At 36.4% G+C, this 72,089-nt stretch overlaps 1 protein-coding gene and 1 non-coding gene across 2 annotated transcripts; one reads left to right on the top strand and one right to left on the bottom strand.

Moving 5' to 3' along the window:
- The first annotated feature begins 54,152 nt into the window (after window positions 1–54,152).
- Window positions 54,153–58,516, top strand: LOC133829206 (leucoanthocyanidin reductase-like). Its single transcript, XM_062259067.1, has 5 exons — window positions 54,153–54,605; window positions 54,913–55,053; window positions 57,215–57,452; window positions 57,784–57,987; window positions 58,103–58,516. The coding sequence occupies exons 1-5, from the start codon at window positions 54,393–54,395 to the stop codon at window positions 58,366–58,368; spliced, it is 1,062 nt and encodes a 353-aa protein (XP_062115051.1). The 5' UTR covers window positions 54,153–54,392; the 3' UTR covers window positions 58,369–58,516.
- A 5,349-nt stretch (window positions 58,517–63,865) lies between these two features.
- LOC133833520 (small nucleolar RNA R71) lies at window positions 63,866–63,972 on the bottom strand. The gene has a single exon (XR_009892896.1). It is a non-coding gene; the product is annotated as a small nucleolar RNA R71 (small nucleolar RNA).
- Window positions 63,973–72,089: the final 8,117 nt, after the last annotated feature.

Raw genomic sequence — 72,089 nt, 5'->3', positions numbered from 1 at the left:
ATCTAAGTATGATTAGTGGTTTAGGGTTTAAACACTTTGGTTATGATGTAACGTTTCATTAGAACGTTTAATATATACATTGGGATCCCAAAAAATACAACTCAGAGTTTATTACAGAAAATATTTACAACAGGCCGTTCTAAGCGGCAAAACAGGGTTCAACCCTAGTTCCACTTTAAACCTCGGTCGTGGCGGACGAGCAGCTACATATGTACACGTCATCACCTAAGCTCTCCAACTCAAGGATGGTCCAGCTTCCTCTTGCCTTTACCTGCACCACATAGCACCCGTGAGCCAAAGCCCAGCAAGAAAACATAACACTTTTCATAAACATTATCAAATGATTATCATTATAATCACACTGAACAAAAAGCTTTCAAACCAATGGGTGAACATCACATGATTCTAGCGGGAGAGTGGCTGTTAGGTAAGCCACTAGCCTCCAAGCTCTCTTTTCTAGTGGGAGAGTAGCTGTTAGATAAGCCACTAGCCTCCAAGCTCTTTTTTCATTCATCGACCCTCAGGGTCGGTCAGGCATTAATGCTCCTTAAGTCATTCAATGCTAGTAGTCGTTTATATCTAATCCCTGTTGGCTTGCGTGATTCACGCTAAGGCCGTTCTGACAAATAAGTCAGCGCTACCTGATCTGTGTCCAGTATCACTGCCGAACCTGACTAATGAGTCACAGCTTCACAGTTAACACTAACACTTTTGTCGATTCTGACTGAAGAGTCAGTGCATCATGACTAGTGCCTAGTACCACTTCCGAACCTGACTAATGAGTCACAGCTTCACAGTTGATACTAGCACCTTTTGTCAAATCTGACTAATTAGTCAGTACCATACACAAGTAAGCAATGCTATCAATACGTATCATATGCCAGTTATCCAAGAATAGGGCATTCAGCATGCTTACTAAACAGTTGCTAGCATAATCATGATCATGCACAAATTCAGAGACTCAAGCTCTGGCCAATCTCAAATTCATCATTCATGGCATGCCCTAATCACATGTTTCTCGTGCATTACATGCATCACACTTAATCATCCAGCATGCCTCAACAATAGTCATATGCAAATGGGCAAGATTGCCAAGCATTCATTATGCTATCAACATTTACATTTAAACATCCAACATGCATCAATAATAACCATGCATGTCATACTCAATAATCAACCAGCATGCTTCAATGATAACCATGCATGTCACATATACACAGGGTGCAGTTTTCCTACCTCAGATTCGAGCTAGTACCAATATAAGAACGATCCTTGAGAACGATCAACCTTTAAGCCCTTAGCGGTCACCTAATCATAACCATATATGGAATACCATTAATAACATGATAATCAAAGGTTCCACTCCAATATCTAGCCCTCAAGAGATCAATCCAAACTAATCCAAGTAGTATGGACACTCCCGAGGCCCATAACTAAGTTGCCGGGGTCAAAACGAGCAAACGGGGTGAAAACAGGGCAAGGGCTGCGGCCCTAGCACCTTGGGCCGCGGCCCCCAGGGTTCTCTGAGGCTAGGGCTGCGGCCCAGGCCGCGGCGTCCAGCAAGGCCAATTTCCTGACACCTGGGCCATTCCCAAACGCGTTTTAAACACTCCAAATCTTCCAAAAACATACCCAAACATTCCCCAATCATCAAATCAAAGTTCCCAAGCTTCCCAATACTCCAATACCCTCAAAACCCAAAGCTCAAACCAACCAAAAACTCAACAATTAACAAAGTCCAATTCTAAGCTTAAAAACTTCAAAACGTAAAACTTCAAACTTAGATTACCTTCGATTGGGTTGTTTCTCGTCAAATCCTTCGGTTAAGAAGCTTCTAATCTTTCCTAGGATTGCTATGCCTTGACCCTCGCTTGATTCCGACTCCTAGAACTCAAGATTTCCTCAAAAATGCTCGAACGGTAAAACAGACTGTTTTGAGAGAGAACGAGAAGTTTCTAACGTACGTTCTTATCTGTCAAGCTACTTCAAGCTTAAGTAACCTCAAATAAAACCTAGTGCTCGGGGTCCCGAAAACACCCCCGGGGACACTATAGTCAAAACTTCCAGAATTTCACCCTGATCTCAAATATTCCCAATCTATCACCAAATAAACATTCCTATTACCCCAAATTTGACCCCGTTATGACAAAACCGCTAACTCATAATCTAAGATCGTCTCATGCCGCATAGCTCGAATATATCTCCATAATAATGAAATCTCATTCACAAATTACAATACGCACCCAATTTACAAATATGCCCTCAACAGGCCAAATTACCAAAATGCCCTTATCACTATAAATACACCCATATGCATGCATTTATCATCATATAATAATATAATTCACATTAACATGCATATATTCATTAAATATCACAATAAATCAATTATGGCCCTCCCGGCCTCCTAATCAAGGTCCTAAACCTTATTAGGAAATTTGGGGCATTACAGACAGAAACAATTTATAATCCAATTATGAAATAATAAATTTCAACCTAATTGGGAATTTTCTATATTTCTATGATATATTCAACAATTAGGAAGCATGGACATCAACAACTCTTAAAAGCTACATAAACAATCGTGATGCTCTAGTTCAAAATTAAATTTGTCTCAATTCAATGAGAGCATGTCTAAACCTCACTTCTCATATTTTGATTCAAAGTCATAGATATTATGAAAAACAATGGCCAATCAATTCTCATACAATAAGCAGAATTGAAAAGATCTTAAGAAAGGAGAAAGAGAATAAACTTGCATTAGATCATAATAGAAGTTCAAGTGATTTAAATTGAAAACCATAGAACTAAAATTAGTTCATCAACATGACTTCCAAATTCACAAAGAAAAAAAGAAAACATAAAACAAAGATTAAGAAGAAGAAGAAGAAGAAGAAGAAAGGAACAATGAAATCCAATCCTAGCTTTTTCCCCCAAGCCTCTTGCCTCCTTCCTTGTTTTCTATTTGTCCCTTCTCTTCACCAAAACGTTCTTTTAAAACTCTTTCACCCTAATTTTTCTGTTAAAAGACACAATCTCCCTTATTCTCAAAACGTGTAACGAAACAAGCGTCGCGACTCAGCATTCATGCGCCGCGACCCTAGCACGATAGCCCCAGTCGAGGAGCCTCTGAGTTCAATGGCATCATGGCCCAAAATTCGTGCGTCGCAACTCAAAATGATACAGTCGTGACTCAAAATCCAAAGGTATAACATACTTTCTGACTAAGCCAGCACCGCGACCCAGCTTCAAGAGTCGCGGCTCAAAATAGCTCCATCTTAAAAAGTAACATTTTAAGCTTCCTTTCGACCCTTGATCTCTTCTAAAGTGCCCTGACACGACCAAACACCATTTAATGCAAGAAATCCACCATTTATCTTCGAATTAGCCCTTAGTTACACCACATCCACACCAACCCTTGAGTAATCACACACAAAATACAAGCATAATTCGGCACTAGAACAACTTAAAAGATTAAAACACACCCTTAAAACCTACTCTAAAATAATACTAAAATAGACTTATTTGTGCCCAACATTGCGATGGTCGTTATAATATTGATAATCATGGGGTTTGTAGTATCGACTATCCCCCTCGTCATTATCATAACCATCTCTGTATGTTGTTTGATAACTGCTACTAGCTTCTTGATCATTCCTCCTATTTCTTCTATGAGGATGACCATAATTCTATCCAGCATGTCGAGGTGGCTGGCCTCAGTTCTGGCTAGCTAGTCTTTCATTCCTTGGTAGTCGGAATTGCTGACAAGCTTCAGGATTAGGGGGCTGGCCTTCCTGTGAGGTTGCATGCCTCAGTGGTTCATTAGCATGCCTTCCAATTCCAAGAAAATTTATGGCACAGCCTTGCTCTCTATTGGGCAACACTTTCTTTTTTTGATGAAGCAGTCACTGGACCCTGGGCTAAACTCCCTATTGGAGCGTTGTCTTTGAGTTTTCCCATGGGGGACTACTTGGTCCCGAGATCAAGATGGTTGAGCAGGTCTTGAAGCTCGACCAGCTAGTCATTGGGCTTTGAGATTTGCCTGGCTGATGTTTTTAGGCTAAGGATTCATTAGTCAGGATCTAGCTGCTTGATTTTGTGACAAGACGACCTCTAGCAACCTTGTCGCCTCAGCATTGTGACTGTTGACCCACGATTTGGCCAACTGACACGGAGTCAAAATGTGATTGATGTGAATGAATGTATAAAGAAGAACATATGGCAAAAACAGTAAATCACACAAGAATTTTTATAGTGGTTCGGCCCCAGGATCTGGTAACGACCTACGTCCACTTAGACTGATATTGATATGAGAATCAAAAGAGTGATCAAAGAACTAGGGTTCAATGAGTTTCACTAACCTCTGAAGAACAATACAAGTTTACTAGGAGAATTATTATAGTTTCGAATGATTCAAAAGCCAAAAGTCCCTCCCTTGAGCTATCTCTTGCTATTTATAGGCTCAAGGGGGGTTACAAAAGATTGTTACAGATATTCTCCCCTGAATAATCAGGTACTCAGGAGATTGAGTGAGATAAATTTGGGGTTCATAAAGATCTTCCCATAAATGTTGCCTTGTATACGGAACCATCGACCAGACTGATCGCGGGTAAGATGGGCTTACCCTGCTTCTACTGTGTCTTCTGGTTGATACTCTAGGAGACGCTTCCAGGTGTCAGCCACGTGTTCAGGGATTACTTGCCACGTCATAAATGCAAATTTATTGGATAACATTTGCCCCCCAAAGTTTATAACGATTACCCTTGGCTCGTTTGTTGTCGGAGGTGGAAGGCTCGTTATACGGCTGTTTTCCACCATTCTTGCCATTACCGTTGCCGTTTCCGTTGCCTTTGCCGTTGCCATTAGGTTTGGAACCATTGGCGGCTTTGGCGGGTTCGACGGCCTTCTTACCCATGTTCGAGGGTTTTCCATCATCAACAATGGCCTCTTCAAGCTTGATGTAACGATCAGCTCGGTCCAAGAACTCCTGGGTTGTTCTGACTCCTTCCTTTCGGAGACTTTTCCAGAGGGGAGAGCAACGTTTAACCCCTGCGGTAATGGCCATCATCTTGCCTTCGTCTCCTACTGTTTTTGCTCCAGCTGCCACTCGCATAAAGTGCTGGATGTAATCCTTCACTGACTCCCCGTCCTGCTGGCGAATTTTGACTAGCTGGTTTGCTTCGGTTGGGTGTACACGACCCGCATAGAACTGTCCGTAGAACTCCCTTACGAACATTTCCCAGGAAACTATGCTAGCAGGCGGGACGTAAAGAACCACTCCTGCGCTGCTTCAGAAAGTGTTGCAGGGAAGATCCTGCACCGAGCGTCTTCGGACACTTTCTGAATGTCCATCTGAATCTCAAACTTGTTCACATGCGAGACTGGGGCCCCATATCCATCAAAGTTTGGGAGCGTAGGCATCTTGAATTTGCTGGGAGTTTCAGCGTTAGCTATCCTTTAGACGAAAGGAGTGCCTTTCCTCCTGTCGTGGTCAATGTAAGAAGTCCTTCCTCCGACCAGCTGCTGAACAGCCTGGTTGAGTGCGTCTATCTGGGCCTGCACTGCGGTAGGAATCGCGGTGGCCTCTGTTGCTGGGGGGACGTTCTCACCGTGCCTCTCACGGCGATCATTGAGTATATCTCTCAGGTCCTCTTCTCTCCTTCGCTGCTCGCTGCCACCGAGCCGGTTGAAGACATTATTTTGTCTGGGCTGCCCCCCAGTATCCTGTCTATTTGGTTGGTCATCTTGAGGTACTTGGCTCCTGCTTTTACCTCTTTCTCCATTCCTCCCACCGGCATTTCCCTTCCCTGAGTCAGCCTCATTGTATCCGTGGCCATCTCTGAACCTTGACTGGCTATGGTGAGATCGACTATTCCCTCGATGCTCGTTCCTGGCTGAACCATTCCGGGCGTTAGAGGGTGGTCTGCGCTGGTTGTGGTGTCCCCGTGCACCATCGTGCCGTGGGGGGCCCCGGACCGCAGAGCCTAACTCTGAGTCTCTCCTGTTGTCAGGAGGGTACTGACCTCTGTTCGGTAGGTTCGGCCCATCATCCCTATGGCGTCTAGGGCTGCGAGGCTGATGCTCGGCCCTATTCTGCCTTTGTTGCGGGGGATTACCCCGAGCAGCTTGGGATGGTGGCAGCGCCTCAGGATCCTGTGGGACATCGTCACGGGGCATCTGAGGCTGCTCGGGCCTTTGCGGACTCAAAGGCTGAATCGGTGGGCTCGGATTAGGACCCCTCTGGGGTGGCCCATTCACCGGTTGGTCAGGCTGCGAGGCAGGTGCAGCCTGATTTCTAGCCAACAATAAGGCTGCCTCAAGGGCTGCCATGGCTTCGTTCTGGTGGCGGTCAACCTCCGCCTGCCTTTCGCTCAATTTCGCGCGTTGCCTTTCAATCTCCTGCTGCTGCCGCGCCATAACTTCAGCGACAGTCTCCTGACTGGCCCTCAGATTAGCCAGCTCTTCCTACAACGTGCCCAGAGTACTCTTCAGCGTTGCATCATCCATTTCCTCCTCTTCAAAATCCAGTTGCAGCTCATCTTCCGCTATGCTTGCAGGAGGAGGAGGAGGTGACGGGTTTGACGGTGTAGCGGTGGTCGCATGTCCAGTTTTCCTTCCAGCTTTTGCCATTAGTTTTCTTAACAATAATAAATCAATCTCTCAACGAGAGCACCAGAATGTTGACCCACGATTTGGCCAACTGACACGGAGTCAAAATGTGATTGATGTGAATGAATGTATAAAGAAGAACGTATGGCAAAAACAATAAATCACACAAGAATTGTTATAGTGGTTCGGCCCCAAGATCTGGTAACGACCTACGTCCACTTAGACTGATATTGATATGAGAATCAGAAGAGTGATCAAAGAACTAGGGTTCAATGAGTTTCACTAACCTCTGAAGAACAATACAAGTTTACTAGGAGAATTATTATAGTTTCGAATGATTCAAAAGCCAAAAGTCCCTCCCTTGAGCTATCTCTTGCTATTTATAGGCTCAAGGGGGGTTACAAAAGATTGTTACAGATATTCTCCCCTGAATAATCAGGTACTCAGGAGATTGAGTGAGATAAATTTGGGGTTCATAAAGATCTTCCCATAAATGTTGCCTTGTATACGGAACCATCGACCAGACTGATCGCGGGTAAGATGGGCTTACCCTGCTTCTACTGTGTCTTCTGGTCGATACTCTAGCAAACGCTTCCAGGTGTCAACCACGTGTCCAGGGATTACTTGCCACGTCATAAATGCTAATTTATTGGATAACAGTGACGATCAGCTTCCTCCTGTCGAAATTCAAGGGCTCGTTGCCTTTGATCTAACCAGACTTGAAAATATTGTCTTTGTTTATTGAGGGCTTCTGATATAGCCTCTTGATTTGCTGACTGACTCTCATGCATGGCAACAAATTATTCCTGCATCTGTCCCACGACCCCTTTCAGTTGTTCAAGGTTGGGGTGCAGATCTTCTCCTAAGTCCACATGGGGCTCATCATGCCCAAATGTGGCTGGTGGAGGCAGGTTTCCAAGAGGAGTAATTTGATGAGCGAGGCGCAAAGGAGGGATCTGACTGCTCGAGGGGTGATCAGGATGTCCCGTGTTAGAGTTCCCCCTTGTGGTTCTTGACTCTGGCTTCTAGTAGTGATAGCCATCATTTTAGATGGATCTCACGAAGTAGGATCTTGGATTTCAACTCTCAATGATAGCACCAAAATGTTGACCAACATTTCGATCAATGACACTGAGTCAATATGAACGACATAAATGAATTTAAAGAATTGAAATCAAGTAAACGACACAAATAATTTATAGTGGTTCAGCCCCAAGAGTTGGTAATGACCTACGTCCACTTGCACTTATATTAATCAAGAAATTCTCGGACCGAAGATCAAGAAGAAACAGGGTTCAACTGAGTTTCTTAAGCCTGAGGGAGAATACAATTCAGTAGGGTTTTTTTTATGTAAAGTGCACACAAATTCTGCTTCTAGATAATGACTGAAGAGAGATCTCTATTTATAGAGTCTCTTATTAGGCTATAGGCCCTTACAAATTGATCTATGCCCTACACGTGTAGTGTGTGATTGTTATAACTGAATACAAATTCAAATAATACTGGAGAAATACATTCAAAGATCAGTTACATAAATATCTTGGGATATTTCACAATATCTCGTGAAATCCGGATTCTCAGGTGAAATTGTCTTATATATCAAGCAGGGTCTGTCTCCGAGCAACTTCATTGGATAGCAGATTATGACTCCTTGTTCTGTTATGGCTTCCTTGAGCAACTATCTCATTTTGACCAGCTCTCCATGTTTGATGTCGTTTTATTGCCACGTGTTTTCTTCAAATGCCACATCACCAAGTCCAAAATTTGCTTAAACATATCCAATTGGTACCATGATAGAAAAAAGAATCTTCTCAATGGTCTTGACAACTTTTTTTTTTTTTTTGAAATAGCTTAAGTGGGCACATTATAAAGTGGTCGTGTCACTCATTTAACATTCACTATTTAAGAATGAAATAAGATATACTATAACATGGGTATATATATAGTTGTTGTTTTTTCTTTCGTAATTGTATAAGATCACTTGTAGGACTCCAAAATTGAGTTAGTTGTTTCATCACTAGAAGTGGCTAAAGAGTACCAAATACCATTTTTGTCTCCTTATTTCAAGAAGAGAGAGAAGTGTGTATAAATAGATACTACTTACAATTCAAAATCCAAACCGAACATCCAAGAAATTAATATATATATATAATTGTGGTCATAAAGAAAGTTATAAAAATGAATAAAAAGTGTGTAATTTATATAGTTAGAGATATGCACATATGACTAGGAGGCTTTATCCAAAGTAATTTTTAGAAATGGTAAATTGTAGATTTTAGATATTGAAAAAATAAATAAATTACTATATCTGATATTCTGCAAACATAATAATATACACCAACTGAAGCCTATATTTCTTCTTTTTATAGCCTCTCGAAAACATCCAATCAAATTATTGTAAGATATATATCAAAAAATTTAATAAAGAATTGAATTTTTATGTCTAGTCGTTGAAAAATATATGGTAAATTTTTCTAAATATTTGATTGTACCAATTATTTATTATTTATTGGCTTGTTTGTGTGTTTATGGGATTGTTGAGAAGTGTTGTTTTTAATTGTTCTTTTGACCAAGATAATGAGCATGTACACCAAGATGATGAGTCACAACATCAGCTCCAAGTAGTGATTGATGTCAACCTTGAAGAACAACCATTCACTCAAACTAATGTTACTGAAGATGAGCCAAGAACCTCTACAAGAACCACTGCAAATGTTGATTTTGATATGGAAGAAGAAGAATATATCCAAGAAGATAAATCCGAGAAGGTCATGGATGTGCCAAGTGATCCATCTAGGTGGTGGGGATCAACCAATTTTTGCAACCAAGCTAATGAAGAATTGGATGAAGAAGGCATAGAATCTGAACATGATTTGTGTAGTCTTTTCAATGAAGATGAATTTGCATTAAAGAAAAAAAATAGAGAATATCATCCTACTATTGGCATGGAAGACTTCAAGTTTGTTCTTGGAATGGACTTTGCATCTCATCAGATGTTAAGAGATGCATTGAAAGAGTATTTCATTGCCAACAGCAGAGAATACATTATGGTACACAATGACAATATTAGAACGAGGGCTAAGTGCAAAGTGGTTGGATGTCAATGGCTGATGCATGCTCATGTATGCAATGATGGGCAAACCTTCAGGGTTAACACTTTTGTAGTCGATCATAGTTGTGATATAGTTTTTTATAGCAAGCTTGTTGATGCACCATGGTTGGCTAAACATTTTTTAGATCAATTTAGAATGAATTCAAATTTAAATTATTACCAATTTAAAGAGATGACTCAAAACACCAAGTTCTCAATGATCACAAAATCAAAGCTTTCACTACTACAAAAATGGGCAATTGTGTCAGTCAAACGCTGTTGACCAAGAATTAGCATTTGTGGCAGTTGGACACTGCCACAAATGAGGGCCCAATTGCGTCATAATGTACACTGACGCTGTTTAATGGGATCGTTTGCGTCAGTGGGGCACTGACGCAAACGAGCCGTTAACGGCGTCAGTGGCCCACTGACGATAACGGAGAGTTTGCGTCAGTGGGGCACTGACGCAAACGGCAAAGTAAAACGCGCATTTTACTTTGCCGTTTGCGTCAGTGCCCCACTGACGCAAACGCTCCGTTACCGTCAGTGGGCCACTAACGCAACTGGGCCTCCATTATAAAACCCCTCTTCGTCCCCAGCCGAGCCCCATTTCACTCAAATCGTTTCAGGGAGCGTTTTCTTCCCAAACCAGCGGCGCCCAACCGAAGTTCTCCACATTTAGGTACGTTTTTAGCCATTTTTTTTTTCAATTTTAATGTTAAAATAATGATTTATATATGTTTATGAAACTTATATATAGTTTTTTTGGATTTTTTTTGTATAGATTTTGTTTTTTTGAAGATTATAGTTTGAAAACCCATAATCTTTATTGGTTTTTTGGGGTTTTCTACATCAAGAACCCACATTGCTCAATTACCACAAGTAAGTGTAATTTTATTACTTTTTATGATTTAAATATAATTTTTGTGAATTTTTTTTTTTATAAATTGACTATATTTCGGATTTTTAATTTTTAGATAGTTTTATTAACTTTTTTTTTAAATTTAATTAAATTTCGAATTTACTATGTAAATGAGTATATATATAGATTAATGTATATATTTTGTATAAGTTTCATTTTATTAATTGTTTAGTTTGATTATTATTAGTAAATTTTTGTTTATATTTTGTTAACTTTTTAAAATTATTTTTAAATTTTGGGTTTAATTGGTTAAATAGGTATATATTGAAATTGTTTGTTTTTTAAGTTATATTTTATTATTGATTTAGTTAGGATATTTATAGTCGATTTTTATTTATGTGAGTTGTTAACTTTTAAATTTTTTTTTTTAAATTATTTCGAGTTTAAGTAAACAAATGAGTACATATAACAAATTATTTGTTTTCTTTAAGCATTTTATTGTTTATTTAGTTACAATATAGCTTTATGATATTTTTCTTTATATTTTGTTAACTTTTTTATTATTTTTTTGTATATTGTTATATTTGAGTAGGTATTTTGTTGACAACTTTGTTGGTGATCAAGCTTTGGATGATTTTATATTAGAGGTAATATTTTAAACCTTAATGTATAATTAATATATTGAACTTAGTAGCATGTACGAATTATAAAATAGTAGAGATAGGATCTGAGACTGTGTGCTGCGGTGATATAAGGTTGTAATTGTGCATGTTTGATTGATTACTTGATTTGTTGTATATATGTGATGAATATAGGTTTATTTAAATTTTGGGAAATATGATAGAAATATGGGAAATGCTGCCCAATTTTTTGTAAGATTTAGTAATTTAAGAATTATGCATGTTTGATTGATTAATTGGTTTGTTGTGTTCATGTGATGAATATATGTTTATTTAAATTTTGGAAAATATGATAGAAATAGGGGAAATGCTGGTCAATTTTTTTTAGGATTTAGTAATTTGAGAATTATGCATGTTTGATTGATTAGTTTGATATTTTTGTGTATACCATGTGCTATATAAATGCACATTTTAAATTTGGGAAATGTGATAAAAATAGGGGAAATGCTGCCCAATTTTTTTTGGACATGTTGTTTCCTTTATTTACTTGTCAATTAAGTAATCCACTAATGCAGGAACCAATGAAATACGTGCTAAAAATCTTTTCGATCGATTTCTACAGATGGAGCTAGAGACACAGTTACTAATTTGTCCTTGGAACAACAAGTAAGTCAATTTAATTTTATATTTATACATTTTGTTTATTGATAAATATCTTACGCAAGTTTTTTTATTATAGCTATCATTGGATGTTGATATTAATTCAGCCACATAGTCATTCGGTAGCTTTTTTGGATCATGTAAACTCACATTTTCGCACAGAAATCAAGGAGATAATTATCATGTAAGTTATACATATTACTTAATTAATTTATAATTTCATTTCAAACTCATAATTGGGTAAATATTAATATTTTGTGCAGGGCATTGGATCTATATGATACTCACCGAAGACAAAAAGAGTCAATCAATCTTAAAGTTTGTGTTCCTAAGGTAAGTAAACTATATTACTTATCGTATTAAATTTTTTGGCATATTTTTATTATAATCACTTGCTAAATATAATACTTAAATTTGTATAACTATATTGTAATAGTGTCGAAACCAAACTGGGCCAACTGAGTGTGGCTTTTACATTATGAAGTTTGCTAGAGAGTTGATTTCACAGCCTAGACCAAAGGCCTACTTGAAAAATGAGGTATTGTTTGACCTTTTAATTTTAATTTAATCTATCGTTCATGATTTTATTTGGATGATTTCTAACTTATTATTTTTAATATTTTCTAATTAGTTTACGAGTACGGCACCATATTCGGCTAACGAAATCAACGAGGTACGGGATGAGTGGGCTGAATTAGTTTTGGTGTGTCTTGCTTAGCAAATGAGCAAGTTGGTGAGGAAATTTTAGTTAAATGAGGTTTAATACTTAGAGATTTAGAACACAAGTCTCCCTATATACATAGATTAACATTGAAATCTGAATTACTTTTGTAGATTTGAACAGAAAAGTTAACTTTAGATAAATGTTTAAAAAATTTATACAGTTGTTTTTCTGTTTCTGCTGTTGTTTTTTTAATCAGAATAGGCCAGGGAAATTGGCATAAACATTTGCAATTTCCCTAGTTAATACTTTATGTGACAGTTCCCAACTAACGCAAAAAATACCCGTTTTTAACATTTGTGGCAGTGGGCCACTGACGCAAAACGCCAGGCATTTGCGTCAGTTGAGGGAGAAGAAAAAAATAAAGAAAAAAAGAAGTCGAAATTTTTTTTTTGATGAAAGTGTGGTTTATAGAGCAATCCTGCGACCGCAGAATCACCTTCTGCGGCCGCAGGACTAGAGAGTTGGGCAAAATGGGTGAAATCCTGCGACCGCAGGAAGAGCATGTTGCGGCCGCAGGATCAGAGATCTGGGCGAAATATAGCAATCCTGCGACCGCAGGAAGAGTGTTCTGTGGCCGCAGGTCCAGAGGTATATTGAGGACAAACGCTTGGCATTTGCGTCAGTGGGGCACTGCCACAAATGCCAGATTTGTGACAGTGCCCCACTGACGCAAATGCATGGCGTTTGCGTCAGTGGGGCACTACCACAAATACCAGATTTGTGACAGTGCCCAACTGACGTAAATGCTACTCTAGTTTGCGTCATGGGCAATTGCGTCACATATTAAACTGACGCAAAAACTCAATTGTGGCAGTTATAAACTGACGCAAATTGCCTTTTTTATTGTAGTGTTTACAGAGCTCAGACAAAGGCTAAGGAAATGTTGGAGGGAACGATTGAGGAGCAATATGCTATACTTGAAGATTACTGCAAACAATTGTTGGCTACCAACCCTGAAAGCACATCAAAGATAAAAACAAAAATGGTCAATGGGGAAAGGATATTTTGGCATGTTTACATCTATTTGAAAGGTTGTAAAGATGGATTTTTAAAGGGTTGTAGGCCTTTGATAGGGGTGAATGGTTGTTTTCTGAAGAGATACATCAAAGGTATACTCTTAATTGTTGTTGGAATTGATGCTAACAATGGAATATATCTCATTGCTTACTCAGTTGTTGAGAAAGAAAACATTGAATCTTGGAAATGATTTTTTAAATTGTTGTTTGATGACCTTAAGATTGAGGACCCTACTCTTTATACTATGATCAGTGACAGGCAGAAAGGTTTGGGTATTGTTTTGGCATCTGTCTTTGTAGGATCTGAAGTTCTTTTCCGTGTGAGGCATATGCACTCCAACTTTAAGAAGGAACATTTAGGTTTACTTCTTAAGTAGTTGTTCTGGGCAGTAGCTCGAGTCACTACAAAGCCCGAGTTTTTGAGAAAGATGGCAGACATTAAAGATGTCAGTGAAGGTGTTCAATTGGTTAAGTGCTAAGGACCCACCTGTGTGGAGCAAGTCTCATTTCACTAAACATGTCAAATGTGATATGCTCCTGAATAATTTAAGTGAGAGTTTCAACGCTGCTATTTTAGGTGCTCGAGATAAGCCAACAATAACCTTATTGGAGAAGATTCAACATTGGCTCATGTGTAGATTCTTCAAAAAAACAAGAGATTGTCAAAAAGTGGGTCCAGTCAGTGGGAAATATGATCTTGAAGATTGTTGACCCTCAAATTAGCCAACGACACGGAGTCAAATATACGACAGGAAAATAGTACGATGCTTGAGAATACAATCTAATGGAAAATAAATGACACCAAGAATTATAGTGGTTCGGCCCCAAAGATTGGTAATGACCTACGTCCACTTGATACTATTATTAATGTTGAGCGTCAAAGGCGTGATCAAAGAACTAGGGTTCTTGAGTTTCACAAACCTTAGAAGGAGAAACAATACAAACGATGGTTAATAGCAATACAATTCTCTTCTTCTCAAATCAGAAAAGAGGATTCGAAAAAAAGCCAAAAGATCCCCCCTTGAGCTATTTCTTGTATATTTATAGGCTCAAGGAGGGTTACATGAGTCAATTAATCATATCTTTCCTTAATAAATGGATATTCAGGTTATAATGAAGAGATATTCTCGGTTATCATTACAACTGTACAAATTTATTGATAAATAAACGAAGTATACGACCAGGCTGGTCGTATATAAAACTAGAACCCCGCATATGGAAGTATCTCTAGTCGATAGGCGAGCAGCATCTCTGCCACGTGTCGAAAATTTTTGCCACGTCATCCACAACTGTTTTTTGGATAAACAAAGATCATTGAAAAGAACAAGGACATTGCGAGGAATTGCTTCCCTACTAGAGTTGCTACCATGAAATTTGAAGTGAAGTTCAAGGGGAAAAAAGCATATACCGTTGACTTAGAGAAGCATACTTGCACTTGTAGAAAGTTTGAACTCACTGTCATTCCTTGTTGACATGCCCTTTCTGCTATGTGGAGTGCTAAGGGGAATGTAATGGGCTATATACACCATTAATACAAAAAAGGAAGCATTCAAGGCAACATATTGAGGGATGGTTGAGCCAATGTCGAGCCCTAATTCTTTGCCACCAACTGAGCGAAATCCTATATATCCCCCAGGTGATAACAACTTGCCTGGTCGACCAAGAAAGTCCTGAAAGATGGAAGCCGACGAACCCCCTCCTAGAGCGACCAAGATAAGAAAAACTGGCCAAAAAGCTTCGTGTAGTAATTGCAAGCAAGAGGGACACAATAGGAGCACATGTCATAATGGAAGAGTTGAGTAGGTAATCCTTTTACATTGAGTACTATATTTTGTTTTTATTTTTGCCAAATTCTTTTACTTTCAGATGTAATAACTTTAATAACAATTACAAGTACTTTCACAAAAGCGAATGGGCAGACCACTGATAGAAAAGCGTTCTGCTAGCACCATAAAAAGAAGGGCAAGGAAAGCCAAGCAAGCTGCTAGGGAAGCATCTCAAGGAGCTGGAACAAGTTCACATCAAAATTGACGACCTTGTGTAGCAAATAGTTGTTCTTCAATGCTACTCTTCTAAATGAAATGCAACCTTTGACAAGGTAGATCAGTTTCTTTTTTAAGTCTGGTTTGTAAGAATGAATGATATTGGACTTGTTGATGATAGTATAAGTAGGATTGCATTTGATGTAACTTTGGTTTTCTTGGGAAATTATAAGAATTTTAAGATTGAGTATCTGTATTTTGTAACTACTCAGTATAAATATACAAAATAGGGTTTATATTTTTTTGGACCCAATGTTTTTTCTGATTACTTGTTTGGACTCTGTGTTTTACAAAATTCATTTTTGGACCCTATATTTTGTAAAATTGTTCAAATAGACCCCTAAACTCAATTTTGATGCAGAAAAAATTGAATATAACAACACTGTTTTTAAGCAGAATGATTTTATTTTTATTATGAATTTTTAGTTTGGTAAATTATTTGTGATTTCAGTTGAGAAAACTTTGATCAAAATCGGGTTTAGGGTTCTATTTGAACTATTTTACAAAACATAGGATCCAAAAAGTAATTTGTCAAAACACAGAATCCAAACAGGTAATGGGACAAAACATAAGGTCCAAAAATGTATAAACCCTACAAAATATGATGAACCCAATTACTTTAGTGATGAATTTGATGACTAACGTGATGATTATCAAAAGTGAGATAAATAAATAAAACACTTTACTCATCTTAGCACTTCATTCATACCAACCTACCAATAACAAGATTGAATATTTGTTTGTTTGTCTATTTTAAACTCTAGATTTGTTCAACAACTATTTGGCTAGCTTTTTGATGATGGAAGTCCAGGATCAAAATCAAGAACATACTACTAGTCAAGAGAAGAAAATGCTTCCACATGTGGTACTCTTTCAACATGTGCTTTTTGATGATGGAAGTCGTGAAAAACTTCTTAAACACTTGCTTTTGACTTGTCATATTTTGGTTAATGTACAGAAGCACATACTATTTAGGGCAATCTTTTGGGTCTACTTGTACTTATGGATTGACCAACTTTTTATTAGGCTATGGACATGATCTGGAATATTTATAAGCAGCCAAATATAGCGGGTCATGACAATATTTGATAGATTGTATTGAAACATCTCTTTTAACATGACTTGGTATCAGTTTCTTTTTTAAGTTTGATTGATTCATGTTTATTATTATTATTACTGGCTGGTTTTGATTAGAATAATAATAAGAAAACAAATATATATTGCATATATGTGGTATTGGTGTAACCAATTGCCCCATAATAGCAGTACATAGTCAAAATTTTCATTCATCAAAAGCATGAGTTACAACTATAATGCCAACTACATATCCTCTAAAAAATTACAAGAGCTTAGACTCACTGAACTGAACTGAAAATTACAGACATCAGAAGATAAGCTAATCATTTTTCAAAGCCAAATAACCACAGAAAACTACTAGAATTAAAGTGATAATTTTCATTTTTTGGAACTCTGTTCATAGACATATTCATTGGCCATAGCAGTCCTACTTTCTTTGTAATCCTACTTCTCATATTCTGGTGCTGGTGCAATATGACACTCACTTCTAAACTCAATAGAATGAATACCAATAAACACATCATCTTGACTCCTCATGTATGCAATTTTAGGCTGCATTTGACAATTTTTTTAAGCCATATGACACTCACTGCTAAACTCAATAGAATGTATGCAATCTTGGCTCGATCACACATTTTTGGATCAAGCCATCGAAAATAATGACACCCACTTGCCCCCTGAAGATGAAATGATCCCAAAAAAATTCCAATTAAAGCCCCAACCATATAACAATAAACCAAAACCTTACCAATAAAACGCCCAAATTAGCTCAAAAAATCATACTCGATGCTTGTAGCGTGTTTTGAATCTTCTTCCTGGGTTGTCATTTGTCCAAGATGTCCTCATCACACACTCTCTACCTGGATCGCAGTAACACAACTCAGATTTCATGGCCTCTTATCTTGGTAGCCAACACGAGGAAGACGAAGGGAAAGACTAAGGAGTCAGGGTTTCTGATTTTTTTTGTTTCTCTTTATCATCTTTGATTTTTCTTGTAATCAATTGGTTTTTTTTTTTCAAGAAAAATTCACTTAAATATAGTTAGGGATATTTGCGGCATAAGTACCCATTGTTTGGAAAAAATACCCGACATGGACTCAATCTTTTTTTTAGTGGGTAAAGTACCCAAAGTCAGTAAAACTGTAATTCCCATCAAGCTCCTCCGTTAGGTCTCCGTTACGTAATGATTGGAACAACACGTGTCACTTTGTGATTAGTCCAACTCAATAATATTTTAAAAAACTAATTTTAATTTATTGAAAATTAAAAAAATAATTAAAATAATATAAAATTAAAAATTATTTTTTGAAAGACCCTCAACCTCATCGGTTTTTTCAAAGATCTTGGAGCCAACGTCGAAGTTTTCTCTGGCCTCATCGCTGAGGTCACCCCCACCTGGTTTGTCCTCCTCATTGGCGCAGCCATGAACTTCGTCGGCTACTTCATGATCTTTCTTGTCGTCACTGGAAAAATCCTTTGTTTTTTAACCGTATTCGACCCCCCACCCAGAGGAGAAGACTACACCATTTTACAAGCTCTCTTAAGTGCAGACATGCTCATCCTCTTCCTCGTGATGCTTTGTGGACTCGGTTCGAGTTTGACTGCCGTGGACAACCTGGGTCAGATCGGCGAATCACTAGGCTACCCAGCTAATCAATATTTAGGTTTAACTAATATAATGAACCTATATAATTAAGTCCAACTTAGGTAAATGGGCCTTAACAATTGGACTTGTATGGAGGAGGATTGGGTCCAGTATGTCGTTCCAACTACAAAGGCCCCCAATCTTCCATACAAGGTCCAAAAGACAGGAATTTAAACCTTTGTTTTATTAATTGTTATTAATTGATTAGGCCATTTATAGTCATGCAAAGCAAATGGGCCTTCACAAGTGGAATCACCCACAAGAGAGGAATTTAAACTTTACATTTTCTAATGGGCCCAAATAAAACCTATCATTTTATGAATATTTTATTTGGCAAAAACCATATATCTAACGACCATATGGGTCACTATATGCATCTAAGCCCAATTGCAAAAATATCACATATAGTGCAAACAGACATGCTATAATTGGATGGGCCTAATCATGTTATTATATGAGCAATTCTATTAATTTATGCAAACATACCACAATTTATTTCATTTGCAAAAATACCACAATTAATTATCTAGAATTTCTCAAAAAATTCAAATTAATAAATATTTTACAAAAAAATAAGTCAATTTAAATAAAATTTGTCAACAATTAACAATAGTTCATTTAAATTTCATTTATCAACAATCAACTTGGTTTAAGTTAATTTGAAAAAAAATATATATTAATTTAATTTAAATAGGATTTATCATCAATTAACCAAAGTTAATTTAAATCTCATTTATTAAAAAAAATATTTTATTGATTGGCTGAAAAAAATGATATTTTTCAAAATTTAACCAATTTTAAATTTTAAAATCAATATCTAAACTGTTTATCAAAAAAAATATCTTATGTTGTTACAACTATTAGTAATATTTTAACTATTAAAAAAATAAAATATAAATAGTTATAACAACCTTAAAATATCTTAAAACAGTTAAACAAATTCAAATATCCATGAAAATATCTAACTAACAAATTTCAAATAATTTAAATATTAAAAACTATAGAATAAACATATATTTATATTTTCAAATAAAGATTTAATAAAAATATCAATAATTTAAAAGAAAATATCTTACATATCTGATATCTTAATTTTAATATTTTAATATATTAAAAGATTTAAAATTAAGTTGTTAGTCTATTTTTAAATTTGAATTTGAATCTTTGTAGAAAATATCTAATTATTTAAATCTCAACTAACAAAAATATCTTATTTAATTTAAATACAAAAACAAATCTGATATTTTTGGCTTTGATTATAAATAATTAATTTTCACAAATTTTATTTTTCTTTAATTTTAAAAAAAAACTCAATGAATAGTACCCGGTATTATTCATCGCGTGCATGCGCGCGGGCGAGTGCGTGTAGATGCGCGCACGTATGGGCAGCCAGGCCAAAAAAATTTGAGCAATTTTTCAAAACAAAACTATTTTCTAATTAATTTTTAACATGTTTTACACAAAATAAAGCAGATATAAAAATTAATACCACAGAAAGCACAACAAAATAACCTAAAAATTGCTAATAATCACATAAAATCAATATGCTTCATAAAAACATGAAAATCCATCCAATTATTCAAACATATCAAATAATCCAATTTTAAACATGTTCATGCATGAAAATAAAGATTACCAAAGGCTCTGAGGCGAGTTGTTAGGAAAAACTTATGGAGGATCTTTATTTATTATCATGTAGATCTAATATTAAACAAATTAATATAAGATAACCTAGAACATGTTTCTAAAATTGAATTCAAAGAGAAACAAAGATAAGAATACTTACAGTATACGCATCGGAATAAAAGAGTCATTCCTTCAGTTTCTCTAACTCTTGTATCCTTTCTGTCGCAGAGTATTATCAAGAAACTGAACCGTTCTTCGAATTTCTTCATAATCTTCGAATGTATCCTTAGAATCACCTAGACTAGTGTGGGCAATTCTCAACACATGAGATAGATACGGAGATAAGAAGAGAAAAGAATAATAAGAGGCTTAGAAAATGATTTGTGTTTAGAGAGAATCTAAAACTATCAGAAAACCAGTGATTAAACTTATCTCTCGTCTGTCTTGACTTCTCTATAAGCACTCTTTTTATAGACTCAATTAGGCCATTTAATTTAATTAAAAATCAATAAAATAATAGCCAATTTGAAGCCCTAGGTCGGAATTATCATGGGTTTTAGCCCCGTGAAATTTCTCATTTGATTATAAGCCCATTGGACTTAAAATCAATGTCTGTATTATTTTCTATTGATTTAATTAATTAAATAATAATTTAAATCATTTATCAAATTAATTATTTATAATTTGAACCTTGATTTAAACTTATTTATTAATTTAGATACCAATTTATCTTAATTAATAAATCAGCCATAATTTCTCTTTTCTTCTCAAAAATACATAACTCTGTGAAACTATCCAAAATTGACCTGGTCAACTTTGATAATTCTAATTGATCATTAAATCAATTAATTGAGAATATCTAGATGATTTTATCCAAGGTACAATGGGGACCATGGGCCTATGAAATCAAGCTCCAATTAGTTATCATAAATCTAACAAATAAATTTACTAACTTATTAATTACTCGTGACTCCACTATAGACTCGGAATTGCACTCTTGAATTCATAGAACGCTCTATAAAAAATATAGATACGCTATTAATTATCCATTGTTACAACCATAATTGTCACTCAATCCTCTATAGACGGTCTACAATGAGATAGGACTAAAATATTGTTTTACCCCTCATTGTATTTTATCCTTAAAACACTTAGTTCCTTGTAAATGATATTTTAGTAAACTCATTTAATTACTGAAATGAGATCTCTATCATTTAACACCTTGAACCAAACTAAAAGGAAACCATCGTTTCACTTCTTCATCAGAAGCTATAGATGTTCATATCTATAATTAACACTCTCACTCAATTATAATACCGAGTTCCCAAGATGTAAGTATGGGATAGTCCGTAGGGTAAGCTGGTAACGAACAAGTCAAAGAACTCAAATAATACAATCAGTTAGAATACTAACCACTCAGAATTGAGATTGAATTGACCTATGGTCAACTATATGATATGACTAGAATAGATAATAATGGTATGTTTGCTTATCTTGTCAACTGTCAATATCAGTCCTGTCCGATGTTACAAAAACATCCGATCTTATCTACTTTGCTAATGTTCTGGAAAGAACATAACACTGTAATGGGTAAGTAGATCATATCGTAGATTGGCAAGTCAGTGTAATTCATGTGCACTGGCTAATCTTAGGACTAACTTATTTTGAACATATAATCATATTTATATTCCACTATGATTACGTCACTATAAATACGATCAGCTATATGCTCGGTGCTTACCCAAAAATGGCTCCTGATGACGTGGCAAGGATTTCTTACACGTGGTTGGCACGTGGCAGTTCTGAAGTGAAGGAACACTGTTTGCCTATCGACCAGATGATTATTGCTTCATCAGATCTTGCGTTTAGATGCGACCAGTCTGGTCGCACGCTTCTATTTACTTCCTTTAAGATGCACAATCTTGTAATAACTACATTCAATATATTTTCTTTTTATTGCCTTGATACGCTGATGTTAAGGATAATTAAGGCCTATCGGCCCATGTAACCTCCTTGAGCCTATAAATGAGAATGAGAAGGCTCAAGGAGGGGACTTTTTTTCGAAAATTTTTAATCTTTGTATTTTGAGAAAAAGGCAGACGGTGATTATCCATCGAAAGTTGTATTACTCCAAAGAATTGTGAAACTCAAGAACCCTAGTTCTTTGATCACAATTTGGGATTCAATATTAATAAGAACACTAAGTGGACGTAGGTTATTACCACACAGTTGGGGCCGAACCACTATAAATCACTTGTGTCACTTTCTACCCATTTGATTCTCTTCTTGATTTATTTTGTGTTCTTTGTCGTTATTTTGACTCCGTGTCGTTGGCCAAATCAAGGGTCAACACTCAGGATTTAATATAAGTTTATATTAAACAAATAATCATGAAAATAAAACATGTGAGCAAAGTGAATGACCAAGTCAAAAAATGATTTCTATTCTTTTATTGATAATAAAATGAGATTACAAAGAATTTGGGTTTTAATTAGGGCATAAAACCCCAACAATATATTTTTTGTATAGTTGATTGGTCTCTTTACGGTATGAGACAATGAGGAAGAAGACAATGAGGGAGAGGGAGAGGGAGAGATAGAGATCGGGAGAGAGAGAGGTGGGATAGTTTTAGGGTTTTTAATATTTTAAAATGTATTTTTAATTTTTTTATTTAATTATTTTTAATTTTATATTATTTTAATTATTTTTTAAATTTTAAAATCAATTAAAATTAGTCTTTTAAAATATTATTGAGCTGGACCAATTACGAAGTGACATGTGTTGGTCTAGTCTTTACGTAATGTGGGAGCTTGACAGAATTACAGTTTTACTGACTTTGGGTACTTTACCCACTAAAAAAAATTGGGTCCATGCCTGGTATTTTTCTCAAACATTGGTTACTTATGCCACAAATATCCCAATATAGTTACTTTAATTAGTTAGTTTTAGGGATTTAAGGGTTTTTTAATTAAATTAGTTATTTAGATATTTATTTCCTTATTTATTATGATTTTTAATTAGTTATAAATGAGTATAAATGATTTTTAAATTAATACTACATGTCAGCTCACAATTTAATTACATGGACCAATCCAATGGTGCCATATGGCTCGTGTGTCAGACTTAACAGATTTGAGGAACGAATCCACCAAAACTATAACGGGAGGGACTTTTTCCAAAAAAAAAAAAAAAAACTTAATTCCTACACTTTTAAAAGAACAAAAACTTTAGCCGTCTGTTGACCAAGTTTTTGGCCAACGACGTGAGAACGTCAAAAACGACAACCCTTCAAGAGAATTTAAACGACACAGACGGTTTAATAAAGAAAATAAAGAACACACAAGATTTTTATAGTGGTTCAGCCCCAATATGTTGGTAATAGCCTAATCCACTTAGAGTTGTAATTATAGATCTGTACTCAAGATCAGATGGACTGAGCCAACTGAGTTTCTTCAGTACAGATTGCAAAAATACAAGAATTCTTTATGATACCAGCACTTTCTCTCTCTAGAAAACTCAGACCCAAAATTTCCCAAAAGTCTAAAAAGAAGAAGAAGAGAGCCCTTTTCTGATCTCATAAGCCATGTATTTATAGGCTTAGGATCATACATCTGATATCCCCTAGAATCAGGATATTTTATTATATTTATTACATTTAAATTACAAAAAACATTCAAAATGTAACAAAACCCCCAATTTGTGGGAAGAATGAGAGATTCCCGCGCGTGCCAAGACCTGTTCTTGTTGAAGCCGTTTTTGGGAATCTTGACTTAGTCCTCCTCTATCTGGTCGACCCATATCTCCTACTGACCATTCATGCAAGTGCTGGTCGGACACATGCATGCTGGACATATGCAAGTCCTGGTAGGACATGCACTTGCTGGTAGGACATGCATTTGCTGGTCGGATATGTGCATGGTGGTAGGGCATGCACTCCTCTCGTCTAACATGGCACTCTCCTCTAGCATGCCATGTCTCTCCTCTAACATGGCACTCTCCTCTAGCATGCCATGTCTCTCGTCTAACATGGCACTCTCCTCTAGCATGTCATTTCTCTCCTCTAACATGGCACTCTCCTCTAGCATGCCATGTCTCTCGTCTAACATGGCACTCTCCTCTAGCATGCCATTTCTCTCTTTGGACAACCATGCACTTGCTGGACATATGCATAAGGACCAGACCTTTTGGACTCTCCTCGGACCACACCCTTGGGGTCTCCTTGGACCAAATTCTTGGGGTCTCCTCGGACCACACCCTTGGGGTCTCCTCGGACCAAATTCTTGGGGTCTCCTCGGACCACACCCTTGGGGTCTCCTCGGTCCAAAATCCGACCGGGCACACCCTAGCCCAAGTACTCTCCTCGGGTGCACTTGTGCACTTGCTTGGACATGACACCTCTCAAGCAGTCAAAACTCTTCATCAGTCTACTGGGTCACTTTATCACAACTCTAAGGAGTCAATGTATTTATTGACTATTAATGTGTCTTTTACTGCCACTTGTCACCTCTATTGCCACGTCATCGATCTCCAATTTTTGGGGATAACACCGTCAATTACCCTAATATGATTATTACATCTAACTTTCTCAAACTTAACAAGTTTTTTTTACATTTGCTAACTTGCTGCATAAATTGAAAGGGTGAGAAGTTATCTATTTTTTTTATATTAAGAAGATTATGATAAATTAATCTTAATAATAATCATATTTAAAATTTTAATTTTATGATTCTAACATTCTATCACTTCTTTTGTAAAACCCACTAAGATTTTTTTTAAAAAGATCAGTGGACCCACACTCTTATTGGTCAAATTTTCCCATCATTTCCCTCTCACTTGCCTGACACTCTTCTTCTTTCTCTCTTTTCCTTTTCTTCTTTCTTCTTCCTCTATTGTTTTCTCAAAGAAGCTCACGGTAAGCTTAAGACCAGCCACCACCAAACCTGCCATTGGCACCAGGCGCCAGAGCTACACCACTAGTGCTCTGCGACCAACTCACCACCAAAGTCTCATGATTATCGAAGTTAAGACGTGCTCGTATTATAGACGGTGCAAAAGTTTCGACGAAGAAACTTTGAACTTATTTTCCGGCCAACTCTGGCAACCAATCGGCGAGTCGTGGTTGCCATTGGAATCAGCGTCGCAACAGTAACAAAACCTAGTGAGTCATTTGGCTAACTCGTTGTTTTTCTTCGACAATATTTTGGGTATCTTTGCCTCTATAAGAATGTTTTCCACCAACATTAGTGCTTGTTTGGGCTAATGAGTTGCACAACTGCAATCTACTCATTGAGGAGATCATTTTGATATATGGCAAGTCAATTTCCATCACCGTTGTTGGAGCACCACCATAGGCTACTGCGAACCGCCACTGTGTGTGGCTAAGGTGAGGATTTTTTATCATTTTCAAATGGAATCATACTATATGTCATTGGACTCAATTTGAAGAGTGCATTATGATGATGATGATAATTGTTTGATTAATTGAGGGTTGTAGGACAAAGTGACTTTTGGAGTGTACTAAGCTACTTGGACCTAGGAATTGGTGGCTTAGGAGCGTCTCTTTGGACAAAAGGATAACGATCCTAAGGAGGTCGGGACTCAACTTGATTATTGGATTTATTTTTATATGTTGAATAGCATTAGACATAGATTCTAATTTTTATAATTTATAAAATGTTTGAAAAATTAAAAACTTATTCAGCATGCTTTTTTGGACTCTTTTGAGGACACTGAGTTCCAAATATATTTTTGTATACTTATTTATATAGATTATGATTTTGGTTTTATTCACATGCAATAGTTATGCTGCCCAATTTTTAAAAATATAAGGGGAATATAATCTTTTGTTGTTATTATTTGCATGAATTTTGTTGTGCTGATAAGAAGTCATATTATTCATGATTTGTGCATATTGTTGTTTCACGACCTAGTTTGTGTGTCATCATAGGTGTAACGTCCTGCATTTTCGGGTACCTTTAAACGACTCGGGTCGGGATTTTTTTCCCCCGGGTTAAGAATATTATTTTAAATAATATTATATTTTGTTTGTAAGTATTCCATAAGTTATTGCTAGCCAAAATATGAATTTTGTGATTTTAAAAGTCAAGATAAGACTTTCAGTCCTGGACCGACACAAAAACCCTGATCGGGTAAAAATCTCGGAAAATAAAACGAAAAATCATGGCAATTATATTTTGGGCATAAAATACATTCATAAAAGTTAAAGTTTGGTCAAAAATAATAAACCTAAAAGAAAATGGAAATTTTAGGGCATTTTGTGTTAAATGCCTAATTCTACCGAAATGGGGAATTTTATTCCATGAATGGACCTTAGGTTAAATTTTATTATGTGATTAATTAAATTAAATGTGAGAGACATTTAATTTAATTAATTAATGTTAAGTTTGGTGATTAAAACTTAATAAGAGTGAAAAAGGTGTCAAAAGCCAATTTGGACTTTTCTTCTTATGAAACATTAATAACCTTTATAAAAAAAATATGAAATGATCATATATGTAGCAAAGAGTGGCCGGCCATGTGGTGTTTTAGAGTGGTGTGAACCCAAATTTTATAAAATTTAAATGCCATTTAATTAAGAGGTCAAGTGGGCAAGTGGGTAGAAAAGCACTCAAGTACCTTGTGATATTTTGAAGAGTATTGTGAGCAATTCCCACACTAAGAACCGATCACTCTCCATCTCTCATTCACTATCATCTTTTTTGAAGACCTCTCAAAGTGTTCTCTCCATTTTTCAAGCCCAAGAACACCAAGGAAACTTTGAGGCTAAGTCTTGGTCTAGGAAGTATTTTCCCTAAGGTAAACTTTCACTAATCTAGGCTTTTGTAAAGTTTTAAGCATAGAGTTTCAAATAGCTAATTGACTATGTTGTTGGGGGAAGTTTGTTAGGGTTTTTGAAAGGTTTTGAAGGAGTCAAAGCTTATACGAAGGTCCAAACCTTAAGCAAGAACACCAAAGAGGTAAAAAGTTTACTTTTGATGATTTTATTGTAGGGTTTTTAGTTTTAAGCATTATTTTGTATATCTAATGCTTAGAGTTTCTTGTTGATGATGTAATAAGGTTATGGTAGTTGTTTAATAATTTTTATGATGCATGTGTATTGATTTTTGAAAATGGGAACCAAAACCCCCAAGGGTTTGGTAGGATACCCTAAAACAAAACATGTTTTGAGCTGTGACTTCCAAGGGTTCAAGCAGCCACTGTATATTGGTTTTGTAAAATTTAATTGTACTGTGATGTTGTTGAGATTGAGTACATAAAATTGAGCTTTTGAAACACTAAAAAATGTTTAGAAATGAGTAAGTTATGCTATTTCAAAGTTTAGGTAAAAAACTGTTTTTTCGTATTCTTATTTTCGGAACCAAGTTTGGACAGCCACTGTATAGGGAAAATGAACCCAGTTTTTTCTAAAATTTTGTGGACATATTTCTGGCATAACCTATTAGTCCACTGTAAAATTTGGTCAGAAAATATTAAACGGTTTGAAAGTTATTAACTGTCAAAGTTTGGAAAAAATAAGGACTTGAAAATAAGGTCATTTTTACCTCATTGTTGGAAAATGATTTCACCAATCAAAAATGCTCATTTTGACCTAAGATTTTACAAAGACCTAAATGGCATAACAAAAATGGAATTGGGAAATTTTGGTAACAATTGGGTAAGTAAATTTCAAGTTATGAACTAACGAAGTATGTAGTTAAAAATGTGAAAAATAGGTTTTTCACACTTAATGTAAAAATGAGATTTTGGAACATAAGGTAAAAAGTAAAATTTTGCTTATTTCAAGATATAAATTGGTAAGTCTTGAAATCATATTTTCACTAAAATTATCCCTTTGAGTTTAAATGAATTATTTTTATTAAAGAGTTTTTATTCTTTCTAAAAATAAGAGATTTAATTTATTAATAGTTAATAAATTAAAAGAGGGTTTAAAACCCTATATTTTGATAAAATAATTAAATAAATTATTTTCCTAGTAAGTAAAATTGATTAATTGCTTTTGGAAAATTAATTAGTCAAGATGAGAAATTTATAACGGTTTTCCTAATTAAGACAAATTAGGCAATTTTCTTAAAACGGTTTTTAGATATTAAAACCTTAAGAAAAATAAAAGGAAAAATTTAAAGAGCTTATTTTCTTTAAAAATAATTAAGGAATTTATTTGTATTTTCTGGATATAATACCGGCTAAAATCTTACATATTTTAACCGACTAGTCGAAAGTGCGGGTTAATAGCGATACCTTGAAAGAATAAGATTTTTAGCGGATTGTGGGAAATACCATTGTGATACCCGAGCCTAGGTATCGAGACCTTAGGATAGGTCTCCCCGAGACTTAGGGTTTAGTCTCGAATATTTTGTATGACTTTCCTTAATAGGTTTAAAACCAAATAAGGATTATAAATCCTTACAAATGACTTTTATTAAAATGACCAAACTGCCCAAAATAATAATAATGAATTATGAGTGCCATAATTAATCCGAGTATACTGTATGGATAACTACAGTATTGGCTAAGCGTAACTGGACTGAACGTTGGAGGGTGAAAACTTGCTGAGCGCTAAGGACTCCAAGTAAGTCAACTTATATTGTATGGCTGCAACATGAAATGATTATTGTCTTGTATGTTAGTATAGGGATACATGCATATACATAGGCTGTCATAGAAAGTTGCTTAGAGACGTTAGTCTAGTGAGTGCTGATTTAGAAAATATGAACGGTAGAAGTCCGTCATATCCTAGACGGTTGATCCCCGTCACACTGCTTGATTTTATTTATGTCCGGTTCATTACCGAGACGAGTGGCCATGAGATGAGGATAAGCTGGTTAAACCTAGGGGTGCCAAGATAAATGGGACCTAGGGGCCCTCATGCTTACTTAATCATTGGACGGTTAGAATCCGAGCAAGTGCTCTGATAAGTTATTCCCGGATAGCAGCCGTGAATATTGGCCATTCCGTGAGAGTGCCTAGAGATACTAGGGGTTGCCAAGATTGAGTGAGGTTGAACACCCTAGGGGCAGCTGCTCACCAGCACCACTGATTAACATAGAAGTCTCCGTAAAACCGTGTAAATTGGATTACACTCTTGGATAAGTCGCGATGCCCTAGGTAACACGATAGTTACCATTGTTGAGGATATTTATTGGCTAGATCTTAGTGTGGGGACTCGGTTCTCTTTTACAGATTAGCAATTATGTTGGAGGGCGCGTTACGCATGAATTGTTGGAAATTGTCGAGCGTTGGTCTCGAATTACGTTGTGATATAATATATCTGCTTGCTCTGGGATTTTCTGAGTGTAGGGATATAATTGTTGATAAGATATAGTTGTGATATAATATATCTGCTTGCTCTGGGATTTTCTGAGTGCAGGGATATAATTGTTGGTAAGAATTAGTTGCGATATAATATATCTGCTTGTTCTGGGATTTTCTGAGTGCAGGATTTTTATCTAGATGTGAATTAATTTATCCTTGGTTATCAGGCATGACCATAAGTTTGCCAGGACGCTTTAGCGTTCTTGAAATTGATTGTGTAGGGTCCGGATGGGTCCGGATCCCTATTTCTCTATCTGCTTTGTTTGGAAGTTGATCTTACTAAGCGTTTTCGCTTACCTAGTTGTTTCATGTTGTAGGTAAGAACAAGGGCAAGGCAGAGCAGTGAGCGCTGGAGTCTTCCTTGCAAATGTACATGTGGACCGACCTTTTGGGAAGCCTTTTTATTTTTGGAAATGTTGTGTAATTTTCCTAAACTAGGCTCACTCTAATCTTTGTAAAACATGTTTGTAACTAAATGTTAAGTATGGCCATACGACTTTTTAAAAAGTTTTTTTTTCTATGGGTTTTTGAGACATTTTGTTAAATGAAAACATTTATATTTCCGCATTATCGAGTCTTGAAAATCCGGGTCGTTACAATAGGTAGATCAAGTGTACACTCATCTGTGGGTGTATAGACCTAGGACCTTTACAAGAAGTGAAGAAGTGATTTGAGTCTCTCTCTCTCTCTCTCTTGTGGTGGTTATCAAGCCTGACTACCTGATTTAGGATGTCACTACCTGAGAACGGCAAGGTCGAGTACGGCAAGGGGCCGGGAGCAGCGTTAAGCACGCGGAGTGGGAGTTGCTAGGGTGAAACCCCTATTGGATACCTGAGATATCCTCACGGTGTAGATCGCGAACCCAGGGCCTGGTAAAGCGCCTGGGACGGCATGGTCGTTATGTGTTTAGCCTGCTAGCAGTTTTATTATATGTTAATTGATAGATATGCATATGTTGATTACTTGTGTTGAGTTTTCTTGCTGGGCTTCGGCTCACGGGTGCTCTATGTTGCAGGTAAGGGCAAGGGGAAGGTCGACCAACCATGAGTACAGAGAGCGTGAAGCGACGTGTACATGTTTGGCCTGCCTGGCTGTCACGGCTAGGGATATTTTTGGGAGATGTTTTGTATTAGTCTGAACTTTGTCATTTAGTCGACTTTAATCATATTTTTCAATTGTAAATATTTCCAAACAGTATTTTGGGATCCCAAATGTTTAATGCTTTATAATTTTCAATGAATGATTACATTTTCAAATTATATGACTTTTATTACAGTTTCGCTACACTTTTAGCCTAAAACCTCGGTTAGCGAGTTAATTTCACGTTTTAAACTCACTTAGTAACGGCTCTAAGGAAGTAGGGCGTTATAACTTGGTATTAGAGCGAGCTAAGGTTTATGGTTCCTGGAGATTGATCGAACATGTACGCTCGCTGTTAGTGACAAGCTCGAATCAGGGTTGGTTGGTAAAGATTGAATTATATGTTTGACTATGTGTTTAGATGCCATGTTTGCCTGATTATTTTATAGAGAGCATGATGAATGAGTTAACATATGCATGATGCTATGGCATGGACCGTTGAGTGTTGTATGCTATTTGTGCATTGTGGATTACTATTAAGGTTGGGTGATGTGAATTGGGAGGTGGTTTTGGATGTTGCTGTCATGCCTGATGAACGACGTCGTTGATTGCAGGCATATTGTTGAGATGCCTCGACAATCATCTAGACTCCGCGGCAATAGGGCCAAGGATGACAACCAGGGTCAGGACCTTCCACCTGCCCCACAGAATTGGCAACAGATGTTTGCCGAAATGGAAGCTAGATTGCATCGAACAGAGGAAGAACTTCGATAGCTAAGGCAGTAGGCCCCTCCTAAGACCGCTGGGTTGCCAGTTCAGCAGGTTGTGGTGCCAGTGTCGGTTTAACCCGTTATGGAGAACAGTTGGGAATCTTTGTATGAGAGGTTCAGGAAGCAGCAGCCTCCCACCTTCGAGGGTGGACCAGACCCACTGTAGGCAGAGCAGTGGATGAATATGGTTTCCTCCATCTTGGATTTTATGAGGGTGGTAGGGAACGAGAGAGTAGCTTGTGCCAGCTACATGTTCAGAGAGGATGCCCGAATCTGGTGGGATGTAGTGACTCAGAGCAGGAATGTTGCAGTTATGACTTGGGAAGAGTTCAGAAACATCTTTAATGAGAAATATTACAGTGTTGCAGTCTGAGCTGCGAAGGTTGATGAGTTTATCAAACTAACTCAGAACCGGTTGACAGTTACTAAGTATGCCTTGATTTTTAACCGGTTGGCGAAGTTCGCACCGGATTTGGTGCCAACTGATGCAGCAAGAAAGGATCAGTTTGTGTGGGGGTTGAATGTTATGATCGCTCGTGATGTTAAGATTACTTTGGATCCAGAGACTACTACATATGCCCAGGTAGTGGACAAGGCCCTTATGGCTGAGGGGGCCGAGGATCAGATATGGAGAGAGAGCGCTGTTAGGCGCAACGCCAGGAGGATGGTGCCTCCTTTTACTAGATCCAGTCGAGGTAGTGGCCTCATTGAACATAAGAGAAAGGCCCCAGATTCTTTTGTTCCTCCTAGCTCAGATAGGAGAGCACGGGGTGCTTTTAGTGGCCGCCAGGGCAGAGGTGACAACTGGAGGAGTTTTCCAGTGTGTCCTCGATGCAGACGACGACATTAGGGAGAGTGCAGGATCAGGGCCTGCTTTATCTGTGGGAGTGTCAATCATCTAAAGAAGGACTGCCTGCAGGCTAGGAAAGAGGAGTCGAAGTAGGGCGATAGCCTCGCTCTTGCCAGAGTATTAACCTTGACTCAGACTGAGGCTGAGGCTAGCCCCTCGGTCGTGACAGATCAGATTTCTAGTGATGGTTCTTCTTATACTACATTGATTGATTCGGGAGCTACCTGTTCATTTGTGTCTGCTAGAGTGATAGATCAGCTGTGTAGACCTAGTGATTTGTATGCTAGGGGTTTTCAGACTTTGTTTCCAAATGGGGAACTGGTAATCTCTAGGAGATGGATTAGAGCCAGTAGAGATAGACGGTAGGGAATTGTCTGTTGATCTGATTGAGCTAGTGATGGATGACTTTGATATGATCCTAGGGATGAATCGGCTATCGACGTATGGGGCGACGATTGACTACAAGCGCAGGATGGTGACTTTAGAACCAGAAAGGGAGGTACCATTTGTATTTGTGGGGATAGTTAGTGGACTGCGGGTACTTGTGATTTCATCACTAAAGGCTAGAGACCTGATGCAGGAAGGTTGCATGGGATTCCTAGCAAACATTGTGGATACCTCTAGGGTTGTGTCAGTTGGACCGGGTGAGAACAGATTAGTATGTGAGTTTCCAGATTTATTTCCAGCGGACTTTTCAGGGTTGCCGCCACAACGGGAGATCGAGTTTGTTATAGAGTTGGTGCCAGGGGCGGAGCCAGTATCTAGGACACCTTATAGAATGGCTCCAGCAGAGTTGAAGGAATTGAAGATTCAGTTGCAGGAGTTACTGGATTTGGGGTTCATCAGACCGAGTTTCTCGCCATGGGGTGCTCCAATGTTTTTTGTTAAGAAGAATGATGGATCTCTTAGGATGTGTATTGATTACAGGGAGCTGAACAAGTTGACCATTAAGAACAAGTACCCACTACCTAGGATCGACGACTTATTTGACCAGGTACAGGGGAAGACAGTGTTCTCTAAGATTGACCTTCGATCAGGTTACCACCAATTAAGGATTAAAGAGGAGGACATACCAAAGACCGCTTTCCACACAAGATATGGACATTATGAATTCTTGGTTATGTCTTTTGGATAAACCAACGCCCCGACAACTTTTATTGACATGATGAATAGGAATTTCAAGGACTATTTGGACAAGTTCATAATTGTGTTTATTGACGACATACTGGTATACTCTCAGTCAGAGACAGAGCATGAGCAGCATCTACGTTTGGTATTGCAGGGGTTGAGAGAGCATACGTTATAGGCTAAGTTCAGCAAGTGTGAGTTTTGGCTACCACAAGTCATGTTTCTGGGCCATATTGTCAATAAGGAAGGGATTCTGGTTGACCCGAGTAAGATTGAGGCAGTGAGAGAATGGCCTAGACCGAGTAGTGTTCTTGAAGTTAGGAGTTTTCTGGGATTGGCAGGGTATTATCAGCGGTTCGTTGAGGGGTTCTCTAGGATAGCCACACCGTTGACTAAATTGATGAGGAAGAAGACTAAGTATGTGTGGACAGACAAGTGTGAGAACAGTTTCAAGGAATTGAAGCGTGACTGATCAATGCTCCAGTATTGAGTCTGCCGACAGACAATGAGAAGTTTGTGGTTTATTGTGACGCTTCCAGACAGGGTTTAGGGTGTGTGTTGATGCAAGCCAGAAAGGCAATAGCCAACACGTCAAGATAAATAAAGGAGTATGAACAGAGATATCCCACGCATGATCTGGAGTTGGCAGCGGTGGTGTTTGCACTTAAGGTTTGGAGATCTATATGGTGAGAAGTGCGAGATATACACCGACCACAAGAGTTTGAAGTACTTATTTACTCAAAAGGATCTGAATATGTGCCAGAGATGGTGGCTGGAATTGGTAAAGGATTATGATTGTGATATCATATACCATCCTGGGAAGGCTAATGTGGTGGCTAATGCATTGAGTCGGAAGGGCCCACGACAATTGTTCAGTTCGAGGTAGATATCTGATAAGTTAGCTGAGGAGATGACTAGAGCGGGTATAGAGTTGGTGGTTGGATGGTTAGCCAACATCATTCTTCAGTCTACACACTTTGAGAGGATCAAGGAGGCGCAAGGGAAGGATTCCCAGTTAACAGGGCACAGAGAGAGTGTCTTAGTCGGAGCGGCTAAGGACTTTTATATCTCGGAATGGGATTACTGAAGCACAAAGGTCGGATCTGTGTTCCGATGGATTCTAGTATCCGGCGAGAGATCTTGGATGAATCTCATTCCACTCCCTATTCTTTACATCCAGGTACAACAAAGATGTACCAAGATTTGAGAGCCTTGTATTGGTGGTCAATAATGAAGAGGGACGTGGTAGATTATGTGGCTAAGTGCTTAACTTGTCAGCGGGTAAAGGCTAAACATTAGAGGTCAACAGGGTTATTGTAGCCTCTAGGGATTCTAGAGTGGAAGTGGGAGGATATCACCATGGACTTCATGGTTGGTTTACTGAAGACCGTGGGACAGCATGATTCAGTGTGGGTGATTGTGGATAGGTATACCAAGTCCGCCCACTTTTTACCTGTTAGGACGACCTATATTGTGGAGCAATATGCCGAGTTGTATTTGAAGGAAATTGTTCGACTTCATGGGGCTCTGAGGTTGATAGTATCCGACAGGGACCCTACCTTCACCTCCAAGTTTTGGGAGAGTCTGCAGAAGGCTATGGGCACGCAGCTGCGGTTTAGTATCGTTTATCATTCTCAGACAGATGGACAGTTTAAGAGGACGATTCAGATACTGGAAGATATGCTACGAGCCTGTGTGCTAGATTTTGGGGGATCTTGGAGTAAGTATCTCCCTTTGATTGAGTTTTCGTACAATAACAGTTATCAGGCGACTATCGAAGTAGCTCCGTATGAGATGCTATATGGGAGGAAGTGCATATCACCTATCCATTGGGATGAGACGGGTGAGAGGAGGTACTTAGGTCCTGAGATGGTTCAGAGGACCAATGAGGCGATTGAAAAGATTAGAGCACGAATGCTCGCCTCCCAAAGTCACCAGAAGAGTTACTCGGACCTGAAACGCAGGAGCGTAGAGTTTTAAGTCGATGACCATGTGTTCCTTAGGGTTTCACCTTTGAGAGAAGTGAAACGGTTTGGTGTTCAGGGCAAGCTGAGCCCTAGGTTTGTTGGCCCCTTTGAGATTCTGGAACGGGTTGGAGAGGTAGCTTACAGGTTGGCGATGCCTCCAGCTCCATCATGGGTTCAGGATGCTTTTCACGTCTCCATGCTCTAGAAGTATGTATCAGATTCGACACATGTACTGAGTTATGAGAACTTGGAGCTAGACCAGGATTTTTCATATGAGGAGAAGTCAGTTCAGATTCTCGACCGGAAGGATAAAGTCTTGCGGAATAAGACCATCGTCTTGGTGAAAGTGTTGTGGAGGAACAGTAAGATTGAAGAGGCGACGTGGGAACTTGAATCAAATATGCGAGAGCGGTATCCCGAGTTGTTCAGGTAATTTCGAGGACGAAATTTATGTAAGGAGGGGATAGTTGTAGCATCCCAAATTTGCTAATAAGGCTTAGGGCCTTGATTAGCGTGCTTGGAGGGCAATAAGTGATTTATTATATTAATGTGTGAACTTGATGAGTATGTGATTAGAGATGCATGTTTAGGTGAATTAAATATCCTTGTGGGCCCCGTTTTGTTATTAGGGGCATGTTAGTAATTTTAGCCCGTTGAGGGCATAAATGTAATATTTGTGAACATTGTGATATATTCGTGTTGCACGATCCGAGATAGTCCTAGGGAGCGATTTAGCTAGGAAGTCACAACGGGGTCGAATACCCGACTTGAGGCGAGTCGAGGGGTATTTCGAGCATTAGACATGTTATTGGGCTATCGGGTTATGAAAATAAATATTTGGATATATATTTGAAGTTTGGGCGTTTATGAGGGAATGTCGGGGAAATTTACCATTTTTCCCTCGGTGACATTTTTGGTACCCCGAGCCTTGGAGGTAACTTAAGAGACTTAAGTTAAGTGAGACAAAACTAAGGAAACCCTCAGAACTTGGTAAACCGACCCAAGCACTTTTCTCTCTCTCTCATTTTCTCTAAACCATACCAAGGGGAAACATTAAAGATTAAGCTAGGAATTGGAGCTTTAAACTTGGGGATTAACTCAGTTTAAACTTGTGGATTCAAGCAAAGGAAGGTAATCCTTGAACTGTGATTTTAGCCATTAAATTATGTAAGTTATTGACTAAGTTTTAGCTTTGTTGAGTTGTTGAAGTTTAAGACTGAATTTGGGATATGAGGAAGTTTCAAGTTAACTTTTCGTTAGGTTTTGTTGTTGAGACTATAGTAGAACTTCTATGGTGATTAAATTGGGTTGTTAGGTTGATTTTTGGGTAAATTGGCTTGGTTTTAGTTATGAAAATAGGGGATTTTTCTGGGCTCGAAGGGTTGGGCCGCAGCATTGGTCTTGCTGAGCCACGGCCCTCTAGAATAATTGGGAAGCCAGGAAGAGGGGCGGGTCGCGGTACACTATAGGCTGGGCCGCGGTGCGCATAGGCTAATTTTGGGGGTTGGGTTTCTGGTTGAGGTGAGCCGCGGCATGGGGCTATGAGGTCGCGGCGCTTAGTTGGTTTTTGGACCCCAAGAAGGTTTTAGGCTCGGGAATCCAAAAGTTAAGGCTCGGGATGGATATTGTATCACCCGGATTGATAGAATTCAAGGTCCCGGAGACTAGAATTATAACCCTAAAGTTATTTAATGGAATCAAACTTGTTGGAAGGATGTTGTTGATGCGTTGTGACTAGGTTTTCAGCGAGGCTCAGACTAGGGGACTATGCTCGGGATATCGGTGCTCAGAAAGCTCAGGACACAGGTAAGAAAACTGTTGTACCCATAGAGCAGGGTGTGGCCCTATAGTTTGTATTGCAGGGCACGGCCCTATGTGATTGTGATGCAGGGTGTAGCCCCATTGATTATGTTTATGTATGTTTAGTATTTGTTAAATTATGTTGTGTGTGCATATTTGTGAATGAACAGAAAGGGCTGGGAATAGTGAAGGCCGAGAACGGCAAGGGCTCAGGAGCAGCATTAAGCACACGAAGTGGGAGTTGCCAGGGTGAAACCCCTATTGGATACCTAGGATATCCTCACGGTGTAGACCGCGAACCCAAGGCCTGGTAAAGCGCCTGGGACGGCATGGCCATTATGTGTTTAGCCTGTTGGCGATTTTATTATATGCTGATTGATAGATATGCATATGTTGATTGCTTGTGTGGAGTTTTCTTGCTGGGCTTCGGCTCACGGGTGCTCTATGGTGCAGGTAAGGGCAAGGGGAAGGTCGACCAACCATGAGTACGGAGAGCGTGAAGCGACGTGTACATGTTTGGTCTGCCTGGCTGTCATGGCCAGGGATATTTTTGGGAGATGTTTTTTATTAGTCCGAATTTTGTCGTTTAGTCGACTTTAATCTTATTTTTTTAGTTGTACATATTTCCAAACAGTATTTTTGGATCCCAAATGTTTAACGCTTTATAATTTTCAATGAATGATTACATTTTCAAATTATATGACATTTATTACAGTTTAGCTACACTTTTAACCTAAAACCTCAGTTAGCGAGTTAATTGCATGTTTTGAACTCACTTACAGCCTTACACTAGTTTTCTTAACGGCTCTAAGGAAGTAGGGCATTACACTAGATTACAGCCTTTATGCTGCTGAAATTTTTGTAGATTTAGAAAAACTAAACATTTCAAAATTGTTTTAAAGTTAGTGTGTTTAAAATTTGTAATTAATAAATTTTAAAGAAATTAATAAAAATTAATTATAAATTATAAATTAGAATAACAATTTTACAAGTGTATAACTCTATTAATATTTTTTATAAAATGAGTAGAAATTAAAATAATAATCTTTAATGATAATTTAATAAATTTATAATTAAATATTTGTTTATTTAATTAATTTTATAATATATTCATAAAATTTGATAATATATGTAGAATAGATAATTAAGTTAACTTTAATCTTAAAATTAAGTTAAAATTAAAATAATAAAACTTTACTGTTGTTTTTTTTTTAAATAAACAGTAAAAATTATATTAAGAATTTGATCATTATTAAATAAAATAATTAAATATTTGATTATATAACGAAACTTTATAATACATTCATAACTAACAATAATATATATTCATAAAATTTGATAATATATATTCATAAATTTAATAATTTATTCATAAGAATGCACAATTTACTTGAAAAAATTAATGTTTTGGTGATAAAAAAAATTATTAGCAAATAAAGGTAGTTTTATGATTATCACATTGTGATAATTTATTTTTTACTTGAATCAGTTATGATCATTGACAAGAGTTGGATAACTAATAGACGGCGTAACTCTGATGAGTTTTGGAATGGTCTTCAAGCACTTATACAAATGGCCAAGAATCATGTGAATGCTTCGAGAGAAGTCAAATGCTCATGCATTCAGTGTGTCAATATGCTGAATCAGAAACTGGATGTGGTGGAGGCTCACATACACATATATGGGTTTCTGCAACAATACGTGAAGTGGATCTACCATGGTGAAGTTGATATGCCTCCAGTAGTGGACAAAGGGGCTCTAGTGACTGATGAGATGATTGACATCATCAATGATGTTATTGGTGAACAAGACACTAACGAAGAAGGTGTAAATGAAGGAATTTCATATGGTGGTGGCAATAGTGCGGAGAATCAATTTGATGACATGTTTTAAGAGGTCGAAGCTGAGTTATACTCTGGTTGTACTTGGTTGTCTTCCTTGAACTTCTTGGGGAAGATGATGCACATGAAGGTTATGAATAAATGGACAAATAGTTCATTTGATGAACTTTTGAAGTTCATAAAATTTTCATTCCCGAAGGAGAATAAGATTCCAACTTCAATCTATGAGTCTAAGAAAAAAAAATGAGGAAGTTAGGGTTAGGTTGTCAATTAATTCATGCTTGCAAGTACGACTGTTGTTTGTTCTAGAAGGAGAATTCCCAAAAACAGAGTTGTCATGTATGTGGTGAGAGTCAATGGGTTGACAAAGACACAAAGGGGAAAAAAGTCGCCCACAAAGTGTTGCAGTACTTCCCTTTGACTCCTAGGCTGAAGATTCTTTATGGTTCAAGGCCTACAACAAATGATATTATCTGGAATAGTACAGGACGGTCGAAAGAAGATGGTGTGATGCACCATCTTGTTGATGGGGGTGCTTGGAAACAATTTGATTCCAGATATCCTGATTTTTCCAAAGAACACAGAAACATTCGATTGGGTTTGGTTGTTGATAGTTTTAATCCATTTGGTAACATGAGTCTGTCTTATAGCATGTGGTCCGTAATATTGTGCACATACAATATGCCTCCTTGGTTGTGCATGAAAGAGTCATCATTCATGCTGACCTTATTGATTCACGGTCTGAAATCACCTGGGAATGACATGGATGTCTTTTTTAGGCCTGTGGTAGACGAATTGAAGGAGTTGTAGGATGAAGGAGTTCAAACCAGAGACATTGCAATAAACAGTGTATTTAGAATGCGTGCAGCACTATTATGGACTATCAATGATTTTCTGACCCGTAGTAGTTTGTCTGGTTGGAGTGGCCAAGGATATATGGCATGTCCTTCATGCAACGAAGACACCCCTTCATGTCGAGTAATTCGGAAGACGGCTTATGTTGGTCATAGAAGATTATTATCTTGTACACATAAGTGGATGAATAGTTGCTTGTTTGATGGGAATTATGAAAAAGGATGTCCTCCAAGAAAATTCAGTAGTCAAGACATACTTGAAAAATTAGCGCATGTTCCAGATCGTTTGCCGGGTAAACATGTCAGTTTCGGGGGTGTGAAAAGAAAGTGAGATCCAAAAGAGCTTAATTTGAGTAAAAAGAGTATTTTCTTTTAACTTGATTACTTGTCTAAACTTGAATTTAAGCACAATTTAAATGTGATGCATCTAGAGAAAAATGTTTGCGACAGTTTACTCGGTATTTTTCTTATGAATGAGAAATCTAAAGACACCACCAACGCACGAATAGACTTGAAGAATTGGGGTATTCGATAAGAGTTTCACCTCAAGGAATATGGTACGAAGATGATCAAACCACATCCTATGTACTCTTTCACACTGGATGATAGATTGTTTTTTTGTCAGTTTGTAAAAGGAGTTAGACTTCCTGATGGCTTCAGTTCAAATTTCTCTAAGAAAGTAACTAACAATGATGGAAACATTGTTGGGTTGAAATCCCATTATTGTCACATTCTTATGCAATGTCTATTGCCGGTAAGAGTTCGAGGCTACTTGGATAAGTCTATTTCGAAGATGTTGACGGTGAGAACTCGTCAACGATGTTAGGTCAGAAAACACAAAGTTTAGTAAGATAATAACTAAATGAGAATTTAGAATAGACTTGAGGAAGGATAAATGTAGATCAATAATGGAGTTAAAACCCGTATATTTTTTAATAACCTTTGTATACAATGAATTTTCCAAAACCTTTCAATGATGAAGTGAGGCCCTATTTATAGGTGAGCTGTAATGGCTCTTGGAACATTGTGGTCCCAAAGAGACAAGGAGTTGCATATTCAGGCTGTAGGTGGTAGTGGTGTTGGAGGAGTGTTGATCAGCTCCAGTATATGTCAGGGGTCTACAAAAGTACTCCTGCCTTGGTACCATGTCGTACCTCCACTACTTGTTGGGTACGAATGTCAGGGTCGGGCCTCTGTCCTCCTCAAGGTCGTACATCCCGTACTCGTGGGCATGCCTAGTACCTGATGGTTCTTTTTCCTATTTCAGAGATACACCTTTTCACCAAGCTTTCTTACATTTGGTTAAGTGTTGTAGAACTTATGGGTTGTCATGGAAGATACGGTGAGGCAAGGTACCTTTCGCGGGTCTTTATCCCGACAAGATATGGGGTCTCGCATGGACCCTTGAGCACAAGCCATGGCATCTTGCGTGACAAGGCTTGCGAGCCTATGGCGAGGCATGTCCGCGGGACAGGGCGCGAGGCGCTGCTACACGACCGAGGTGGTGTCCAAGGGACCTAGCGCGGCCGAGGTGGTGGGTCTGCGGGACCTAGCTCAAGGCGCTGCTGCGCGGGCTGAGGTGGGGTCCGCGGGACCTAGCCCGAGGCGCTGCTGCGCGACTGAGGTGGGGTCTGCGGGACCTGACGCGAGGCGTGGCCGAGGCGATGGGTCCACGGGACCTGGCACGAGGCGCTGCTGCGCGGCCGAGGCGGTTCTGCTGGACCTAGCACAAGGCGCTACTGCGCGGTTGAGGCAGTGGGTCCGCGGGACATGGCGCGAGGTGCTGCTGCGCTAGCGGGACTTGACATGGGGCTCTGTTGCGCGACCGAGGTGGTGTCCGTGGGACCTGGCGCGGGGCGCTGCTGCGCTGCGCGGCCGAGGTGGTGGGTTCGCAGAACCTAGTGCGGGGCGCTGCTGTGCTGCGCAACCAAGGTGATGGGTTCGTGGAACCTGGTGCGGGGCGCTGCTGCGCAACCAAGGTGGTGGGTTCGTGGGACCTGGTGCGAGGCTTTGCTGCGTGACCGAGGTGGTGGGTCCATGGGACCTGGTGCGAGACGCTGCTACGCGGCCAAGGTGGTGGGTCCACAGGACCTGGCATGAGGCGCTCCTACACGGCCAAGGTGGTGTCCATAGGGACCTGGTGAGAGGCACTGTTGCGCGGTCGAGGTGGGGTTTGTGGGACCTGACGCGAGGCACTGCTGAGCGGCCGAGATGGTGGGTCCACGGACCCTGGCGCGAGGCGCTGCTGCATTTCCGAGGTGGTGGGTCTGCGACACCTGGCGCTATTGCGCGGCCGAGGTGGTGGATCCGCGAGAGGCGCAGGGCGCTGCTGCGTGGCTAAGGTGGTGTCCGCGGGACCTGGCACAGGGCACTGCTGCGCGGCCGAGGTGGTGGGTCCGCGGGACCTGGCGCGAGGCGCTGCTGCGCGGCCGAGGTGGAGGGTCCGCTGGACCTGGCGCAAGGCGCTGCTGCGCGGCCGAAATGGTAGGTCTGCAGGACCTGGCTCGAGGTGCTACTACTCGTCCAAGGTGGTGGGTCTGTGGGACCTGGAACGAGGTGCTGCTGCGCGATCAAGGTGGTGTCCATGGGACCTGGCGCGGGGCGCTGCTGCGCGGCCAAGGTGGTGTCTGCGAGACCTGGCGCGAGGCGCTGCTACGTGACCAAGGTGGTGGGCCCGCGAGACCTAGTGCGAGGCGCTGTTGCGCGACCGAGGTAGTGGATCTGCGGGACCTGGCGCGAGGCGCTGCTACGCGGACGAGGTGGTGGGTCCGTAGGACCTAGCGCGAGGCGCTACTGCGCGGCCGAGGTGTTGGGTCTACAGGACCTGGCGCTGCTGCATGGCCAAGGTGGTGGGTGCGTGGGACCTGGCGCTAGGGGTTCTAGTCTTCAGCAAGGCAGACGCCTCATGAGATGCATGGGAGCATGACTTCTAAGAGCTTGGCACTCGGGTCTCCAACCTTGCAAGGGTCTCACGAGGCACATGGACGCCTAACACATGGGCGTGAGGCGGGGGCCTCGCAAGGCCCAGGGGCGCGAGACAGACAAGGGTGTCATGAGCCTTCGAATATTCAGCAATGCAGAGACCTACAGGGCACTTGGGAGTGTTGGCTAGAACGTGGTCTCGTGAGACCTATAGGCCCGAGCCCGATAGCATGACTAAGTGACCATTAGCCACGTATTTCGACCAGGGATCAGAGATACAAATTTTGTGTAAGTTGGAGTTAATTTTTCCTCCAGTCTTTTTTGACATAATGATTCGTTTAATTCTTCATTTACCGCAGGAAGCTATTCAAGTGGACCATTTTACATGAGGTGGATGTATCTTTTTGAGAGATATATGAAGAAGTTGAAAAATTATGTCAGGAATAAGGCGCGCTCTGAAGGTTCTATAGCGAAAGGTTATGTTGCCGATGAAGCTTTGACTTTTTGTTCACAATATCTTTATGGCATACAGACTAAATTTAATCGTCCAGAACGAAATGCGGATATTGTTATTCCTAAAAGACAGTTGTCAGTTTTTGAATCACAATGTCGTCCAAGTAGCAAAAAGAAAATCATATCCCTTGACTATCTTCATCGAAAAGAAGCGGAGTGGTTTGTACTCAACAATTGCCTTGAAATCCAACCATATATGGAGTAAGTAGCTCAACACATATATGAATTCATTAAATTTAATTCATAGCAAATTGTTATCCTACCTTAATCCTTGTGTTATACAGTGAATGCCTTCGAGAAAATTCAAACATAAATCTTCAAAAAGATTTCCCTAGCTAGTTTAAATTGAAGGTAAAGTATCGAAACTGTAGAATTCTTACGAAATTCGTATCGATTAATACTCATCTCATTGTGTTTTCTTATTTTGTGTCATACTCTATAGATGGGTCGTTTGCGATAAGTACAGTCAACTGAGTGTACTAATGAATTATTTGCTTTAGCAAACGAGTCCAATCAAAATGCATACTCCTACACGACTTGCATTGTTAACAGTGTGAAGTTTTTGGCACATAGTCGTGACGAAAGACGTACCACTCAAAATAGTGGAGTTTCGGTGCCAGGAACCGATTGTTTCACTTTCTATGGCCAACTTGAGGAGATTATAGAGTTATGCTATTCCCATGGTTATTCAATAGTATTGTTTTGATGCAAATGGTTCAACACTGATGCAAGCAAGGGTCGAAATGTGACTGAGAATAACATAACTAGTATCATGATTAATTTTGAATGGTACAAGAACGAGCAGTTTATTCTCGCCACTCAAGCAAAACAGTTTTATACTTGGAAGATCCTTCAAGAAACAAAAATTGGAAGGTAGTAGAAGAAATCAATCATTAAAAGATCTAGGATCATCCAAGTATCGATGAAGATAACGAGGTTGATGTAGTGCATGATAGCACCTTCATCAAATTTTATACTCACTGTGGAATTTGGAGAGTTGGAGATTATGCATTTGGATCGACCTGGTCACACCAACATAATTGGGGAAACGTCTCGATCTGTTCCGGATGTGGATGATGATTTCATCAATGACGATGATGATGACGAAATTAGTAAAGATGATTTAGAAAGTACAGATGATAATGTAGGAATCAACATTGATGAGGAATAATATTTTCTTATGCATATTCATATTTGTATGTTTAATGTGTATGTTTTAATTTCAAGACTTTTCAATCAATGTATGACTTTTCTCAACAATGTTTGTTTTTCAATAGTTTCAAATGCATTACTGAAATTATTTAAGTTATGTAATTAACCTCCAACTATAATTGATTTTAAGTTAATAATTATTTAAACTGCAAAGATATGTCTGCTACTGTTGGTCGTTCTCATGGTGGTGATGGAGCGGGTGATCCTCCTCCAGATCCCACACGGGTTCCTACTTCCTATGAGATAGGTAATATACTATAATTAGTCTATCTTTTATCAATAAATAACAAATTGTTATTATTTTATTCAATTTTATTTTATTGTTTAATTAACATATGCAGTGGCTACCGCAAAAAGAAGAGGTCGGTCTCGATCCAAAAATTTGCAGCAGCTCGTCAATGACAATAAAGGTCTGTTGGCTCTACAATTTGATCTGAAGGAGGGAACCTACAAAGCAATTGCTGATTTTGGAACATTGTTCACGAGACTTATTGGTAACCTTATTGGTCACCATATTTTATTATATTATGACTCATGACAGAGTGTTCCGGATGAGCACAAGATAGGATTGATGCAAAAGCTTGAGGTAAATTTATCAACTTATTCACATGTAATGTTTTTTTTTATAATTTAAAAAATCTTACCATTTTTTTAAGGAATTTTTTATTCTTCCCCCGAGCTCTCCCTAAGTGGCGACTGATAGAGACTAGAATTGAGCGAGAGTTTCAAGATCGCTACAAGGATAGAAAAGGTCACAAGAAAAGACACTTCGATGAACATGGAGGGTATGATGATATCGAGACAGCCAGAAAGAATCCACCGGAGGACATGGACAACGAGAGTTGGCAGAAGTTGGTTGACCTTTTCACCACTCCACAGTTCATGGCACACTCAAAGGAAAATGCTGCCAACAAAGCAAGGCAGAAGTATCCAAGTCTCCATGGATCAACTTCTTATGCTTCTGCTCGAATTAACAAGGTAAAGAAAAATATATAGATAATTTGAAATATCTTAAGTTATTTTAATAATAATTTCAATATTTTAACTGAGATTTTGTTAAATTTTGTTTTCTAAAGATGAATCTTCAGACTAAGGAACTGTCCAACATTGTTGATACGTTCTATGACATGCACAATCATCTGACACGTGATTGGATAAACATGAATGCTAAGGATGCATATGTAAGTACCTTTCTAAGTTTTGTATATATGTATATTATTCAATTATATTATGTATTAATTATCTTGTTTCTAAACTGCAGGATGCCTTGTAGCAAGAAGTCCAGACACAATTTCAATCCCAATCCCAATCCCAATCTCAATCTGAATCTTCAGCAGGAAGTGCCACTGTCAATGAGACACAAGTCGTCTCAAAGGTACTTGGTCAACATCATGACCACAACCAAGGTATTGGACGCAAGTTGAAAGGCACAAGTACCTTTGCCTCAAGCGCCACCGGATCCTCTTCACAATCAGAGGCATCACCGTTTCCATCCACCACAGTCGGCCCTCCAACGGTACCACCTGACATTTTCTAGTCCATGATTCAACACTTCAGTCAAGCCTTTATGAACCAGAACAACAACTTCCAACAAATGCAACAATTTTTGCAAGCAACAAATCTGAAAATCCAAGCTCCACAATTTCAGCCAGTCAACTTGGACATGAATATGATACAATCCATGATGGCAAACTTTCAACCACATCAGCCACAACCACCACAGCCACCACAACAGCCACCACCACAGCCACCACAATAGCCCAACGATAATGAATTTGGAATTGATTTTGATGACATTTAGTTTTATTATATTATTATTTTGAACTTATTAATATTTTGTGTTGTTTTTTTTTATTTTGGAGACAATACTACTTATGTTTGTTTTTTACATTTTGAAGACTATGGATATTGTTAAATTGGTTTTATTATTTAATTAAATAAATTTGTTTTATTTATTTAATTAATATTTAATATTTTATTAAATAAATTTTAATCAATATAATTAATTCATTTTTTTTAAATTGTACACCTACAGTGACGACATGTCATCGCCGTAGGGTGCTCGCTGAACACGAAAATTTGAGGTTTCGTGACACTACAGCGATGACATGTCGTCGCTGTAGGTATATAAACCCCCACACTCTCCAGCGACGACATATCGTCGCTGTAGATGGGGCGGTCGACGGACCTACAACGACCACATGTCGTCGCTGTAGGAGTTTTTAAAATTCAAATTTTGCAACCACCTACAGTGATGACATGTCGTCGCAATATCCCAGTCCAACCGAAAAAAAGGATTCCCTACTGCGACCGACATGTCATCATTGTAGGTTGCTACACATACGGATCTGCAGCGACGACTTCTTGATCTACAGCGACGACAAAAGTCGTCGCTGTAGAGTCTTTTTCTTGTAGTGTGTCGGTTTTCTATGGTGGGTATCAAGAGCTAGGGACCTAGTGAACTATGGGATGTGCATGTGTAGCTTGTCTCTTGTGATTATTTATGGTGTATCTATTTTGTTTATACATAATGACAATATGTTATGTTTTAAAAGCTAATCATGTAGAGATTTTATTAAACTATTGTTCATTTGATATTAGTTCTTTTCCTACAGGACTTTATAAGTTCACCCCTATCTTTCCCATTCTAAGAACTCAGTCTGATTCTAATTGTTAGCTCTATAAAATAAAATTGTTTTATTACTTTTTCAAAGGATTTTAATTAGTTTAGTGTGTTTTAGGTTTACTTTCTTCAAGTTTTATTGTTAATAGTTAATTTGGTGTTTATGATGAAAAATCTTTAAAAAAATATATGAATTTTGAGGTTATTCTAATATTTCACGTTCAAGTCTTGTATTAACTCAGTACGTGTTGCGCAAATCTAGAACTTCAACCTGATTTTGACCATGATCTCATCATTTTTTGGGTAAAAGCTCTTAAAATAGAAGATTTAGACCTCTTTCTCAGCTTTCTAAATCATTTTGAAACATCTCATTTGGAGTTCGGGTAAGAAAGTTATGTGATTTTTACTAATGGAGAAATGTCGAATCTGAAAAAAAATACTTTGGACAACAAGTTATGCATGGGCACGAGGATTCTTTACATGGGCACGAAAATTTGTGACTAGGGCTTATTTAAATTATATTTTAAAGCCAATTTGAGGGGAAATTCATATTTTCACTAGGGTTATCATATGAGAGTACATTTTTTGAGAGAAAAATACAAGAAAAGATTGGATTTTGAAGATTGAAGACAGACCATCGCTCCTGGTTTCATTTTTTCTTCTTATTCTTTATTTCATCTTGTTCTTTTGAATTTCAATCCTTTTTATTATTGTTTGGTATTTTGTTTTATGATTATGAACTAATTACTTTTTCTAGGGCTTTAACGGCACCATGTGTTTATAAACAAGTTTTCTTTTTAATTCTTTATTTTTATATTCATATTAATTGTTTATGTTGATTTGTGCTTAATTTTTTTCAAAGAGTGATCAACTTTGAAATTGAATTAGTAATTTAGGTGGAACTTGGAAGAGAAAACTTAAATTAGAAACAATCAATATAGCCTAGGATTGACATGTTCATGTTGATTTGTGTTTATGATAGGAATATACCTAATCACCCTATAGGTAGTCAAATTAGGGCTAAACTTAATGATATTAATATATTTAAACTTTTTACAAGACTATTCAAATTAATCTATTTGTTAGATTCACTTGTGATTTGGGAAAAGATAATGAAAGATGCTTATGGAAGAATGTGTGGAAATTAATGACCTAGGTTTCTATTGATTATTTGAATGCAATTAGATTATTTTCTTGAATCTTTATTTTCTTGAATTATTATTTGACTTGGATTGAAAGAAAAATAGTATTTGGTAATTAACAACATAAATATTAGTGTGGGATCAATTTTAATATACTACTCGTAACGATACATGCTCTTGCATAAGGTTGATACAATCAATAACACTAATGGGTGTTAAGAGATTTATTGATGGAGAACAATGTGCTTTAGCTTATTCCTATATATCCTAGTTGTTGTCCTGTATTTTAAAGACTTTATATATTAAACTTGAACTGAGTGGTATGTATATTTATTTAGTTATGTAATAGTTAAGAATAAGGAATGATGGGTACTAAGTATTATTTTGATGTTTTATGACTTATTAAATTTAATTATTTTGTGACTACATAATTACTAATTGTGGGGATTTATTCTTCTATATGTATGATGACGAATGATCTATATTTTCTATATAACGGTAAGACTTATTTCATTATCTTTGAATTTATGGTACTCTGTGGTGTAAACTAAAGGATCATTATAAATAGTATTTTTCAATAAAAGTCAAAATTTGACATTTAATCTTCCAAATTATGAATATTACACATATGTCACGAACTAGGCTACATCTTTAGCATTTAAACTTACACTAATTTGAACAACAACAAAATTATATCAAAAAAAATTTCTTATGCACAGGAGGGAGAATATATGAGTTGTTGAAAAAAAAGATGGTGCAATCTGAGACAAAGTCTCTGAATTGTACAGTTGGGATTTTAAGTAAGAATTGTAAGTGGTGGACTGCAAACAAATAATTTGGCTCGAGAAAGAAAATTCGCCCCACCTACTTATTTATTTACAATTTATATATTTCATTGTATAAGAGCTCAAAGAAACTTGAGAGAGATTTTGAATGGAAATGAAAAACTGGAAATGAATGAAAATGAGCTTGATTCTTTTATCTGGAGCTCATGATATTTATAGATGAATAAAGCGAAGCTCAAGGTGAGCTGTTACAACAAACTCAGTGCAAGAAGCACTTGACGTCATGCATGGGACTGCATGTAACTGAATAACAGAAAAATGAAGTCGTTATAACGACTGTAACTAACCAAAGCCAGCTAACTCTTCTAATACCTCCCCTCAAGTTATACTCTGTCGTAACTGAAGAGTTAACTTGTTACATAAAAACTGAAAACTCGTAATAGGTAGTGGCTTGGTCAGAATGTCGGCTAGTTGCTGATCTGAGGGAATGTAGCGAACCTCCAAGAGTTTGTTGAGAACTCTATCACGCACGAAGTGAAGATCCACTTCGATATGTTTTGTACGAGCGTGAAATACCGGGTTGGAAGCTAATGAAGCCGCACTAACATTATCACACCATAAGATCGGGCAAGGAAGAACAGGTAATCGAAGCTCATCAACAAGTGATTGGATCCATATTAACTCAGCAGTCGCAGCAGCTAACGCACGGTACTCAGATTCGGTACTTGACCGGGCTGTAACAGTCTGCTTTTTCGAAGACCAGCTAATCAAATTTCCTCCAAGCATAATGGCATACCCCGAAGTGGACTTTCTATCGTCTGGACACCCTGCTCAATCTGCGTCTGTAAAAGCCTGAATATCAAGACGACTGGTTGGTTTGAAATGTAAACCAAGTGTTGAAGTGCCAGTTAGATATCTTAGAACTCTCTTGCAGGCCGTCCAATGAGTAGTGGTGGGAGCTTTTAGGTACTGGCTCAATCTATTAACAGCAAAGGAAATATCAGGGCGCGTCATGGTTAAGTACTGAAGGGCACCTACAACACTTCGATAGATGGTTGGATTAGCAAGTGGAGTCCCTGAAGAGGATGTTATTTTAATATTGGGGCACATTGGTGTAGGTTGAGGAGAGGCATCATTCATACGTGTTTTAGCCAGAAGATCACGTATATACTTGGTCTGAGTAAGATGAATACCAGTTGCATCACGAGTAACTTCAAATCCCAGAAAGTAATGCACTTGCCCGAGAACTTTCAAAGCAAACTGAACATTGAGATCAGTAATGAGTCGATGTATCTGCGCAGCATCATCACCTGTTATGAGGATATCGTCGACATATACCAGAACTAGGAGTCTATTGCCACCTTTGTTGAGGAAAAACAAACTTGTATCTGCTACTGAGTTGGTGAGGCCCCATCTAATTAGTGCCTGTTTCAAACGATCAAACCAGGCCCTGGGGGCCTGTTTGAGTCCATAAATTGCCTTATTGAGCCTGCAAACATGGGAGGGAAATTGGTCACTTTCAAAACCTTGGGGCTGCTGCATGTAGACTGTCTCTTGTAGTGAACCATTGAGAAACGCATTGTTTATGTCGATCTGCTGGATTGGCCAGTTGTAAGCAGCTGCTAGTGTGAAGATGACTCTGATGGTGCAAGGTTTGATCACTGGACTGTATGTCTCGAAGAAGTCAATCCCAGGGGTCTGCTGAAAGCCTTTGGCAACTAACCTCGCCTTGTACCGATTGATGGTGCCATCTGCATTGAATTTTGTCTTGAAAATCCACTTGTTATTGATAACAGCCATATCTGATGAGTAAGGAACAAGGCACCACGTGTTGTTCTTCACAAGGGCCTGATACTCCACTTGCATTGCCTGTCTCCAATTGGGGTTAGTAATAGCATCTTTGAAAGATGTTGGTTCAAGATCTGTTAAAAGATTAGCAACAAAAGTCCTTGGTTTAAGATGACCAGTTTTAGATCTTGTTACCATTGCATGACCCTTTTGAATTTGAGGAGGAATAGGCATAGAGATATGAATGTCTGATATTGGAATGTAAGGAGGTGAGCTATCTGTACTGGGTTCGGATTGAGAGGTGTTGGGAGTATCAGTGGATAAAGAAATGGCAGGAATATCATTTGTTATATTAGGCTGAACAGGACTGTGATGTGGGGTCAATGGAATTGGTGCTGGGGGCTGAGTTGGTTTAGGAATGGTTGGTATCCTATATGATTTAGAATCTATGTTTGGGGAAGTAGTGGAGGTACTTGGTGACACAGGAGTGAACAAAGATTGATATGGGAATTCTGACTCATTAAAGGTGACACTGCGAGCTATGTAAACTCGGCCAGAGGGGTGAAGACACTTGTAACCTTGATGATAGGGACTTTAACCAATGAAGATGCACTTAGATGATCTGAAAGACACTTTATGTTGTTGATAGAGTCAAAGTAAGGGAAAACAGGAGCAGCCAAATGTTTTGAGTAGATTGTAATCGGGTTTGATGTGATGTAAGGTTTCATAAGGTGATATGAGGTTGAGGGTTGGGGTGGGTAATCGATTGATTAGGTAGGCTGCTGAGGAAAAGGCTTCGAACCAGAATGACAAGGGCATGTTTGATTGAGATAAAAGGGTGAGGCCAATGTCCACTACATGTCTGTGTTTTCTTTCTATGTTTCCTTGTTGTTGGTGAGTATGAGCACATGAATTTCTTCTACGGATACCTAAGGTAGTGAAGAGATCATAAAGGGGTTTATACTCTGTACCAAGGTCAGTTTGTATGCTTTTAATTTTTGTGTTAAAGTGTCTTTCAATAAAGGAGTTATAGTGCTTGAAAATAACCGAAACTTCAGATTTTTGCTGCATGGGATAAATCCAAAGATAACGAGTGAAATCATCAAGAAAACTGATATAATATTTGTAGCCATGCATTGTGGGATAAAAGGAGGGACCCCAAACATCTGAGTGTATAAGCTCAAAAGGAGAACTTGTATTATTAGAGGTAGTTTTGAAACTAAATTGATGTAACTTGCCAACTTGGCAAGCATCACAGAAAGGAATTTTATCACATTTAGTATTAGGACTTACAAAAGATAGTGCTGTACTTAAGATGGGAAGAGAGGGATGTCCTAATCTACGGTGCCAAACAGAGGCAACTTGGGTTTTGTCATAGACAACATTACTAGTTGTAGTACAATTGAAAGCATGAAAAGGAGTACACTTTGAGGTGGCTTGACCAGACTTGGATGCGGATGCAGTAGTGCTATCAGATGGTTGAACATCAAGAGTATAGAGTCCCTCATGAAGAGAACCCCGAAGAAGTACTTGGCTCGAACTCTTGTCCTTGACAAGGCAAGAAGTGGAATCAAACATTAGAATGACATTATTGTCCCGAGTGAACTGGGAAATACTTATGAGATTTTTGGTTAAAGTGGGTACATGCAAGATATCTTTTAGAATTTAGGACTTATTTGCTTTTAATGTAGAAACAGAATTTGAACCAATATGAGATATTGAAAGAGCATTACCATTGCCTACCATAACCTTGGCCTTGCCCTTGTAATCCACTTTGTCATGAAGTTGAGTTAGCTCAATGGACATGTGATTGGTCGCCCCACCATCAAGAAACCACGAACCTGGGGAGTCATCAGAGAAGTGAGCCTCGGATAGCATTGCTTGAGGAGAGTCTGTTTGTTTTGATGAGGGTGGTTCGATCGATGTGGGAGGGCCCGAGAAGTTGATGTCGAATCTATGGTAGCACTTCTGAACTGTATGTCCAACACGGCCACAGAGCTGACAAGAAACTCTATTTCCACGTCCTGAATATCTGCCATTATTGGATGGCCTGTTTCCGCGAGAAGCACCACGAGGAAACCTGTTAAACTGCCTGTTTTGACCCCGTAAAGAAAGACTAGAAAGATTAGCCTGGATATTATCAAGATTGGAGGCAGATAGTTGTTGGATGCGCATCTCATGACTGTGAAGACTGAATTGAACGTCTTGAAGAGTTAGAGGCTCCGATCGATTCGTCAAATGGACAATGGTTGCTTCGAATTCTTGGCCAAGTCCTCCGAGTATGTAGAGGCACAAGCTGTCGTCTGAGATTGGTTCTCCTGCTTCAGCCAAGGTATCTGCAAGTTGTTTCATCTTTAGAATGTACTCGTCGACGGAGAGAGAGCCTTTCTTGGTGGATTGCAAGAGGCCTTTGATCTGGAGTACTCGGGCTTTAGATCGAGTAGCAAATAGGCGTGAAAATACGGTCCAGATCTCAGCCGCGGTTTGACATTGAACAACGTGACCCAGCATCGTTTCATGCACAGAATTCAACAACCAATGAAGTAGAAACTGATCAAAGCGATTCCAGAGATGATAAGCAGGGTTTGGATCGATAGTACCTGGAAGAAGTACCGGAAGTTGAGGAGTCGATCCAAGAAGGTAACCATCAAGATCGTACGCTCGTGTGGCAGCAAGAACAAGCGCTTTCCAGTATGAGTAGTTGTTGCGATCCAAGCGAACGGTGAGAGGAAGAAGTTGATTGCTAGGCAAAGCAACTGGATCTTGGTGGGCGATCAGCGGAGGTGGAGGGATTTGTCATGCATTGTCGGCTTCGGAATCGTTCGTTGCAGCAGACGCCATGGCCCTAGGGCTCTGGTACCATATAAGAGCTCGAAGAAACTTGAGAGAGATTTTGAATGGAAATGAAAAACTGGAAATGAATGAAAATGAGCTTGATTCTTTTATCTGGAGCTCATGATATTTGTAGATGAATAAAGCGAAGCTCAAGGTGAGCTGTTACAACAAACTCAGTGCAAGAAGCACTTGACGTCATGCATGGGACTGCATGTAATTGAATAACAGAAAAATGAAGTCGTTATAACGACTGTAACTAACCAAAGCCAGCTAACTCGTCTAATACATTGGTTTCGTAATTAGATATTATATTTCTGTCGTGACTTAAACATCCAAGACGTGACAAAATATGATTGGGCTGTCACGGTTAAACATATGTATTATAGTATAATATAATATAATATTGTAAGTTGAGTTTGATCGAAGCAATAGAAATTAAATACGACCATGGTTTGTAGGAAGACTAGCTAGAGGTATAAGTTGACACGAAAATATATAAATAATATAATTTTGAGAGAGATACATTTGTTAAATTTAAACGGCTACAAATTCTTATTATATAATATATATATATATATATTTATAGTGAGAGAGAAATTTATTGGTAACTAACTACTGGTCAAGCCAAGGGCATGCACGAGTGAACCTAACAATTATGGTAAGACTAGTAAGTAGGCCAAAAATATATAATAAACATAGAAAACATGACTTTGCACCACAAACTTTAATTATAATAATCTCACTCACTTCCTCAGTCCCACCAAATTCAAATTCCTTGGCATCTCTCTCTAGATAATAGCCACTTTAGTGTCACTTTCGCCATATCTCTCTCTATAGTAACTCTCTCAATAAATATTATTGTCGTGGGGAGAAAAGCTTATATTATTTATATATATACGTCCATATACCATTGTTGGTTCCACAAGTGTTAAGAATTAGGAGGAAATATATAGTAGCTAGAAATAATAGTAAAGAGCATGTCTAAGTCATCAGTTCCAGTAGTTCATTTGGAGGGCGGTCCCACCATGATCGTCGGGTCTACAGGGTTCATAGGGCGGTTTGTGGCGGAAGCATGCCTTGAGTCTGGGCTGATCCCTACGTATCTTCTAGTAAGGCCGAGCCCAAACTCCCCTCCTTCCAAGGCTGCCACAATCAACTTCCTCCAAAATAAAGGAGCTACTATTATTCACGTACGTATATATATAATATGTTACACAGTATGTAGTACTAGTACTACTACTACTACTAATGTGGTTTTTATATACGTGATGTGTGAACGTGGAACATTATATACAACTTGTAATTATTGCTTTTCTTTATATATATATATATATATATATATATTTATAGAGAGAGAAAGAGAGAGAGTTAATTTCTAATATTATGTACGTACGTACGTAAAGCAACTACATGAGCTGGTACTCTTTATTATTACTTGTGTTTACGTACTGTATTAAGTGTCTACGTGTATTTGAATCTATATATACATGTATACAGGGTTGCATTAAGGACCAAAAATTGATGGAGAAAATTCTGAAGGAGTACAAGATTGAAGTTGTGATATCAACTATTGGTGGTGGAGGTATTTTGGACCAGCTCATTTTGGTGGATGCTATTAAAGCTGTCGGCACTGTCAAGGTTTGTTCCTTAATTTGTTTTTAATTGTATATAATATATATATATATATATACACACAACACATTGTGACTACAATTGACTAATTGTATTTTTAGTCAATAATTTAAATTTTTTTTAAATAATAAACTAATACTAATGTACAAAAAGTAAAACATGGTACCCCATATCAGTCTATCTATAATATATTTTTTATATATATGGGATTGTAGTGATTGATTATTATTATCACTAGCCATCAAACATACAGTTTTTTTATTATTATTTTACGGTCTCTAAAAGTTTTTTTTTTTTAAATATACTGTTTTGAATTTTTAAAATAAAATATTTCAAGTTTTTTTAAACTATATATTAAAATATGGTTTCTTAATTATCTTATACCAAAGATACTACATACATATACTACTAACTAGGGACAAGCAGGGCTTGGGCCTAAGGGGCCAGGCCCTTAGCCTAACGACCCATTTTTTTTTAAAATTTCTTTGAAAAATACCATAATTTTTTAGAAATTTTTTACAAAAGGGCCCATAATCCACAATTTTTCCTAGGGCCCAAAACTCTTCAGGACCAACCTTGGGTCGAAGCAACCTGCAATGCACGTTTACTTAGTTTTAAAGTTGTAAACATTGTTTATAATTTTAATAAAATCAAATTTGCTGTTTTTCTAAATATATACATATATAATAGAATGAATTATAGTTATATAGTATATATAAATATTTATACCAATAATCTCTGCATATATGACATCTAAACATAACGTTGATATAGATATATATTTACATTACTACATGACATATATATAAAATACAATAATATTTTTTAAAAAAATTAATAATATAGAAATAAAATAAGAATAGAAAAAATCATGGTGTAGATAGTAGTATATATGCATTAACTATTTTTAGTTTCTAATATATCTCATAATGTTCTTTGGTGAAGAAAAAGAGCTACAATCACTTGATAAAAAACAAACTATTAAACAAATTTATAAGATAAAAAATGTCTTTATTATTTTTAAATAAATATGATTTAATTATTTAAATTATCATAAAATATCTTTATAATATCATATTTTAATTAATTAATTAATTAATTTTTTGTTTAAGTTTATGTTTGTTCTAGTTTTTGAATTTTGCATGAAACAAAAGATTATATATTATATGTTTAATATAATATTAAATTTAAGTTTAATTAAATTTTATTTAAGTTAAAAAAAATGTATGGTTTTATTATTTTTAAATAATTATCATTGTAAAATATCTCAAAAATATCATATTTTAATTTGTTTAATTATTTATTTATTTTATTTTATTTAAGTGTAAGTCATGTTTACAATCTACCGTTAAATATAAGAATATTTAGTTAAAGTTAGTGAAAAATAAAATAAAAAATTGTTAAAACCAAAAATTCCATTAAATATATATATTATGTTATTTTTTAATAAAAAGTAGTGTTAATATAATCTTCCATAATAAAAATAGAAAAATAGTAATATCAATATATTGTGTACGATGTGTTTTCATATTTATATATTAAAATCTAAGGAATAATGTTCTCGTCCACAAACGTCCATTTCTTTCGAATATTTCACCTTATCCACTTTTGTGCTTCATTTTTTTTTTAGTGCGGTCTCTTTCCGAGATATAAATAAATATCTAATTCTAAATTTCTAATAGAACTATCACCACGTGTTTTAATTTAATATTAATGTATTAAAATAAAAATAAAAAAAGTAAAATTTTGCTTTGAGTATATGTCCAAAGTTTTTTATGATAAAATGAACAGGACACAGGTTTTTGGTGTATCTATACTAATATAATAAATGCTACCATTAAAAAAAGTACTAATATAATAAAAGATGTAAAATAGACTCATTTATATAAATATTAATTAAACTAAAATATGCTTAACTCATGTCCAAATATTGTGTGTGTGTGTTTTTTTTAAATAAACAATATTCATTTAGAAAGAAAAAAAAAACACACACACATACAACTTGTTTTTTCACTCAACTTTTAAAATAAAAATGATATGAGAAAACAGAGAAACTAATCAATTTGAAAAAGCAGGTTGATTGATAAAACTTGGACTTAATCAATTAAAGTATGGATTTTAATATAGGGCACTTATGGATTTTAGTACATTGAAAATTGATAAACAGAGATTTCTACCATCGGAGTTTGGGCACGACGTAGACAGAGCTGATCCGGTGGAGCCAGGACTAGGTATGTACATTGAGAAAAGAAGGGTGAGAAGGGCAGTAGAGGAAGCTGGAATCCCCTACACCTACATTTGCTGCAACTCCATTGTTGCTTGGCCCTACCACCACAACACTCATCCTGCGGATCTTCTCCCACCGTTGGATGAGTTCCTTATCTACGGTGATGGAACTGTCAAAGGTCAGCGGATAGTAACAACTATTAATTTGCCTTAATTATTAATTATCCCAATAGTATTAGTATTTGTATTATTGTTTTAATTTTTGACTTCAACAATACCACTACTTGAAATAAGCAATGAATAAAGGTTTAGGTTACTAAATAACACAAATTAACCTCAACATTAGAAATAAATAAGTGTGGTTATATATGCATAGGCAGGGGGTGAAGTCACAAATGGCATGGACGACGAGTGTGGGTTGTCATCATCAAGAAAAAAAGTGTTATTATTATTGTTATAAATTTTGACATGTATATAAAACTTGGTCATATAATATTTACATGCATGCAGCTTATTTTGTGGCGGGTTGTGACATTGGAAAATTTACAATAAAAGCAATGAATGATGTTAGAACAGTAAAGAAAGGTGTTCATTTTCGACCCCCTAGCAACTTGTTTAATATCAACGATCTTGCATCTTTGTGGGAAACAAAAATTGGACGCACTCTCCCCAGAATCGTTATGACAGAGGATGATCTTCTTACCGCTGCTAAAGGTGATCATGATCTTCATTATTAATTATAATTCAATTTATACTACTCGTTGATTGTTGTTGGCATAATTAAATTAAACTAAACATAATTTTGTTTGTGTTGTTTGTAACTGTGCAGTATTACCTGTTCCAGCAAACATTGTTGCATCATTCACTCATGACATTTTCATCAAGGGCTGTCAAATTAGTTACTCCTTGGACAAGCCTTCCGATGAGGAAGTCTGCGCTCTCTACCCAGAAACACCGTTTCAGTCAATCGACCGCTGCTTTGACGAATTTGTGAGCAAGATCCTGGCTAATAAGGCAACTCCCAACCCAACAGGAAAAGATGGTGTTCTTGTTGTTACACCTCCTGAACCAAGACGACAAGTCATAACAGCATGATATCATATATATATTTATAATTATTTATTAGTTTAGAATAATATTAATTAGAAAAGTATGCATGTCGACGAGAACTGTATTGTTAAATAATAATAATAAAAGCCAGTATCAACTTCGTTGATTCTGACGTGATCACAAGTTTTTTGTTGTTGCTACACATTTTTATTTTTATTTTTAATGTTTAGAATTGCTATATATATATATGGTTATTTAGACCTGGTTTTAACATGTAACATTTTTTTTTCGTTATTACAAAACTTAATCTAGCGTTTTGAGTTCGAGATTAACTACTAATGATAATTATTGTAATAAAATTACTTAATTGGTCATCTCAAATTCTAATTTGCCACTTGTATATGAAGATAATAACACTTTTGACCAAAATATTAAGCCATCAATCAGAGTCACGTAATCATCATACACACTTCACATGTTATAAACTAAAACAAAAAACAAAAAAGGCTTTCCTATTCATCCGATGAATGTATTCCTTTGGCAAGTGACACCTAAGTACTTTATTGTCTTCTATAAAAGTACTTTTTACTTTCTACTTCTAAATGGCCTTCCTTTTGACGGCAACAGTAACTTTTTTTTTCTCTAGATCTTGAGATTTGGCTACTTTGTTTTTGCAACAATAACTGTGGCCCAATTTCTGTTTTTCTTTTCTTTTTGCTCCAAATATACATTAATTTTTCTTATGTGTTCTGGATTTGCATTTTGTTAGTTGTGCTTTTAATTGATCACATACCCCAAACAACAAAACTCTATTTTAAGTTGAAGAACAAAATGATTTAGTTGTTTGGAGATGCAAATTTGAGATTTTTATTCGTTTGTTGGATAAGTGAGTTCATGATATGGATGCGTATTCTTTTTTTTCTTTCAATAATTTTAATTTCAATCCTCTGGAAAAGTGAAATTTTCAAGCCGGCTCAACATCGTTTTTGTAAAAGAAAAATTGTAATGCCCCACGTCACTATTGTTGCTTCCTGGAATGACGACTGTCCCTGCAAACCAACACGAGTCTTTCCAGCATGCTTTGTCTTCGCTCGCACGCTTCCTGAGAAAACTTTCCAGGAGGTCACCCATCATGAGACTACTCCATGTCAAGCACGCTTAACTTTGGAGTTCTCAAGTGATGGCTACCGAAAAGAAGATGCATCTTGTTGGCATAGGTAGTACTAATCAATTCATCTAAGTCATTTTCAACTGTGCAGTCTCATACATACATAGTCTTAGAATCATCACACTTGACCTTCCCCAAGCGATGTGGGATTGCACAGCTTTTACCCGGTCTTTCCCCCTGCAGATCACGGGAATCTGACTGTCACAAAAATGATAGAGTAAATTTAGAGACGTGATTTATCATTAATGATTTCTTAAAATATTTACATTTGTACACAAATTTATAACAATTGGTACAATTGTACATTTGCTTAGTTTTATTTAAAAAAAATTATTTATTATTTTTTTATGTTTTTAAGATTCCCATATAAATTTTAAATAAATAAAAAATATTATCTATAAAAGAATAACATAAACATATTAAAAGAAAAATTAAACCAAAACATTGTCTATGTTTTTTTTTTAATAAAAATAACAATATGATAGTCTTTTAGATCACAAACTACCATATTCGAGGTACAAATTCATGATATTATTTAAAGCACACATTAAAGATTGGAGATGAATGTTGTTTATTCGTGATAGAAGAGAATTGTTATTCTAAAACATACATTAATGATTGGAGAATAATCTTGTTTATTCTTAATAGAAAATAATTGTTATTCTAATTTCTTATGTGGTTACACAATCATACTATTTGATATTTGTACATATACAATACCTACAAGGGCAGACCTAGCTTAGGACTAGCTGGGGCTATAAAAAAAAAATTTAAATTAACAATTGGTCAAGAAACAAAAAAAAACTATTGTGACCGAATTGAGATTCAACTCGTGCACCGCTAAAGGAAAGAGAGTCAACTTTGTCATCCTTCCAATGACTTTGTTTGTTATAAATGATTACAATTAATATTTTATTCTATGTAAACATGTTCCCATCAGCTAAAAAATGAAAATTACAAAATTCCACATTGTTTTTAGAGTTAAATTTTCTTTAATTCTCATCTATATATGATAACTCTACAAAATAGAGTTATTTTACCATATTTTATATGCTAATTGTTGCTTAGTTCTTGAGTTTTTAATTAACTTATTAAGTTTTTATGTAATTTTTAATTTATTAGTCTTATTGTAGTTTTATAGATTTTTATATGTTTTTATAGATATTTTATTATAATATGTTGTAATTTAATTATATGAAATTTGTATTGTTAAGTTAGAAGTTAAAAGTGTAATTCTTTTGAACTTAAATGCTATATTAAATTAAATTATAATCAATATTTTCAAATAATTAATATGATTTATTTATAATTGAAAAGATTTGATTGTTATTTAATTTAATTTTTTTATGGTGTAGGAATTATGTTGTATCTTTGTTGTGTTTGAAAAATAAAGAGAAAGAAAGAAGTTTGGCATTTGTGAAGAAGAAATAGAAAAAATTGGCACAAGGCCTTTCTCCTTCAGCAGCCCACCAAGGCCCGAAGCCCAGGCCCACGCCAGCCTTCAGCCTTCAGCAGTTCCCCAGCCTCCATTCGGCCACGCCAGCTGTCACCCAAGCTTCTCCTCAGCCTTCACATGCGCCAGTGCACAAAGCACTTCCTAGCCATCACGCCATTTTCAAGCAGCCCAATTGGGCCTCCAAACCATCATGCCAAGCACCAAATTCTGCCTAGCCAAGACCACCGTGGGCCTGTCCCCTTGTCCAACCCAACCGGCCCAGGTCCCCAGCTCGCCCAGCAGGCCCCAAAGCCTCTCAGCCGCCTGTCACTGCCGTACAAACACCTCTTGAGCCCATAAATTTTCTCATTGTCCCCTTGTCTAAAATGCCACCTTTTTACTCATTTTCTACATACTTTTTACCCCAAAATCATCATCACTCCTACAATTTACCCCTATTTACCATATTATTATTAATTTAATCAATTTACTTAATTTAAATTGATTATTTTAATAATCTCATTTTGGCTATAAATAAGGGTTTTGAAGACCATTTTTGGAGTGCTTAATGTTTTGGTTACCATCTTTTTCTCTCTACCATTCTCTCTTCCATTTGGGTTTTTCAAGAGCATTTTGCAAGTATGTATGTCATTTATTTTGTAACTTCTACTCTAGTTATGTGCTTCTAATCTTTTTCATAAGATTATTAAGATCATGATGAAGCAACTTGTAACTAGGTAATATTTATGTTGTATGTTGATTTCCCTTGTAATGCAACAAAGTCTATGGATTTTTCTTCTTCATATATTTCTTTCATCTTAAATATCTTGTATTTTAGATTGTTAGAACATATTTACACTTTGTTCTTCATTAGTGCATAAACATAATATTCTTTGTGTAAGATGTGTCATTAAATTGTACACATCCATGCTTAGAACAAAAATATTATGTTTTGCCTTATAAATAATGTTCATTGATTTATTTGTTATTTCATTAGATTGATTTACACTAAATGCTTTGAAATTATAATTTTGAAAAGTGAAGAAAAATCCTATCTTTTTATAGAAATTTGTGTTTAAAATTATAAATCTTTTTAGAAAATGATAGTTTAAATTATTTTAACTATCACTAAAAACTTGGGAATCAATATACTAATAAATATTATTAAACTTACATTTTGTGGATTCTATTATCTTAATAATCTTTTCTTTTAACACTTATTGTCAAATCATTATTGGTTTATTTTCATTCTCTTAAATAGCTTTATTTTTCAATCTTTCATTTTATGTTCATAATATTAAAACTCATCAATCTTTGGAACTAGGTTAGAATTTATTACTTTTGATTTAAAATAGTTTTCTTTTTTATTTTAGACAACTCCTTTGGGTTCGACCTCATGCTTACACGAAAACTATTCTATAAATACGATTCGTGCGCTTGCGAGTATAAATATTTAAACATACCCGTTTTTGGTTCATCAAGTTTTTGGCGCCGTTGCCGGGGAGTTGCAATGAAGAGAAACCAAATTTATCTCAAGGTTAGTAAATTCTTCTACTAGTTATTTTATTTTTTTGCACTTAAAAAAAAAACTAAAAATATATATATATATACATATCTATAAAATCTAAAAAAAAAAAAAAAGATAAAAAGAAAATTTGGGACGGTTCAACCACCCATAAAAAAAATATATATACTTATATTTCTATATTTATTGTTTTTTTTAGTTGACGGCACTTGTGCCTCCTATCTATCCTTTTAATTTTTATAGTCGATGGCACTTGTGCCTCCTAATTTTGTTGTAATTTTATTTCTTTTATATTTTTGTTAGTTGACGGCACTTGTGCCTCCTAACATTTGTTGTAATTTTCTTTATTTATTTTGTTGTATTTTTATTTTATTTAATTTCGGCAAATTACTAGTTGATGGCAATTTTGCCTCCTAGCTAGTTGATGGCAATTTTGCCTCCTAGTCCTCTATCTTATGTTTGAGTTGATGGCACTTGTGCCTCCTAGTTTTTACCTTAATTTTGTTATGGTTGATGGCATTCTATGCCTCCCTACTCTTGCCTAAATTTTAGTATTTTTTTTATTTTTGCCTTATTTTTCTTTGTCTTCTATAATATTTTAGTGTAATTTTGTGAAAAATACTTGAAAAAAAAAAAAAGAGAAACCTAAATCTTGTCCTTTCACCATAAGCAATTTTTGCTTAAAGGAAATTTGAACAAAATTCCCATCCCCCTCTACTAATTAACCTCGGGGAGTTGTTAGTAGTGCGCGAGTAAGTGGAATCAAATAGGCCTGGGGACAAGTAAACCATAAGAATTATATTGTTGTGAAATCTCTAAAAATTATAAGTATGCTCTGTGGTTGCGGTTTTAACTGATCTTCCACATCAGAAAATTGCTTGTTTGAGATTATCCTTGTTGCCTTGTTTGTGGAAATTGTATGCATCATTGGGAACGTAACTCTAAAAAACGATTAGTAAAAAGACGTTTATCTTTGTTTGAAATTGAAAGTGTTAGTAAAAATTTGAGCATCATGGAACCTATTGCTAATCCTGTTGATGAAAATGTTGTGCCTGAAAAAACTTTGCTTGAATATTTTGCACCTATTTCATCTAATGCTCCTTCATGCATTGTTTTACCTACTACTTCTGCTACTCATTTTGAGCTTAAACCCGCAATCATTCAATTATTTCCATCTTTTTATGGGTTAGATAGAGAGGATCCTTACATGCATGTCAAAGATTTCTTAGAAATTTGCTCAACATTTAAATTTCAAAAAATTTCTGATGAGTCGGTCAAACTAAGATTGTTTCCTTTTTCATTAAAAGACAAATCAAAAGCTTGGTTAAATTCCCTTCCCACGGGGTCTATAACTACATGGGATCAACTTTATAATAAATTCTTGCTGAAATTTTTTCCTATGTCTAAAACTGATAGTCTAAGGAGAGAAATCTTCGAGTTTTTTCAAAAAGATAATGAAGAGTTTTATGAATGTTGGGAAAGATTTAAAGATTTATTATTAAAATGTCCTCATCATGGTTTTGAAAAATGGAGACTTGTAAAATATTTTTATGATGGTTTGACTCCCTCTAATCGTCAAATGATTCAATCTATGCATACTGGAAAAATTTTAAAATTTCAAGGACAAGAGGCGTGGGACGCCCTTGAAGATTTATCTATCAATTCACAACAATGGAATTATTTTGATCCTAGGTCTAGGTCAACTAATTCACCAAAAAGATGAGGAAGGTATGAAGTAAAAGAAGAATTAGACTTAAGAACATCTTTAGATAAATTAGCGAGAAAAGTAGAAGCTTTAGCCATAAGCCAAACTATAAACTCTCCAATACAACCAAGAAAAGATGTTTGTTCTATATGTTCTAATCCGTGCCATAATGCACAATCCTGTCCTTCCTACCAAGAAGCCTTTTCTGAGGAGGCCAATGCTCTTCATTCTTATGGGAAACCAAATGATAGTCCATTTTCGTCCACCTACAATCCAAATTGGAGAAACCATCCGAACTTTTCATGGAGACAAAACCAACCCCAAATGAATCAAGGGCACCAATACAACACACAAAACCAAGCTCATGCCCCACAAAATCAACCATATCCGCAACAAAGAAAACCTTCCTTAGAAGATACTTTACAACAATTTATGCAATCCACCCAACAAATCCTACAAAATCAATCTCAATCTATTACCAAACTCGAGACACAAGTAGGACAACTCGCCACTGCTTTAGCTGATAGAGAAAAAGGAACATTCCCTAGTCAACCTATCCCTAATCCAAAAGGTCAATATGAGATAGGAAAGTCTAGTCATAATGGAGAAGTCAAATCAATTTCAACTCTTAGGTCCGGAAAGAACATTGTCAAACCCGATTACATACCCGAGGTTGAAAACGAAAAAGAAAAAGAAAAGAGTCAGCCTTCTAGTTCTAATCTCAATAACTCATCAAACAAAGAAATTCCAATCCATCCTTTCATTCCAAAAGCCCCATTCCCACAAAGATTACTTCCAATTAAAAAAGGCGGCCAATATAATGACATCTTAGAAGTTTTTAAACAAGTTAGTATCAATATCCCTTTCTTAGATGCCATTAAACAAATTCCTGCCTACTCTAAATTTTTAAAGGATCTTTGTACTGTTAAAAGAAACACTAATGTTCCTAAAAAGGCGTTTTTAACTGAACAAGCTAGTTCCATTATTCAATATAAGAGTCTTGTTAAATATAAAGATCCTGGGTGTCCCACAATTTCATGCATTATTGGTGATCATTTTATTAACAAAGCTTTACTTGATTTGGGTGCTAGTGTAAATTTATTGCCTTATTCTGTTTATAAGCAACTTGGTCTTGGTGAGCTAAAACCTACCTCTATAACTCTTCAATTAGCCGATCGTTCTGTGAAAATTCCTAGAGACATTATAGAGGATGTTTTGATAAAAGTTGATAAATTTTATTTTCCTGTTGACTTCATTGTTCTTGATACTCAACCTGTGGAAAATATGCATGCTCAAATTCCTATCATTTTAGGTAGACCATTCTTAGCTACATCTAATGCAATCATAAATTGTCGTAATGGTGTTTTGAAATTGTCTTTTGGAAATATGACTGTTGAATTGAATGTTTTTAATGTTGCTAAATCTGTTGAGTGTGAAGAAGTGCATGAAGTTAACATGATAGATAGTATTTGTGAAGATGATGGAAATGACTTACTTGATTTTTGTGAAAAATACTTTGGTATGAACTTGCATATTGATGACTTTAATGATGATGTGAATGCTTTGCTAGAGTCTATACCCTTAAATGAAATCAAAGTTGAACCTTTTTCACCCTTATGTTATGTTCAATCAATTTCTGAGTCTCCAAAGTTAGACCTTAAACCTTTGCCAGAAAATTTAAAATATGCTTTTCTAGGAGAGTCTGAAACCTTACCTGTTATCATAGCATCCGCTTTAGATAAAGAACAAGAAGGTAAATTGTTAGATGTCCTTAGAAAACATAAAGAAGCCATAGGTTGGACCATTGGAGACATTAAAGGAATTAGCCCATCCATATGTATGCATAGAATCCATCTAGAAGAGAATGCTAAAACCTCTCGGGAATGTCAAAGAAGATTAAATCCAAATATGAAAGAAGTAGTTAGAGAAGAGGTCATAAAATTGTTAGACGTAGGTATCATTTACCCTATTTCTGATAGTCAATGGGTTAGTCCAGTTCAAGTTGTGCCTAAGAAGTCTGGGATCACAGTTGTTGAAAATGAGAAAAATGAATTAATCCCTACTAGAGTACAAACGGGGTGGAGAGTGTGCATAGATTATAGAAAGTTGAATAATGTTACTAGAAAAGATCATTTTCCATTACCTTTTATTGATCAAATGCTTGAACGATTAGCTGGCCATGCATATTATTGTTTTCTTGATGGGTATTCGGGATATAACCAAATCCCCATCGCCCCAGAAGATCAAGAAAAGACTACTTTTACATGCCCTTTTGGGACTTTTGCCTATCGTCGCATGCCTTTTGGATTATGTAATGCACCTGCGACTTTTCAAAGGTGTATGATTTCGATTTTTTCTGACATGGTTGAAAGATTTCTTGAAGTATTTATGGATGATTTTTCTGTGTTTGGTTCTTCCTTTGATGAATGTCTGCATCATCTTTCACTAGTTTTAATTCGTTGCAAAGAGAAAAACATTGTGCTTAACTGGGAAAAATGTCATTTTATGGTTAAAAAAGGAATTGTTTTAGGTCATGTAATCTCATCTGAGGGAATAGAAGTTGATAAAGCTAAAGTTGATCTTATTTCAAAACTTCCCCCACCTAAAACTGTGAAAGAAATTAGATCATTTTTAGGCCATGCCGGTTTTTATAGAAGATTTATAAAAGACTTTAGCAAAATTTCTCGGCCTTTATGCCATTTACTTGGAAAAGAAAATGTTTTTGTCTTTGATAATAATTGCCATGTTGCCTTTGAAAAATTAAAAAATGTGTTGACTACTGCACCCATTATTCGACCTCCTGATTGGAAAATACCTTTTGAAATAATGTGTGATGCTTCTGATTATGCTATAGGTGCTGTCTTAGGACAAAGACTTGAAAAAATACCTCATGTAATTTACTATGCTAGCAAAACTTTAAATGATGCTCAATTAAATTATTCCACAACCGAAAAAGAATTGCTTGCTGTTGTTTTTGCATTGGAGAAATTTAGATCTTATTTGTTAGGATCTAAAATTATTGTCTATTCTCATCATGCTGCATTAAAATATCTCTTATCGAAAAAAGATGCTAAGTCTCGTTTGATCCGTTGGATCCTGCTTTTACAAGAATTCGACTTAGAAATACGTGATAAAAAAGGATCTGAAAATGTTGTTGCTGATCATTTATCTAGACTAGTTGTTGAAACTATACATGATTCCACTCCTATCACTGAAACTTTTCCTGATGAACAATTGATGTATATTTCTTCATTACCTTGGTATGCTGATATTGCTAATTATTTGGTCACTAAAGAAATACCATCTCATTGGTCTAAGCATGATAAATCTAAATTTTATTCTGAGGTGAAAAAATTTATTTGGGATGATCCTTACTTGTTTAAATACTGCCCTGATCAAATAATTAGAAGAAGCATTCCAAACTGTGATCAATCTAAAATCATATCTTTTTGTCATGATCATGCATGTGGAGGACATTTTAGTGGTAAGAAAACAGCTGCTAAAGTTTTACAATGTGGTTTTTATTGGCCTACTATCTTTCATGATACATATGTTTATTGTAAAGCTTGTGAACGTTGCCAAAAATTAGGAAGTTTAACTAAAAGAAACATGATGCCTTTAAATCCTATTCTTATTATTGACATATTTGATGTTTGGGGCATTGATTTTATGGGACCATTTCCTAACTCTTTTGGTAATCTTTATATTCTTGTTGGAGTTGATTATGTGTCTAAATGGGTTGAAGCTATTGCATGCCACACTAATGACCACAAAGTTGTGCTTCGTTTTTTGAAAGAAAATATATTTTCCCGTTTTGGTTCACCACGTGCTATAATTAGTGATAACGGTACACACTTTTGTAATAGGCCATTTGAACATTTGATGAAACAATATGGCATTACGCATAAAGTCTCAACACCATATCACCCACAAACTAGTGGTCAAGTTGAAGTGTCTAATAGGGAAGTTAAGCACATTTTAGAAAAAACTGTGAATCCAACTAGGAAAGATTGGTCCTTAAGACTCACTGATGCATTATGGGTGTATCGTACCGCGTACAAAACACCCATTGGCATGTCACCCTACAGACTGGTGTATGGGAAGGCGTGCCACTTACCTGTTGAGTTAGAACATAGAGCCTTTTGGGCAATTAAGCAGTTAAACTTTTCTTTAGACAAGGCAGGTGAGAAACGAAAACTTCAACTAAATGAACTAGACGAAATTAGGAATGATGCATATGACTATTCAAAAAAGTATAAGGATCGCATGAAATTTTACCATGATAAAAATATTTTGAGAAAAGATTTTTATCCAGGTCAGAAAGTCCTTTTATACAACTCTCGTTTGCATTTATTCCCGGGAAAGTTACGCTCTAGGTGGTCCGGTCCTTACATTGTTCGTATTGTTTTTCCACATGGAGCTATTGAAATTGAAAATCCTAAAAATGGTGATATATTTAAAGTTAATGGACAAAAATTAAAACCATTTTTAGAATTAAAAACTGATGAAGTGGATGAGATACTCCTTGAGGACCCTGTTTACCATGCTCTTTGATTCTTGTGTGATCTTGATAACTTGTGTTTTATTTGTATTGTTGTTTTATGTGTGATTTAATTTTTGTTAGTTGTATCTTGTTCTCTCTTCGCAATGCACAATATCGAGGTACGACCATTCTAAACTTTACACTCTTGTCAATTTTAATTTATATTTATATTTTGACACATTGAGGACAATGCTTAAATTAAGTTTGGGGGTATCGAGTTTTATTGTGTTTGTTTTGTGTTTTATTTATGTTATTTATGTTTGCTGTGCATTGTTTTTAATGTTTTGTGTTTTATTTATGTTATTTATGTTTGTTTGAAAAAAAAAATATATGTTGTTGTTTTGTTAATTTTTTTTTTATTTGTTCATTTTCATAGAAATTCAAAAAAAAAAACAAAATTATTTTTAAAAAAAAATTTGGTGATATTTTTCATTTTCAATGATAAAAATTTTGATTGAGTTTGAAATTAATTCTCTTAAAAATATGAATAATTTTTAAGCTTTGTTTTTAATTATAGGGTCAATTTTGCTTGTAACAAAAATTACATTTTTCATAAGCACTCTTATTTCCTATAAGTTTATGTGAAAAATAATTTCAATGAAAACCTATTTTCTAAAAGCGAAATTGACAATTTAATTAATTACATAAGCTTAACTTTTATTCATAATAATTTTTTAGAATTATTTTCATTGTGCAATTTTTGGGAAAATCATTTTTATATCACCAATAAAAAATGTGTGTTTTAATTTTTCTTTTGCTCGAGGACTAGCAAAACTTTAAGTTTGGGGGTATGATAACTCTACAAAATAGAGTTATTTTACCATATTTTATATGCTAATTGTTGCTTAGTTCTTGAGTTTTTAATTAACTTATTAAGTTTTTATGTAATTTTTAATTTATTAGTCTTATTGTAGTTTTATAGATTTTTATATGTTTTTATAGATATTTTATTATAATATGTTGTAATTTAATTATATGAAATTTGTATTGTTAAGTTAGAAGTTAAAAGTGTAATTCTTTTGAACTTAAATGCTATATTAAATTAAATTATAATCAATATTTTCAAATAATTAATATGATTTATTTATAATTGAAAAGATTTGATTGTTATTTAATTTAATTTTTTTATGGTGTAGGAATTATGTTGTATCTTTGTTGTGTTTGAAAAATAAAGAGAAAGAAAGAAGTTTGGCATTTGTGAAGAAGAAATAGAAAAAATTGGCACAAGGCCTTTCTCCTTCAGCAGCCCACCAAGGCCCGAAGCCCAGGCCCACGCCAGCCTTCAGCCTTCAGCAGTTCCCCAGCCTCCATTCGGCCACGCCAGCTGTCACCCAAGCTTCTCCTCAGCCTTCACATGCGCCAGTGCACAAAGCACTTCCTAGCCATCACGCCATTTTCAAGCAGCCCAATTGGGCCTCCAAACCATCATGCCAAGCACCAAATTCTGCCTAGCCAAGACCACCGTGGGCCTGTCCCCTTGTCTAGCCCAACCGGCCCAGGTCCCCAGCTCGCCCAGCAGGCCCCAAAGCCTCCCAGCCGCCTGTCACTGCCGTACAAACACCTCTTGAGCCCATAAATTTTCTCATTGTCCCCTTGTCTAAAATGCCACCTTTTTACCCATTTTCTACACACTTTTTACCCCAAAATCATCATCACTCCTACAATTTACCCATATTTACCATATTATTATTAATTTAATCAATTTACTTAATTTAAATTGATTATTTTAATAATCTCATTTTGGCTATAAATAAGGGTTTTGAAGACCATTTTTGGAGTGCTTAATGTTTTGGTTACCATCTTTTTCTCTCTACCATTCTCTCTTCCATTTGGGTTTTTCAAGAGCATTTTGCAAGTATGTATGTCATTTATTTTGTAATTTCTACTCTAGTTATGTGCTTCTAATCTTTTTCATAAGATTATTAAGATCATGATGAAGCAACTTGTAACTAGGTAATATTTATGTTGTATGTTGATTTCCCTTGTAATGCAACAAAGTCTATGGATTTTTCTTCTTCATATATTTCTTTCATCTTAAATATCTTGTATTTTAGATTGTTAGAACATATTTACACTTTGTTCTTCATTAGCGCATAAACATAATATTCTTTGTGTAAGATGTGTCATTAAATTGTACACATCCATGCTTAGAACAAAAATATTATGTTTTGCCTTATAAATAATGTTCATTGATTTATTTGTTATTTCATTAGATTGATTTACACTAAATGCTTTGAAATTATAATTTTGAAAAGTGAAGAAAAATCCTATCTTTTTATAGAAATTTGTGTTTAAAATTATAAATCTTTTTAGAAAATGATAGTTTAAATTATTTTAATTATCACTAAAAACTTGGGAATCAATATACTAATAAATATTATTAAACTTACATTTTGTGGATTCTAGTATCTTAATAATCTTTTCTTTTAACACTTATTGTCAAATCATTATTGGTTTATTTTCATTCTCTTAAATAGCTTTATTTTTCAATCTTTCATTTTATGTTCATAATATTAAAACTCATCAATCTTTGGAACTAGGTTAGAATTTATTACTTTTGATTTAAAATAGTTTTCTTTTTTATTTTAGACAACTCATTTGGGTTCGACCTCGTGCTTACACGAAAACTATTCTATAAATACGATTCGTGCGCTTGCGAGTATAAATATTTAAACATACCCGTTTTGGGTCCATCAATATAATAACCCAATTTGTTTTTATCTGAACAAAAGTACTTATTTGAGACTTTTATAGTTTAAGAAGTGTAGTTTTTATTTTTTTTTAGTTAATTTTAAATTATTATATAATAATTTAAAATTTATAATAGAGGAATTATTGGCATTTACTCATCACTTAGAGAAGGGATATCTCTTCAGGTATGTAAGTGTATCTGTACATAAAAAAAATTTGTTCTTTTATATTTTTATGAATAAAAATTTTGTTTATTAATATTTCTATCAATATAAATGTGTAATTTATAAGTTGCTCTATATTTATTTGATATTTCTATCAATATAAATGTGTAATGTATGAATATAAATTATGTAACAAATATTTATTTGATATTTTTATCAATATAAATGTGTAATTTATGAATATAACTATGTAACAATTGTATGTGTATGATTTGTACATAAAAAAATTTGGTGGGGTTACAATGCCCCGTTACATGGTAGCTAGTATTGGAGGAAGATCGTAGCAATCAAAGACAAAGTGAAGACACTTGTGGACTTAGCTCTATTCACTCAAGAAAGGTATAAGATTGCAGAGGGATACAAGCTTTTATGTCCTATACAAGATCGGGTCAATTGGAGTAAGGAAGTTTGGGGGAGATTGAATAACCCAAAGCATAGCTTCGTACTATGGCTTGCTATCCAAGACAGGTTGAAA

This window comes from Humulus lupulus, chromosome 4 (genome assembly GCF_963169125.1).
Source record: "Humulus lupulus chromosome 4, drHumLupu1.1, whole genome shotgun sequence".
Taxonomy (NCBI): Eukaryota; Viridiplantae; Streptophyta; class Magnoliopsida; order Rosales; family Cannabaceae; genus Humulus; species Humulus lupulus.
The sequence above is the reverse complement of the archived record's forward strand: the minus strand, read 5'-3'. Positions and strand labels throughout refer to the sequence as shown.

Excerpts from the sequence above, each read along its gene's own strand:
- LOC133829206 (XM_062259067.1), top strand. The coding sequence starts at position 54,393 with ATGTCTAAGTCATCAGTTCCAGTAGTTCATTTGGAGGGCGGTCCCACC. Across the intron at positions 57,453-57,783 it reads CGGTGATGGAACTGTCAAAG|CTTATTTTGTGGCGGGTTGT; the intron begins GTCAGCGGATAG and ends ACATGCATGCAG. Across the intron at positions 57,988-58,102 it reads TCTTCTTACCGCTGCTAAAG|TATTACCTGTTCCAGCAAAC; the intron begins GTGATCATGATC and ends GTAACTGTGCAG.